This window comes from Gorilla gorilla, chromosome 8 (assembly GCF_029281585.2).
Source record: "Gorilla gorilla gorilla isolate KB3781 chromosome 8, NHGRI_mGorGor1-v2.1_pri, whole genome shotgun sequence".
NCBI lineage: Eukaryota > Metazoa > Chordata > Mammalia > Primates > Hominidae > Gorilla > Gorilla gorilla.
The window spans coordinates 68,192,828-68,263,851 of record NC_073232.2 but is presented as its reverse complement, the minus strand read 5'-3'; the positions used below and the strand labels follow the sequence as shown (position 1 = coordinate 68,263,851).

At 48.7% G+C, this 71,024-nt stretch overlaps 2 protein-coding genes and 1 long non-coding RNA gene across 3 annotated transcripts in view; 1 reads left to right on the top strand and 2 right to left on the bottom strand.

Annotated features, from left to right (window-relative positions):
- The window catches only part of LOC109028528 (uncharacterized), a 6,879-nt gene extending 3,356 nt beyond the window's left edge, over nucleotides 1-3,523 (bottom strand). The window contains exons 1-2 of the long non-coding RNA XR_002007539.2: nucleotides 3,135-3,523; nucleotides 2,982-3,040 (exon numbers count right to left, since the gene is read on the bottom strand). This is a non-coding gene — a long non-coding RNA (uncharacterized lncRNA). The remainder of the gene's footprint in view (nucleotides 1-2,981; nucleotides 3,041-3,134) is intronic.
- Nucleotides 3,524-28,883: 25,360 nt separating this feature from the next.
- ZNF488 (zinc finger protein 488) lies at nucleotides 28,884-56,709 on the top strand. The gene is given in 4 exon segments (XM_055353061.2): nucleotides 28,884-28,993; nucleotides 30,866-30,911; nucleotides 44,291-44,425; nucleotides 44,427-56,709. Coding segments are annotated over 2 exon segments (1,023 nt in total). The 5' UTR covers nucleotides 28,884-28,993; nucleotides 30,866-30,911; nucleotides 44,291-44,398; the 3' UTR covers nucleotides 45,423-56,709.
- RBP3 (retinol binding protein 3) lies at nucleotides 55,356-64,894 on the bottom strand. The gene is made up of 4 exons (XM_004049370.5): nucleotides 61,719-64,894; nucleotides 59,721-59,911; nucleotides 57,718-57,860; nucleotides 55,356-56,133 (listed from the first exon to the last, which is right to left on the bottom strand). Exons 1-4 carry the CDS (start codon nucleotides 64,770-64,772, stop codon nucleotides 55,778-55,780), a joined length of 3,744 nt encoding a protein of 1,247 aa, XP_004049418.5. The 5' UTR covers nucleotides 64,773-64,894; the 3' UTR covers nucleotides 55,356-55,777.
- Between the last annotated feature and the right edge of the window lie 6,130 nt (nucleotides 64,895-71,024).

The following is a 71,024-nucleotide window of genomic DNA, read 5'->3' as shown; positions in this document are numbered from 1 at the left end:
GTTGGGCCTTGAGCACACAGGAGGACTCCCACTCCCTTCCTAATCCAAGGAACCCAGGAAAGGCACCCTGCCTCAGCCTCCGCACGGGAGCAGTTCAGCTGGAGCTTTCCACCCTGAAATCCTACAGTGCTCCCTCAGGCCACAGGGGTCAAGTCCTTGCAGTCCTGAGCAGTGTTGAAGGGCTGACAACTTACCAGAAGGGCAACAGGACACAGATGGAAGTCACCTGTGCTGGGGGTGGCGGTAGGGACTGGGACTCCCGCACACTGCTTGGCATGGCCTCCTGGACAGAAAAGCAACACTACTGAAGAACGCTTCACAAGTGTGTGCCCTTAATGCAACAATTCCACTTCTTGTCTCAATCCCAGGGAACTACTGAGCCACATGCACAGAGAGGTCTGAGGGGATTTTCTGGGGGCCATAGTAACATTCCACATCTTCACAGGGTCTGCGATTACACAGATGTTGTGTGCTCTTGTCAAAACTCATCAGATGACACAAGATTTGTGCACTGCAAAAAGAGAACTTAATAAATATTGTTCCCTAGTTAAAGATATACGAACTGAAGGGTTTAGGGGTAAAGTACCCTGAGGACTGTAAAATATTTTGAATGCATCCAAAAATAAGATGAATTGGTGGAGAGAAAGAGAGACAGTGAGAGGAAGACACACATAGAGACAGGATAAAGCAAGCATGGTCAAGCATTAATTAAAAATGCCCACGATGGAAACAGGCGTGTACATTGCACAATCCTTTCCACTTGGCTGTAAAGTTTGAACATTTTAATAATGAAAGGTTAGAAGAAAAACAAAGAACTAAATAAGAAAATCATGTTTGGACACAGACAACCAGAAGTCATGGTACATCCTGGGTGACAAGTGACTGATGAGAGGGACAGACCAAGCCCTTGGACTGCAGGAAGTCAGAGGGGCTGGTCATCAGGGAAGGCTTCCAGGACAAGGTGCCCTTCGAACAGGGCTGCAAAGGGCAGGTGGGCACGGCCTTTCAAGGTGAGGCAGGGCTTGCAGAGTGCCTATGCCCCACCTGGTCCCACCTCTGCACAGGGTGCCCAGAGCAGGGAGTGGCCCCTGGAGGGCCTCACTGCTCCAGGCTGGTCCTTAGCCCAGCAGAGGCCTCTGCCAGGCTGGATATGAGGCCCAGGGCTGAATGGGGGAGTCTGGGCTGTGTGCCTCCCTCCCTGGGCTCCTTCCTGGGCTCCCCGGAGCCCTCATGGCTTCTTGGTAGCAGCCTGCTGAGAGGGCTCATTTTGTTGCATTTGGGTTCCAGGCTCCTGCCTTGGCCTTTCCCTGCTGTGACTGTCACCCTTCATGTGGGGTGGCTTTGTACAAGTTGGCCAACAGCTGACAGGTCATGGCCGTGACTGCCAGGCCACATGAGCAGAGGCAGAGGGCCGAGCTGGTGGGCAGAGGGCACCTGTCACCTCGACTCGGCTGCCTCCAGTGAGGGGTGACGACTCACATCCTCACCTGGGGTTTACAGGGCTGCTCAGATGCCACAGCCTGTGCATGTCCAGGGGACATCATCAGAGGAGCGCAGCTGTCACACTGCTGCACGGCTGAGTGGCTTTAAACCACGAACAGCAGAAAGAGACCCTGAGGGGGAGGGGAGCTCTCTCTACTCCACCCCCATCCTCAGCTCTGCATGGGGGAGAGGCGGGGTCGGGGACAGAGCCCAGGACCAATCATGGAAGTGTCAGCACAGTTCCTGTTTCTGGGACCTGCCAGCTCGCAACCCTGTGCCAGTCCCTGCACAGCCCAGTGACCTGGGACTCACGACAGACCTGACAGCGTCCTTTCTGTTCATGGGAGGCACCGCTGGAGCTCACTGGAATTGGACTATTTTCTCCTGGTCATGTGCCCGTGGAGAGCAGAGCTCAGACATGGACCATGTGTCTGTCCCCACAGCCTACTGCCAGGGTGCTCTGCAGTAATGAACACGGATGCCAGAGCCCAGCTACTGGAGGGCCTGGTGGTCTTGCTAAGGGCCTCATGCTGTACCCCTGGAGGGAGGATGCCCAGGGCTCTATTCCTTTGCAGCAGCTGCAGTTGTACAAACGTCAGCCATTCAGAGCCCCAGCCTACACAGACAGAACTCAAGACAGACAGGGGTCATCACAGAGGCCCTAACAGGGCTGTTTCCACACATGCTGGGACCCTGGCTGGCAAGAGGACATTCTTTCCACATCCCAGACAGCAGGGATGGGTGCTGGGATTTATCCTTTGGGGCCGAGGAGAACCAAGGGTGTTTGTGTGGATGGCTTTTTCAGGCTATGGAGGTTTCCTTTTGTTCCCAGGAACAGCAGGAGATGTTGACACCCCCACTTCTTGTTCCTCATCCCCCTGAGAAAATTGCCTGGTTCCTCTTTCCCGTTTTGTTGATGTGGTAAATTACACAGATATTTCAGCTCCTACACCTGCCTGGCATTCCTGAGATGAACCCTGACTGCTCCTGGCCTGTGGGCCAGGTTAGCTGCTGTGCATGCCCACACCACATACACACAGATACAACACCCACACCACAAACACACTATACCACACACAACTAGCACACATATACCACAGACACAACATAACATACTGTACCAGAAACATCCATGATCTACACACCATATACATACCACACACACCACACACCATACGTGATGCACAACACACACTCACACAGCACCTACACACGCACAAACACCACATGCATCCAAACACAACTTCCACAGCACACACACCATACTGCGCACATTCACACACCATATACCCACTATAGCCAACACACACACATCACAAAACACACCACACACGCCCTATGCCCACTATAGCCAACACACACACATCACAAAACACACCACACACGCCATATAACCACTATAGCCAACACACACACATCACAAAACACACCACACACACCATATACCGCACATGCAGCACATACCCTTCTTACTACAGCGGGGCTTCCTCAGCGCTCACCTCCTGCACACATAATGGAGGCTCCACAGACTTCACCTCAAGACACCTTGTGTTCCGATCTGGAATAGAGAGCGAGGTACAAAGGGGCAGGGAGTGTGAGCCTCAGGGCACAGGAGCCAGGCCCCCACCACCTCTCAAATTTGCCCCACTCACTCTGTCCACTAGGCCATGCTGTTCAGAAACTCCATGACCCACTGCAAACACGCGGTCCAGGCTGTGGGCAATTGCTGTTATCTTCAGAGAGGGAACGTGGCTTGGACCCCCACCCAGGAGGTGAGGATGCAGCAGGTCACAGGCTCAGGGGACAGTGTCTTGCCCCCATGTTTTGGGGGCAGCAGAATGTCAGGCTCTGAGGGCCACAGCCTTCTCTAGCCAGCAGCCCACTATCAGGGAGTGGGGAACTCTTCCGCCCTCCCCTTTGGTGTGGGGGGATTTCTACAACACACTGTCAGTCACTTCTGCAGTGGCCATGGGTTGGCCCAAATCACTTGGGGGCAAGTTAGATGAATGTCCTTGTGGTGGCCCTGGGAAAGCCGCCTGGGATGCCTTTCTCCACTCAGCTGCAGAGTGGTGCCTGGTTACCAGTTCAGAATGACCTGGTCTATCTTATAATCAGCCACACCCAGGGTGTAAACGGTGGCCCCCAGGCTCCCAGCCTTTCAGCCTAAGGGAAAGAAGGCATTGAGCATTAGTCATCAAAATAGGTGGAGCAAAATGCTGGTAACTGTGAACCCAGCTGGCTTCTTTGAGAGTCTCCTGAAATGCATTTGAAGGTATTGAGTATTAGTCATCAAAATAGGCGGAGCAAAATACTGGTAACTATGAACCTGACTGGCTTCTTTGAGAGTGTCCTGAAATACATTTGGCACCAGTGCTCCACTGGTCATAGCTATAATTGTGCTGGTAACCTTGTTGTCTGCAGAAGAAGCAAGGAGTGACCTGCTCAGCAAAGGCACCAGGAGTGACCTCCAGAAGCTCCAGGACCCCTGCAGTTGGCTGGGCCCACAGCACTGCTCATTCCAAGGCATGGCCAGGTGCCCCCACCTCATCCTCCAGGGGAGAGGCTGCCAAGACCCAAGCACCTGCCACCCAGAGACCCCTAGAGTGATGCGGGGCCTCAGCCTGGTACCCATTTTACAGAGGAGGGATGGAGAGGGGCAGGGCCCTTCCCATCACTCTGCCTGAACCCTCACCCACTAGCAGCCTGCACCACTTCTGCCTGAGGGTAGCTCCAGCCAGAGCTCCGCAAGCACAGGCCTGTCCCACAGGCAGGGGGAGGAGCAGCCGGGCAGTCCCATGGGCAGAGCCTGAGGGCAGCCCTGCCAACATCTTTGGGCCCAGGAGTTCAGGACTCCAGGTCAGTGGCACCTGGGCAGGGGACCCCATGGCCACCTCAATGCCTTTCCCCATGAGCCCCGCCTCTTCCTGACAAGACCTGCAGCCCCACAGTGGGGAGGGGAGTCGGGGGCTGTGAACAGCCTTCTGTACCATCTGAGACACGATCAGGTGATGAAAGTCGCTTGAAGGGGACACGAGGAAGGGAGGAGGAAGACTAAGGTGTGTGCAAGGGGGCAAAACCCTTGGCTCTTCTCTTCCTTTTCACACAGCCCAGCTGGAGGGCAAGCACCAAAGGGTTATGAGCACCAGAACTGCACACGCAGGATCCCACACAGTTCTCAAAACTCCATGGAACAGGGGATTACTATGCTCATTGCACCTGGGGGGCACCTGGAGCTCAGAGCAGGTGAGCAACTTGCTCCAAGAAGCAGGGCAGGAATCTGCACACAGAGCTCTCTGAGGCCCATTCCCAGCTCTGTTCACCCTATGGGACCACCATGGGGATAGCAGGAGGGCTTACCTCTGGAGCTGACACATTGAATCTGCTAATTTGCTTGTAAGGAAATGAAGATGTTCTAAGAATGCACAGTGAGGCGACCCCAGTAATACCCTAAGAGCATGAGGAACTAGAACACATTCTGTGAGCTCTAGTGGTCTGTACCATTTTACCTCCTTCCTGCATGAATGTGTGTCAGTGAGACTCAAGATCCTCTGTTAAGGTAAGATGTTCATGGATTGTTTTTCTGAGAAAAATAAAAAAAAAAAAAGATTGAGGTGGAGAGGGATGGAATGTTACAAAACAGCTCCCGAGCTCTCCTGGAGCCATTGTCTACTGTGAAGACCTCCCTGAATGGAGGAGGGTGCCAGGCACATACCTTATCATGCTCATTCATCGCTGTGACTTTGACTAGAGATATTTTTGTTTTCTCTGTCTCTGATCTGGTAAGCATAGTGGGAGGGAGGGTGTGGGGTTAGGGGCTGCTTAGCTGGTACCCTGGGTATGGCCTCGCTTTCCCTGAGCTCATGCCTGTCTCAGGGCACTTAGACTTTGGAGAGCTCATAAAGGCCCAGCATGAACCCTCCATGGTGAAGTGGGAGCATCCCATAGATGTGTGACTACAAATCAGGCCCTTCCAATGGGACCAGCTTTCTTAACCCTAACCCCTAACCCCTAACCCCTAACCCTAACCCTAACCCAAGGGCATGCAACTGAGATTCAGGGACAGGCAATGGGACTGGCATGCCTAATCTTAACTCTAATCCTAATCCTAAACCTAACCCTAAGGGCTTCCCTTGTGTTGGGCAACGTATCCTTCAACAGGCAGGGCTGAGTTTGGAAAAGGCATCCTGCTAAGCCCCCAGCCCTGCACCCAGCACCCACAGCTCCAGACCCCTGACCCTGACTCAATCTCCTCCACTCTCTTTATCCTACCAAAGTAGCAAATCTGCTTAATAAGAGTGCTATGGCTCCTTGACTTCCTGTGCTCCTGAAACCAAAAGACCAAAGGCTGAAAGAAGCGGCCCCAAATGGTGTGCAGGCAGCTGAGCACGGCAGGCTGGCTCGGGGATGTGGCCTGTCAGCCTCTGTTAAAGCAGACAGGACTGGTTGGGCCAGGCAGAGCTGGCTCTGGTGGCAGGACTGGGACAGGCTAATCCAATGTGACGGGCTGAGCCAGCACAGCAAGGCTGGGCCAAGCATGGACCCTGAAGGCTGGCTTCGCACTGCAGGAAGAGAGTCCCTGCCATGTGGGGCAGCTCTGAGAGCCTCAGCCCAGGAGGGAAGGTGGCCAGGCCCTGCCCAGCCCCTGCTGCCCCTCTGGGCCACCACCCAGAGTCCTTCCCCGCGAACTTGCTTTCTTCGCCCTCGTGCCCACCTAGGTCTCGCTCTCCCAAACCCACAGCACATTATGCACAAACTCAAGCCTTCCCCCAGCTCAGGGAGCAGAAGCCCTGTCCCAGCTCTTCCTCAAAGCTGTAAGTGGGGCCCAGGCCCCCATCCAGTCCTCAGGATCCTCGGCTCTCTTCTGCACTTCACCCTCTTAGTGCCCAGTTCCAGGCATTTGCATCAGAAGTGTTCTCACCTCCCGCCAATCAGGAGCTCTGCAGTGCCTCCTGCTGGGCCTGGGCACCCCTCTAGGCCAACTGCAGCTGCCTGAGCTTGCTCATCCTGCCTTCCTCCAGCTCCCCAGCCTGGCCTGGGGCTCAGGACCCCACCCATGGTCTCCCCTGTCTGAGACCCACCAGGGGACCAAGCTCTTCTGCACTAAACTCTCCAGCACTCCACCTGACCCTGACCCTGTCTCCCTCCCATAGAGAAGGCCAGAGCAGAGAGGGGCACACAGAGAGCAGCGGCCAGCACAGGCAGGTGTTCACAGGACGCACACACCTGCCCACCAGCCCCCGCACTCTAGGGAAGGAGGTAGGGCAGAGGGAGGACAGGGGACAGAGAAGGTCGGGAGGCCAAGAAATTCGGGAGCACAGGGGCTACAGGTAACAGTGCAACCAGGGGTCAGAGGGTTCAGGTGAACAGGCATTGGGGTCAGGGTGGGTACTGTGAGATGCCCTGAGCAGCCTGCCGTGTGTGCTGTCAGGCTCCCAACCAAGGTCTCAGGGAGCCCCACAGCTCTCTGGAGCTCCCTCTGGCCCAGCCTCTCAGGCCTCCATTGGGGACTCAAAGCAGCACTCCCCTGCCTGGGGTGAATGTGAGCTGTGGGACGATGCTGCCCTCCGTGGAGTAGGTGATGAAAGACAGCTACATTCTCGGCTGGGGAGGAAGCACGTGGCCCTGAGAAGCCAGAGGCACTGGCTGCACTGGACCCAAGCACAGCCAGGGCGGTGAGGCCCACTCCCCACCTCCCACCCCAACTCTTCCATCTTGGGGCCCCTTGCTGGACACAGGGAGGTGAGATAAATGCAGTGGACTCTGAGGCCTGTGGAGACGAGGGATCCATAAAAGAAAGTCAGGATGGCAACTTGCTGCATCCCCACAATCCCAACACCCCCCAAAGAAATTCGAACTCACACACACCATGTACACATACACACACATGCACGCACACACATGTGCAAACATGCATGCATACCACACACACACAGTCACACATGGACACACACACACACACCCCATGCTGAACAAGTAGGGAGATGCACACACAGCCCTCCCAGCTGGCCTCCCTTCTACTGGAAAATTCTTTGCCTCTTCACCCCATTCCCTCCTCCCCCTCCTCTCCCTCATTCCTCCTTCATCTCAGAGGAGTGACTCATCGTACTGGCGGCCATGCACACAGCCTTCCTTTCCTCTCCCTGACCCTCCTTCCTGCCGGCTGGCCCTCAGTGGCCCTCAGCGACAGTGCTGCCATACGTCCCCAGCGGAGCTCCCCATGGATCCTGCCCTTGTTGCCCATTCATTTTACCCACAGTCATCAGACTTTTCTTCCTTAAGTGCCACCTTGATCATCCCACTCCTCTGCTCAAGAGCCTTCTCTGGCTGTCTATGGCTCACAGCAGGAAATCTCAGCTCCTTGGCCTGGCATAATGAGCCCCAGTGGCTTTGGCCTCAAACTGACCTTCCCAGCCCTCTCCCAGCCCTGCCTGAGCTAACCTCATTAGCTCAGCAAGCTAAGCCAAGCAAGACCACTCACTCCACCACAGGTCCCCTGTGGTGGGAAATATTTCAAGTTTTGCAGGGAAAATGTGAGGCTTGTGAATTAAGTGTTTTGTCTTTTCCATCCTGCAAGACCCAGTTCAAAGACCCACATCCCTGGAAGCCACTCTTGACTTTGTCGTTAGGAGTTCCTGCTTTTTCCTTTAACCTTCCATGTGAGTTCTTTGTCCCTTTCCTTGAACCCTCGGCACTGCATAACCCGGGGTTCCGGGACTGAGTCACTGATTTACCTACCTAATGTCCCTTCCCAGCCTGCGATGTCCCCAAGGGCAAACTTGGGGCTCAAGTATTCCCAGGGCTCACAGGCAGGAGCCAGCCAAGGCTGCCGAGATCCAGCAGAACCAGTGAGCGCTGGCCTCATTCCTGTTTCAGAATGCCACCTTGTGCTCTGTGTCCCCCACCGAGGAACTCCCATGCCCACCCAATCTGATGGGTTGTGCTTTCTACCTGCCAGAGGAAAAGCTTCCTGCAGTGCAGGGAAGGCTGCAGCCTCACTTTACTTATTTCTCTGCAATCTCTTCTGTATTTCAGAGCCATAAAGGTCAAGGCAGGAATCCAGGCTGCTGGGCCTGAAAACAAAGGAGACCTGTGTTAGGGAGTTGAGGCGCATCTGTCCGGTGGGCAGGTGTCTGTCCACTCCAGCCTCCTAGCAGTCTCTTAACAAGCTCCCCCGACCCCAGCAGAGCTTTGGCTGGGGTACACCCCCAGCAACCACAGTGGATCATCTGGGTGGTGACTTTCATTAGGGTGACCACCCAGACCTGTCTGTCTGGGACCAACAGGCTTTCAGGGATGAGGTACATTTTTTGGCTAATAGTTGACTATTACCGTAGTCAGCTGACTAGGAGGATAGCTGACTGGTTACCTTAGCTGGGGGCCGTGTAGATAAGAACTGTGGGAGGATGTCCCAGCTGAAAAGCCCTGAGCAATTCTGATATGCTGGCTTTCCTTGCTCCCACTTACCGGGGGTTTATCCATCCCCAACCATCTGTGATTGGATAGGGCAGAGCTCTTGGGAATCACGGTCCATCAGATGCCCCTTGAGAACAACAGACTCAGACCTGGTCCATCATTCCTCTGTTGGACTCTTGGATTCTTGGACATCAGACCTGACCCTTTGGTTGGGGATCCTTCTGGCAGCCTGTGTGTGACCTGCTAACCCTATTCATGACACCTCCAGATCCTGCTCACTGTCCCACATTTCCCAGCACCCACAGAGGGAGGTAGTGACATTCCCTGTGGGAGCCTGGGCCTCAGGCAAGGGAGGATGTGCACTTTGGGCCATTTTGCCTCCCATATTTCTTATCAGCGTGCAAAGCCAAGCCGCTCTGGGCATGGAGAGCCTTCTCCAGCAGACACCAGTGGGGAGGGACGAAGCACACCTGGCCACTGCTGTCCTGGTGTCATCATTTCCCCAGCATCAGGGAGAGCCACATGCCCTTATTGTCCTGACTTCCAGATCTTACTGCTAATATTCTCCCACTTAGTCCCCAGACACAGAGTAAGGAGCTTGAAGGGGGTTGGAGCCTTGTGAGACTTCCATCTAGGTGGGGATCAATCACATCTGCCCTACCCGCCCAAGATGCAAAGGTCTTTGCAATCCCACAGCTCCGTCGGTATGTACAGCTTGGCAGAAATGGGAAATATTTCAAGTTTTGCAGGGAAAATATGAGGCCTGTGAATTAAGTGTTTTGTCCAAGGTCCTGGAGATGGTATCAGTTAAAACTAAGGCTGGTGCCCTCATCTGAGTCCTTTCTCTGTATCTGTGTTGCTTTATGGTCTTTTGTGTATTATGTACTCAGGGGAGCCTACCAGGAGGCTCTTCTCCCCTCCAGCAATGACCATGTCTATAAATGTTTACCTCCTGAACATCATGCTTGTATGTGGTAGTTCTCATGCATCCAAGAGCAGCCTTCTCCCCTCCACTGTTCTACTGCCTCCTCTAGCCTGCATCTAAATCCGCATACTGTATTATTTTCATTTTACAGATGAAAAACTTGAGGCTCTGAACGGTCAAGCAATTTGTCACAATTTCCATAGCTGTGAGGCGCGTCTGTCTGGTAGGCAGATGTCTGTTCTTCCTCACCTACTCCACTGGGACTGGGGTCAGGGTGGCTACTGACCCCACCATGGAGGATCCAGGCAGGGCCCTTCATAAGCTCTCCAAAGCCTGAGAGCCCTGAGACAAGCATGAGCTCAGAGAAAGCCTGGCCATACCCAGGGTACCAGCTAAGCAGCCCTTAGCCCCACATCCTCCCTCCCACTGTGCTCACCAAATGTGGGATCTGCACTCACAGCTTGCTGAGGCCCACACCCAGAGGCAGATGCACCAACAGAGGCAGGTAGTGACATTCCCTTGTGGGAGCCTGGTCCTCCCTTGCCTGAGGATCAAGCTCCACAGGGAATGTCACTGCCTGCCTCCATTGGGGCAAAAGTAACTACAGTTTCAGACTGTGAATTTTAAATCATTATAACTAGGCTCAAAGACATCTTTATTAATCAAAACGGAAACCATTACAATCAACACATTTTTGCCAATGAGAAACAAATTTGTTTATTCCTGCAGTGTAAAAATCCATGCTTTGGGATTGGACAAACTCTTGGAAAGCATTTTCTGCATCCTGCTGGTTGTGAAATGATTTTCCCTGCAAAAAGTTGTCGAGATGCTCGAATAAGTGGTAGATGGTTGGCAAGAAGTCAGGTGAATATGGCGGATGAGGCAAAACTCTGTAGTCCAATTCCTTCGACTTTGGAAGAGTTGTTTGTGTGAAGTGCAGTCCAGCATTGTCATGGAGAATTGGGCCCTTTCTGTTGATCAATGCCAGCTGCAGGCATTGCAGTTTTTGGTGCATCTCAACCATGTGCTGAGCATACTTCTTAGATGTAGCGGTTTTGCCAGAATTCAGAAAGCTATAGTGTATCAGACCAGCAGCAGACCACCAAACCATGACCACGACCTTTTTCTGGTGCAAGTTTGCCTTTGGAAAGTGCTTTGGAGCTTCTTCTTGGTCCAGCCACTGAGGTAGTCATCACTGGTTGTCATACGAATTCCACTTTTTGTCACACGTCACAAGCGGATTGAGAAATGATTCATTATTGTGTAGAATAAGAGAAGACGACACTTCAAAATGACAATTTTTTAAATTTTTGCTCAGCTCATGAGGCACCCACTTATCGAGCTTTTTCACCATTCCAATTTGCTTCAAATGCCAAATGACTGCAGAACAGTTGAAGCTGAATTCTTTGGCAACTTATCGCGTCATTGTAAGAAGATCAGCTTTGATAACTGCTCTCAGTTGGTTGTTGTCAACTTCCAATGGCCAGTCTCTATGTTCCTCATCTTCAAGGCTCTTGTCTCCTTTGCAAAATTTCTTGAACCACCACTACACTGTACATTCCTTAGAAGTTCCAGGGCCAAATGCATTGCTGATGTTGCAAGTTGTCTTGGCTGCTTTATGACCCAATTTAACTCAAATAAGAAAATCACCGGAATTCGCTTTTTGTCTAACATCAGTTCCACAGTCTAAAATAAATATAAAATAAACAGCAAGTAATAAGTCATTAGCAAAAAACTTAAAGTGAGAAATGCACATTAAAATGATATATAACATAACCATATTTATTTAAGAATGTATTCCAATATCAAACAGCAAATTTTAAAATGCAAAAATCAGAATTTCTTTTGCACCAACCTAATAGCATGGATCTGAACCCAGGCCTAGCTGCAAAACCATACTTTACCCATTGCACTTAGGGTGTCTAGGTGACACTGTGGTATCAAACGATACTGGAAAACAAAGCACTGGACTCTCAAAACTCATCCACAACAAAGACTTTGCCCTTGGCAGCTCCCACACTAACATGCAAGACAACCTCTTTCCTAACTAATGATAACAGTTTCCAATTTCCTTCTCTTTACACTCTCCTCTCTTTTTCCTTCAGCAAAAAGGGTCTTCCAATGAAGGGTTATGGGGAGCAAGAATCTTCATTCCATTCACCTACTCTGGTAAAATTTCCAGTTTGAGATGATTTTGAAGAAGGGTCTACATTTTAGACCACAGAGGAAGCCAGTGCTCTTGGGTGGTGAAGGGCCACATGAACTGACAGGTCCCCAGAAGGAGTCAACATGGAACAGTGCAAACTATGTGGGCTTCTGGCACACAGAGCTCTACTTATGATTTAGTGCCCAAGTCTTACATGAGAACAGAGAGACCAGGATCACCAAACATTTGAGAACACCTCTACCATTACAATTTGAGACCAAAACATCATAGTGATATAACCACATTGCAGAAATGGAAGTGGGTAGGATTGAATCCTGTAGGAAAACTCAGCTATGAGAAAGCTAAATACTCTTCCCCCATAGGAAGAAGTCAACAGAGAATATGTAAGCTGCCAACAGCAAGAAACAGTAGTCAGTACAAGCATATTTTTAAAAACAAGGACGTAAAACCAGAAGAAAAAGCTAAAACACCTGCAAGTGGCTGCTTCTGGGGAATGAGATCAGAAGTGGGAAAGAGTCGAGCAGGAGCCTTGGGTTTTTTTTGTGTGTGTGTGTGAGCCTTCGTAGAGTATTTGATATTTACATTTATCTTCAAGCTTTTCATTAATTAATGTAATAATGAAATTACAAGCAAAAACTAGCAGCATGGAATGATGTCAGCAAAATGGTGGCTTAAACACTCCAAGCCCTTGCTCCCCCATAGAAACATTGAAAGAAAAAAACAGAATCTGTGTGTGCCAACTTTTCAGGGACTCAGGCAAACAGTCATCAAAGATTTACTGCAATATACCAGGTGCCCAACTGAGAAAAAGCTACCTTCAAAATCACAGGAAAGTTTTGTGATGTTTTTGTGGGGGAAAGGAAGACAGATCAGACTGTTATTGTGTCTATGTAGAAAAAGGAAGACATAAGAAACTCCATTTTCATCTGTACTAAGAAAAATTGTTCTGCTTTGAGATGCTGTTAATCTGCAACCTTAGCCCCAACCCTGTGCTCACAGAAACATGTGCTGTATTGAATCAAGATTTAATGGATTTAGGGCTGTGCAGGATGTGCCTTGTTAACAATTTGTTTGCAGGCAGTATGCTTGGTAAAAGTCATTGCCATTCTCCATTCTCAATTAACCAGGGACACAATGCACTGTGGAAATCTGCAGGCACCTCTGCCCAAGAAAGCCTGGGTATTGTCCAGGTCTCCCCCCGACTGAGACAGCCCAAGATACGGCCTCGTGGGAAGCGAAAGACCTTACAGTCCCCTAGCCCGACACTCGTAAAGGGTCTGTGCTGAGGAGAATTAGTGAAAGAGGAAAGCCTCTTTGCAGTTGAGATAAAAACTCTCCTGTTTGTCCCTGGGAATGAAATGTCTCGGTGTAAAGCCCGACCATATATTCTATTTACTGAGGTAGGAGAAAACTGCCCTATGGCTGGAGGTGAGACATGCTGGCAGCAATACTGCCCTGCTACTCTTTACTGCACTGAGATGTTTGTGTAAAGTTAAACATAAATCTGGCCTACATGCATATCCAGGCACAGTAACTTTCCTTAAACTTATTTATGACACAGATTCCTTTGCTCATATGTTTTCCTGCTGACCCTCTCCCCACCATTACCCTATAGTCCTGCCACATCCCCCTCACCGAGATAGTAAAGATAGTGATCAATAAATACTGAGGAAACTCAGAGACCGGTGCTGGTGCAGGTCCTCACTTGCTGAGCACTTGTCCCCTGGGCCCACTTTTCTTCCTCTATACTTTGTCTCTGTGCCTTATTTCTTTTCTCAGTCTCTCGTCTCCTCCTTGTGAGAAATACCCTCAGGTGTGGAGGGGCAGTCCCCCTTCAGTTTTCACATATCCTTTCTGCAACACTTTCACAGCATATTGGCAGTTTTGGTCTTGAGCAGTGACCCAGTTGCACGTGATTGTCTATGAACTAGAGGGAGCAGTGTAGCTCTTACTTGCACATTTCTGTGTATATCTGTTCTAACCTGGCTGGAGGACACCCAAAAGACTAGCTCCCTCTACTCTATCTCATATAGCTCAGTCAGAACACATCTAGAAAATGTGGTAAGCACTTCTTGTAAAAGTGATGACAAATCTACAGGGGACAAAAAGCCCCATAGATGCCTGAGGCAAGAGAGTTTGGGTGAATACACAATAGACCATCAAAGGCCCCCAGGAGAAGCTAGGTGTGACTCTTTGGGAACTAGGATGTTTAGGATATGCTGTGTACACAGGTGAATTTAGAAAGTCATGGACATGCCCAGGCAAGATATGTGCTCAGAGAAGTCCACACTTTAAGCTTTCCATAGACTTAGAGCAAGTCTAGTTAAGTTGTGAAGGAGTGCCCAGAACAAAACCAATCTGCAAAGACAGGAGTGTGGCTGTTCTTTCTGTTAAATTTTTTAGTGGTTTTCCTTTTGTCTTAGCTCCTGGCATTCAAAGAAATCTGTCAAAACATCACCTGAACATGAACTGCAGAAGGAAAAATTTCAGTGATCCTACACAACCAGGAATGGCCTTTGTAAAAATAGTCTGAAAAATTTTCAAAATGAACAAACTACTACAGGATTTTACAATTAAAAAACAAAAAACAAAAACAAAAATAATCCATTAACTTATGGGGAAGTGGGGGGGGATATAATTTATAGAGTTACTACATTATAATAATCAAACACCCAACTTTCAACAACAACAAAAACAAAATAAAAAACACAAGACTTAAAAAGAAACAGAAAAACATAGCTCATTCAAAGGAACTAAATAAATGGACAAAAACTGCCCCCAAAGAAGCCAATATTTTAGACATACTGGACAATGACTTAAAATATCTATCTTAGATATGCTCAAAGAGGTGAGGAAAAACAAGAAGAAAGAAAGAGGCTTGGCATGGTGGCTCACACCTATAATCAATCAAGATGGGAGAATCGTTAATTGCAGGAGTTTGAGATCACCCTGGGCAACATAGTGAGGTCCATCTCTAATTAAAATAAATAAATAACTGGGTTTGGTGGTGCATCCCTCTAGCCCCAGCTACTTGGGAGGCTGAGGTGGGAGGATTGCTTGAGCCTGGGAGGTTGAGGCTGCAGTGAACCATGATCATGCCACTGCATTTCAGCCTGGGAGACAGAATGAGACTTTCTCTGAACAAGCAAACAAACAAAAAAGAAAGAAAAGAGAAATAAAGGAAATCAGGAATTACTGATTTGTTTAAAGAACTGAAATAAAAAAGCTATTAACAAAGAATTCCATGTTCTGCAATACTGTCTTCTAAAAATAAGGAATATATTTGAGGCATTAACAAATAAAAGCCGAGGGACTTCATTACCACTTGTCTTATAAGAAATGCTAAAGGGAATCTTTCAGGTGAAAATTCAAGGGCACTATACAATAGCTTGAAGCCATATGAACATAGGTTTCTGGTAAAAATAAATACATGAGAAAATATAAAAGTCAGTAATATTGTAATCTTGGCTTGTATCTCTATGATTTTTCTATAGAATTTAAAAGGCAAATGCACAAAAATCATTATAAATCTGTTATTGGGCACATAAAACATTGATAAAGAGGGGCACAAAGCTGTACAGGGGCACAAAGCTATACTCAAGTCTGCTGTTTACAATTAAAGTTAAGTTAAAGTTGGTAGCAACTCAAATTAGATAGTTATAACTTTAGGATGTTACATGTAATCACACGTAACAAAAAAGGAAATATCTATAATATGATATAATACAATATACACAAAAGGAAATAAGCAAGGTATCAAAATGTGTCATTGCAAAAAATTACCTAAACACAACTGAAGACAGAAATGGAGAAAATGAGGAACAAAAAATCTAGAAGATATACAGAGAACGAATATAAAATGACATAAGTAAGTTCTTCCCTATCAGTAATTCGTGCTCCATCTACATGCTGTCAAGAGACTCATTTCAGATCTAAAAGCACAAATATGCTGAAAATTAAAGGATGCAAAAAGACATTACATGCAAATGAAGACCAAAAGGGAGTGAGGATGGTCACAGTAATATTAGACAAAATGGAATTTAAGTTAAAAAATACTGGCATAAGAGACAAAGACTGATATTAATAAAAGGGTCAATTCACTAAGAAGATAAAACAACTATAAACAGATATGTACCAAAAATCAGAGCTATGAAATTTATTAAACAAACATTGACAGAATTAAAGGGAGGAATAGAAAGACTTACGTTAATAGCTGGAGACTTCAGTACCCTACTTTAATCAGGTATAGAATCAGACAGAATGTAAGAAAAGATAGAAACAAGAAAATAGAGGACTTGAACATCTCTTTTAACTGAGTGTACATAACACACATATACAAAACCCTCTGCTCAGAGATAGCAGAATACATGTTTTTCTCAAGTGCACATGGGATATTCTCCAGGATAGATCACATGTTAGGCCACAAAACAAGTCTTAAAAAATCTAGAAAGTGTTAAATCATACAGAACACTTTTTCCAATCACAATGTAATAAACTAGAAATCAATACCAGAGGGAAAACTAAAAAATTCACCAATATGTGGAAATTAAACAAAATACTCTCAAATAAACAATAGGACAAAGAAGAAATCACAAAGAGTATTAGAAAATACAAATGTTTCTTGGCATACAATGGGGGTATATCCCATTAAACCCACTGCTAATTTGAAAAGTCATTAATGGAACAATCATAAGTTAGGGACAGTCTGTACCTTGAGATTAATGACTATGAAAACACAACATACTAAAACTTATGAGATGCAAGGAAAGCAGTGCTAAGAGGGTAATTTATAACTCTAAATGAATAAGTTAGAAAAGCTCTTCAATCAATAAACTGACTTTACATCTTATGTAACTAGAAAACCAAAAGAAAATTATACCCAAAGATAGCAAAGGAAAAAAAAAAAGATTACAGCAGAGATAAATGAAAAAGAGAACAGAAAAATAGAGAATATCAATGAAACCAAAAGTTTGTGTGTTTTTTTTTTTTTTTTTTTGGAAAAATCAACAAAATTGACAAACTTCTATCTTGGATGACTTAGAATAAAAGAAGGATTACTCAAATTACTAAAATCAGAAAACAAGAGTGGGACTATGACTACCAATTTAACAGAAATAAAAAAGATTATAAGCACATAAAATGAACATCTGTACACCAACAAGTAGAATTAAATAGATAAAATGTTTTTTATGAATTTGGGTGTTCTTATGAATCTGGGTGCTCATGAAGAACATTTTGCTCTTTATGAATCTGGGTGCTCATAAAGAACATGATTCGATTTTGATAGACTGTGTCTTTCTAGGAATCATCCCATTTCATCTATTTAATTCTATTTGTTGGTGTTCAGATGTTCATAGTATGTCATTATAAAATTTTTCATTACTGTTAAACTGGTAGTCATTTTCCCACTCTCATTTTCCCACTCTCATTTTCAGAAATAAGACTGCACACCTACAACCATCTGATCTTCGACAAAACTGTCAAAAACAAGCAAAGGGGAATAAATTCCCTATTTAATAAACGTTGCTGGGATGGCTGGCTAACCATATGCAGAAAATTGAAACTGGACCCCTTTCTTACACCTTATACAAAAATTAATCAAGATGGATTAAATACTTAAATGTAAAACCCAAAACTCTACAAGAAAATCTAGGCGATACCACTTGGACATAGGCACGGGCAAAGATTTCATGATGAAAACATCAAAAATAATTGCAACAGAAGAAAAACTTGACAAAAGAAGCTATCATCAGAGTGAATAGACAACATGCAGAATGGGAGAAAATTTTTGCAATCTATCCATCTGACAAAGGTTAAATATCCAGAGTCTACAAGGAACTTAAACAAATTTACAAGAAAATAACAACCCCATTAAAAAGTGGGCAAAGGACATGAACAGACACTTCTCAAGAGAAGACATTCATGCAGCCAACAAACATATGAAAAAAAGCTCAACATCACTGATCATTAGAGAAATGCAAATCAAAACCACAGTGAGATACTATCTCATGCCAGTCAGAATGGCAATTATTTAAAAGTCAAAAAACAACAGATGCTGGCGACGTTGCAGAGAAAAAGAAATGTTTTTACACTGTTGATGAGAGTGTAAATTAGTTCAACCATTGTGGAAGGCAGTGTGGTGATACCTCAAAGACCTAAAGGCAGAAATACCATTTGACCCAGCAATACCATTACTGACTGTATGCCCAAAGGTATATAAATCATTCTACTTTAAAGATACATGCATGTGTATGTTCATTGCAGCACTATTCACAATAAAAAGGCATGAAATCAACCTAAATGCTTATCAATGATAGACTGGAAAAGGAAAATGTGGTACATATACACCATGGAATAATATGTTGCCATAAAAATGAATGAGATCATGTCCTTTGCAGGGACATGGATGGAATTGGAAGCTATTATCCTTAGCAAACTAATGCAGGAACAGAAAACTAAACACCACATGTTCTCACTCATAAGTGGGAGCTGAATGATAAGAACACATGGACACATGAGGGTGAAAAACACACACTGGGGCCTGTTGGAGGGAGAGCATCAGGAAGAATAGCTCATGGATGCTGGGGTTACTACCTAGGTGTTGGGATGATCTGTGCAGCAAACTACCACGGCATACATTTACCTATGTAACAAACCTGCACATCCTGCACGTGTACCCCGGAACTTAAAATAAAAATTGATGAAAAATAAAAAATTTTAAAAAATTGTGAAGAAATAGAAAATCAGAACAGACCTACAATAGTAAGGAGATTGAATTAGTTATAAAAACCTCTCAACAAAGAAAAGTCCAGGATCAGATGGCTTCATTGGTAAATTCTGCCAAATATGTAAGGAAAAATCATTTGCAAACTCTTCCAAAAATCTGTAGGTGATGGAACACTTCTAAATGAAATCTATAAAGGCCAACACTGCACTGATACAAAAGCCAGACAAAGACACTGTAAGAAAACTATACACCAAAATCCCTTATCAATATTAGTGCAAAAATCCTCAACAAAATACTGCAAACTGAATTCCACAGTTTATTAAAAGAGTTGTATATCCCCAAAGAATGAGATTTATTTCCATAATTTAAAAATGATTCAACATTAAAAAATCAGTATTATACACTTCATTAGTAGAATTAAGACAACTACATGATCTCCATTGATAAAGAAAAGTATTTGATAAAATTCAATACCTGTTTTGATTAAGACACTCAAATTAAAAATAAAGTTCTTCAACATGAAAAAGGCCATATACGAAAACACACAGCTAAAATACTCAATGCTGAAAGATAAAAAATGTTTCCCCTAAGATCAAGAGCAATACAAGGATGTCCATTTTCATTGTGTCCATTCAACATAGTATGGAAATTCAAGCCAGAGCAAATAGGCAGGAAATAAAAATAAAAGGCATCCAAATTGCAAAGAAGAGGCAAAATTGTCCCTCTTTATGAATGATATGATCTTACTTGTAAAAACCCTAAAGATTCCACAAAAAACTGTTAGAGCTAATAAATAAATTTAGTAAAGTAGCAAGATACAAAATTGGCATGCAAAAATTAGCTGCATTTCTATAGACTAACGATAAAAAATCAAGTGAAATTAAGATAACACTTCTATTTACAATAGCACCTCACAAATAAAATGCTTAGGACTAAATTAAGTGAAGGAGGCAAAAATAGGTTTACTGAGAACCACGAAACATTGTTAAAAAAATTTAAAGATAGAATTAAATTGAAAGACATTTTATGTTTAAAGATTAGAAGGCTTAATATTGTTAGACTGACAATACTAGCCAAAGACATCTACAGATTTAGTGTAATCTTTACCAAAATCTCAACAGCATTTTTGTTGCAGAAATAGAAAAATCCATGTAAAATTCACATGGAATCTCAAGAGATGACAAATACTACCCCTTAGCCCCTCAAAAAATCTTCAAAGGGAGAAAGTAGAGTAATTGTGTTTTCTGATTTCAATATCTATTACAAAGCTATAGCAATCAAAACAATGTGGTACCGATTTAAAGACAGGTATATAGATCAATGAACAGTATAGAAAGCATAGAAATAAACCTTTATGTATATGGTTGATTGATTTTTAAAAAATGTTGCCAAGACTATCTAATCTGGAAAAGGACAGTAGTTTCAACAAATGGTGCTGTAAAAACTGCATGTCCACATGCAAAAGAATGAAATTGGGCCCTTACTATAAGCCATTACAGAAATTAACCCAAAATGAATCAAAATCTAAATATATGAGATAAAACTACAGAAATCTTAGCAGAGAACATAGGAGAACACCTTTATGACATTGGATTTGATAATAATTTTTTGGATGTGACACCAAAAGCACAGATAACGAAAGAAAAAAGTCAAAAACTGAACTTTGTCCATGCCAATTACAACATTTTTATGCATCAAAGGAGAGTATCAAGAAAGTGAAAAGACAGTCCACAGAATGGAAAAGAACATTTGCAAATTAAGTATCTGATAAGAGATTAATATCCATAATATATAAAGAACTCCTACATATCAACAACAAAAATCAAACAAGTCCAACAAAAATTAAGCAAAAGACTTAAGTAGACATTTCTCCAAAGAAGATACAAAAATGTCCAATAAGCACGTGAAAAGAGGCTCAACATCACTAGTCATTAGGGAAATGCCAATGAAAACCACAATGAGATACAACTTCACATCCATTGGGATGGCTATTATCAAAAAAGAGAAAATAACAAGTGTTGGAGAGACTGTAGAAATATTGGACCTATTGTGCATTGTTGCTAGGAGCGTAAAATGGTGCATCCACTGTGGTAGACAGCTTGGCAGTTCCTCAGAAAGTTAAACATAGAATTACCATATGTTCCATGAATTCCACTTGTAAATATGTATATACCCAAAAGAAGTGACAGCAGAAACTCCAACAGATATGTGTTTGCCAGTATTCATAGCAGCATTATTCACAATAGCCTGATGGTAGAAGTAACCCAAGTGTTCATCAACACATGAATGGGCAAACAAAAAGTGGTACATATACATGCAGAGAAATATTATTCAGCCATAGAAACGGATGAAATTTCATAGATGGCATAACATGGATATACCTTTAAAACCTTTTGCTAAGTGAAATAGGTCAGATAGAAAAAGTCAAATATTGCATGTTTGTGTGAATATATTGTATAATTCCACTTACGTGAGATACCTGTGGTGGACAATTCATACATACAGGAAACAGAATAGAGATTACCAGGGTTTGGAAGAGGGAGAAATGGGTAGTAATTGTTCAGTGAGTAGAGACTTTCAGTATGCGAGGATGAGAAAATTCTGGAGATGCATGGTGATTGTGATGGGTGCAAAACTGTGAATGTACTTAATGTCAAGGAATTGTACACTTAAAACTAGTTAAAATGGTAAATTTAATGTTGTATGTATTTTATCACAATTAATAACTTAAAAAACCTAATAGCATGGATTGTGGATCAGGTAGACACAAGTTATAAGACCCAAGTTTGAATCTGCTGAATGTCTGGGGCATGCTACTTAACCTCTCTGAGCCAGTTTCCTCCTCTCCCCAGGGCTAAACATTGTCCCCACCCCTACTTCATGGCTGGTGGTAAAGATAAGCGGGAAATGTGGGCTGGTGCAGGGGACCCCACAGCGCAGGCCCCCAGTGCACGGTCACTAGGTCAGCCTGAAATCAGAGGCCAGGCTGAAGGAAGTGAGCAAGGAAGCCAGTAGGTGAGGAAGGCATGGAGACTGAGGACTTGTCAGCCTCGAGCAGGAAACGTTCCTGGGGAACACAACAGTATTAAGCAGGAAAACAAAATGAAACAAAAAGGAAATTTCCTGCATTAATAAGAGGACAATGAAGCCTATTTATTCTAGATGAGGTCATTTTTGGGGAAGTATAAAAATGGTGCTTCGTGCAAGAAAGTATCTCTCCAAAAGAGTGGGCTGGCTCAGGAGGATGTGTGCTCCAGGTCATGGGGTTGTGTGAGCAGAGATAAGGGGTCCCTGCCCCAAGAAGGATGAGAAGAGATTGGGCTTGACCAGCTTTGAGGCCCTCACAGTCTCCAGGCCCTAAGCACTCTCTGAACTATGAATCTTGAAATCCAGCAAACAAGGCAGAGCAGAGGGAACATGATTCAGGCAAAAACCCACAGCTTCCACACCCCATCTTCCCATCACCTGCATTTACTGAGGTCGGACCACAAAAGCCCTCTGGGGCCACCACCTAGCTAGGGAGTCCAGTGAGCTGTTGGGGTCCTGAGCGGTTTGGGGAGAGGCCCCTGGAATCTTGTGGGCAGCAACATCTGGTGCAATGGCAGCCTGGGGCAGGCCGATGTGTGGGGCAGCCAGTCAGTACCTGCCATCCAGTGCCAGAGGTTGGGAGCACTGGAGAATGGAAGGACAACAGGGCTCAGCCAGGACCCAGAGGCCCATCCAGTCCTCACCCTGTGCACAGGCTGGAACACCTTGTGTCTCCCTACCTAGCACGTAAGCATGGCTAGCTCCTTGGGGGGTTGGATGTGCTCAGCACCCTGCTTGGCATGCAGCAAGTGCTGAATGTTATTTCACATTCCCCACCTGTGCCCAGAGACCTTCCCCATCCATCCCAGGCCTGAGCTGTGCCCTCACTGGGGTCCCAGGCAGAACACTAGAGGAGTGAGTAGGGGACATGTAGCAGGGGGCAGCTGAGAGGACCTTTTGGACTCTCACTGCCACTCTGGAACAATGGACTCAACAAGGCTGCCAGCCCCCCATGAAGTCCATCCGTTGTCCAAGTCTAATCAGATGCCCAAGAGAGGAATCACCACCCCTAAGGATCAAGGGGCAAGGCCTGTCCATGGCATCTGTGCTAAGGATCAAGGGGGCAAGACCTGTCCAGGGCATCTTGGAAGTCCCTAAGCTGAACAGGGAGGAGGGACTTCCAGCAAGCAGGAAGCCCCCGCAATTGCTGGCTTTGCTTAGGAGCTGGTGGGTTGGGGTCTGTGTTCCTCAAGCATCAGCACACGGGGGAAATTATAAACGTCAGAGGGAGCTCAACCTGCGATGCTGGAAACAGCCCAGCACAGGAAGCCTGAGTCTCGTCCCACCACCTGCCTCTGGGTACTTCTCCAACCTCCAGGGGTCACCCCTGACCAGGAAGCCAGATAGAAAAATACCTGAGCTACTCACAGTCCAGGATTGTAGTGAGGTTGCCAGGAGTGCAGGGGAAGGGCTTTGGAGACCAGAAAGGGCTTCAACATTCTCCTGAAGATTGCACCACTGCTACTGGTGAGTAAGCATAGACTGTATTCCCACCCAGCAGGAGGAGTGGGAAAGGGAAACAAGACAATTTCTCCAAGGCTTAACACTGGCCCCCTTTCCTTCTTTGAGAGCCAGAAGGTGCCTAATGCACATTCCAGCTTTCCCAGGGCCAACCCAAGACAGACCAAACTGTTCCTGAAAGTGCAGAGACTGTCACGTGGCTCTCCAAGTTGTAGAAGGAGCGCTTATATTACAGTATTTCAGAATCTTCTCCTTGTGGCCTTAGCCATGGATTGCACTCCGGTCTTGGTAGTCTTGGAAGTTTATGGAGACTGGGTGCGGGTGGTGGTAGAAGATTCTCCAGCCATGGCTATAGTACTTGAAGCTCCCCAAACTAAGTGGTAGAGAAGGCAGCAGCAACAGCAAGAAGAGTGCCAAGAAGGGTTCACTATGGCAGTAGCTCCCCATTTTCTGGCTGCTCCTGTGACCCCACCTCACTCTTGGGTCCCTGTGCCAGGGCCCAGGTAGGCTGAGCACAGGCTACCTCCGGCCACCTTCTCCGCTGCCTCCCCCTGTGCCCAGGGGCTGCAACCCTCATGCTCTGTCACCAGTGCACACTGAGGTCCTCCACCTGGAAACTGCTCAGGTCACAGAGACTAGGGTCAGCAGCTGGCTCTGGGAGACTTGCCTCCAGTTACCTGCTTGGCTCTCCCCCTAACCTAGGGGCAGAATTCTCTGTTATGATTGACAGGAAGGGTGACATGGTGACTGTGACCTGCAGCTCTGCCCAATGTCCCGCGTGTTGACAACACCAGGGGGAGTCATAGGATCTATAGAGGGGGTGTGAGACAAAACCTCTATTTCCCTTACAATAGCCCTGACAGTGTCCCTTAAACCCCCCCGCCACCCCCCAGATCCTGCCTTTTTGTTTACTGGGAGAGTTAGCCCAGGTGACTTAGGTGAGGACATCACTGTGGGTGAGGAGGTCAAGGACTGGGAGGCCAGAGTGTTGGCAGTGAGAGGTCATTTGCATGATACTGAGGTCCCTCAGGGGATGGCAGACCTGGAGGGAGATGGAATCTGCAGTGTTACCAGTGTTCTTTGAATGAGGGACATTCTGGTTCTCTACTGCTGTGCACCAGGACATCCCACACTTAGGGACACAGAACAAGGCCCATTTTATTACACTCACAGGTTCTGAGGGTCAGGCACTCAGGGCAGAGTGGGGAGGGCTCCACATGTCTGGAGACCCTGATGGGAAGGCTTGAGCAGCCCGACATGACTTGAAGGATTGGATACTGGGATTTCTGGAGGCTCCTCCACTCACAAGTGTGGGTTCTGGCAGGAGGACTCAAAAGCTGGGCTCAGCTGGAACTGTGAATGGAGACTCTGCATGTGGCCTCCCTGTATGACCTGGGCTTCCTCTCAGCATGGTGGCTTAAAGGTGCTTGGGCTTTAACAGGTGGCTCAGAGTTCCAAGAGTAAGTATTTTCAGTGAGCAAGTCAGAAATTGTAGAGCCTTTTATGGTGTCACCTTGGGAATCACACAGTGTCACTTCCACTGTACTCTATTAATCCAAGCAGCCAATGGGATACCAAGAGTCAGTGGGAGGGAACACAGGCCCCAGCTCTAGGGCAGGAGTGTGAATGAGTTCACACCCCAGTGTCAAAACTGTATGACCAGGGCTTTGAATGGCAGAGAGGGTACAGTGTGTGGAAAAACATGGGCACAACCAAGTGGGATTCAGGCATGATTCAGAAGTCAGAGTGTTACTGTAAAACATTTGTAGAAATACCTTAATCAATTTTATTTTCTCCATTTTTGTATGCACAAGAGTGGCATATAATTTTAGAAAATTTCTACCAAGCGTATATGTTCTGGCTATGTGTTCCTACCCAAATCTCATCTTGAATTATAATTCAAATTGTAATCCCCATGTGTTGGGGGAGGGACCTCATAGGAGGTGGTTGAATCATGGGGGTGATATGCTGTTCTCATCATAGTGAGTGAGTTCTCATGAGATCTGATGGTTTTGTGAGGGGCTTTCCCCCCTTCATTCTGCATTTCTCTCATTCTTCTCCTTCCTGCCATCATGTGAAGAAGGACGTGTTTGCCTCCCCTTTTGCCATGACTGTAAGTTTCCTGAGGCCTCCCCAGCCATGCTGAACTGTGAGTCAATTAAATCTCTCTTTCCTTTATAAATTGCCCAGTCTTGAGCAGTTCTTTACAGCAGCATGAGAATGGACTAATACAATAAATTGGTATCAGGTAGTGGGGTGCTGCTGTAAAGATATCAAAAAATGTGGAAGTGACTTTGGAACTGGGTAACAGGCAGAGGTTGGAACAGTTTGGAGGGCTAACAAGAAGACAGGCAGGATGATGTGGGAAAGTTTGGAACTTCCTAGAGACTTGTTGAATGGCTTTGACCAAAATGCTCATAGTAATATGTACAATGAAGTCCAGGCTGAGGTGGTCTCAGATGGAGATAAGTAACTTGTTGGGAACTAGGATAAAGGTGCTTCTTGCTATGTTTTAACAAAGAGGCTGATGGCATTTTGCCCCTGCCCTGGAAGTCTGTGGAACTTTGAACTTGAGAGAGATGATTTAGGGTATCTGGTGGAAGAAATTTCTAAGCAACAAAGGGTTCAAGAGGAAGCAGAGCATAAAAGTTTAGAAAATTTGCAGCCTGAAGATGTGATAGAAATGCAAAACCCATTTTCTGGGGGAAATTCAAGCCTGCTGCAGAAATTTGCATAAATAATGAAGAGATGAATGTTAATCATCAGGACAATGGGGAAAATGTCTCCAGGTCATCTCAGAGACCTACAGCAGCTCCTCCCATCACAGGCCCAGAGACCTAGGAGGTAAAAATGGTTTTGTGGGCCAGGCTCATTGGCCCTCATCTCCTCTATGCAGCCTTGGAACATAGTGCCCTGCATCTCAGTTGCTTCAGCTCCTGCTGTGGCTAAAAGGGGCCAAGGTACAACTTGGGCCATTGTTTCAGAGGGTTCAAGCCCCAAGCCTTGGAAGCTTGCACATGGTGTTGGGCCTGTGGGTGCACAGAAGTCAAGAATTGAGGTTTGGGGCCAGGTGTGGTGGCTCACGCCAGTAATCCCAGCACTTTGGGAGGCCAAGGCCAGCGGATCTCCTGAGGCCAGGGGTTCAAGACCAACCTGGCCAACATGGTGAAACTCTCTCTGTACTAAAAATACAAAAATTAGCCTGGCATGGTGGCAGGTGCCTGTAATCCCAGCTACCTGGGAGGCTGAAGTGGAGAATCACTTAAACCCAGGAGGTGGAGGTCACAGTGAGCCGAGATCGTGCCACTGCACTCCAGCCTGGGCAACAGAGTGGGACTCCATGTCAGGAAAAAAAAAAAAAAAAAAAAAAGAATTGAGGTTGGGAAATCTCTGCCTAGATTTCTGAGGATGTGTGGAAACACCTGGATGACCAGGCAGAAGTTGCTGCAAGGGCAGGGCCCTGATGGAGAACCTCTGTTAGGGCAGTGCAGAAGGGAAATGTGGGGCTGGAGCTCCCACACAGAGTCCCCACTTGGGCACTGCCTAGTGGAGCTGTGAGAAGAGGACAACTGCCCTTCAAATCCAAGAATGGTAGATCCACCGACAACTTGCACCTTGTGCCTGGAAAAGCCACAGGCACTCAAAGGCAGCCCAAGAAAGCAGCTGGGAGGGGGTCTGTACACTGTAAAGTCACAGGGCCAGAGCTGCCCAAGGCCATGGGAGTCCACATCTTGCACCAGCATGACCTGGGTGTGAGACATGGAGTCAAAGGAGGTCATTTTGGAACTTTAAGGTTTAATGACTGCCCTATTGGGTTTCAAACTTGCATGGGGCCTGTAGTCCCTTTGTTTTGGCCAATTTCTCCCATTTGGAATGGGTGTATTTACCCAATGCCTGTACTTGCATTATATCTAGGAAATAACTTTCTTTTGATTTTACAGGTTCATGGGTGGAAAGGATTTGCCTTGTCTCAGATGAGACTTTGAACTTGGACTTTTGGGTTAACGATGGAATGAGTTAAGACGTTGGCAGACTGTTCGAAAGGCATGATTGTGTTTTGAAATATGAGGACATGAGATTTGAGAGGGACCAGGGGTGGAATAATATGGCCTGCCTCTGTTTCCCCACCCAAATCTCATCTTGAATTGTAGTCCTTATTGTAATGCCCATATGTAGGGGGAGGGACTTACTGGGAGGTGATTGAATCATGGCGGTGGTTGCCCTGTGCTGTTCTCATGATAGTGAGTGAGTTCTCAGGCAATCTAATGGGTTTGTGAGGGGCTTTTACCCCCTTCACTCTGCACTTCTCTCATTCTTCTCCTTCCTGCCACCCTGTGAAGAAGGACCTGTTTTGCTTCCACTTCCACCATGATTGTAAGTTTCCCGAGGCCTCTGCAGCCACGCTGAACTGTGAGTCAATTAAACCTCTTTCCTTTATAAATTACCCAGTCTCAGGCAATTCTTTATAGCAGTGTGAGAATGGATTAATACAGTCTAAAATAGATCTTTCTTTATATAACTTAAAAATTACAAGTGATGAAAAGCATTTGAGTTGGTTGGTTGTCAGTTTTTTCCCCCTTTTAGAGCTGTATTTAGTATAATAGAATATCTTAAATTAGTGGTCTTTTATAATCAGTGAAATTGGGTGTACTTCTCCCCAGCATATTAGGGTTCCCTTGCTTCATGCCTTCCATGACAGTTGTTATTATTATATTTTAACATTTATGCCTAATGATTAAACATCTCCTTGTGGTCTTAATTTGCATTTTCTAATTACTCTAGAGACTTCGTCCTTTCACATGATTTTGGTCGTTAGTGGTTCCTCTTTGAAGTGCCTATTCATGTCTGTGTCCATTCTTTGCTTTGGGTGTTCCCCTCTTTCACACTAATTCATTAAAAGTATATATCCTGGGTACTAATCCTTTATCAATTGCTGCAAGTATCTTCTTTCAGTGTGTGGCTTGCTTTTCCACTCCGTTTGTTGTTTTTTAATCAAAGTATAAGTTCTTAATTTTAACGCACTTTAACTGTCATTTTCCACCATGGCCCGAGTCGCGGAGCCCGCCTTCCTGGCAGAGCGTTGCGTGGTCACTGCTGAGGTCTGGGGAGCAGAGGCTGCTGGCGCTCCCGGGGGGAGCTGGGCGATTCCAGCGGGGGGAGGTGCCGATCGAGGGGCCGCCAGGCTGCGGGGGGAAGGAGGGCCAGGAGGCCGTGGGGGTCCTCGGCGCAGACTGGAGCCGCAGGGACCGCGCGCAGCCCTCGCCCGCATCGCCGAGGCCCCGCGGGCTCAGGAGCGAGAGGTCGGGCGCCCAGGACCAGAGGGCGTCGGCGAGAGCAGGCACCGCCTCCAAAGGACGCCCTCGCCCTCCCGCAGGCGATGGCGCCCGGCCCTGACCAAGCCAGCTGGGGGCGTCTCCGCGGAGCTGAGCCGGGGAAGGGCGGGGCAGCCCAGAGGGTCAGAAGGGGGTTTTCTCCCGGGGTTGTGAGTTCTTTGGCCAGCGGCACCCTCCCCTGCCGGGGCCGCCCACCCGCAAGCCCCGCCCCGAAGGCTGGAGCTTCCCTGGGGGTGGGCGACGCCGAGGCCACGCCCCGAAGGCGGGAGCGGCTTGGGGGCGGGACCTGGCCGCCCTCAGGGCTCCGGCGCCAAGTTCAGAGCCACGCGCAGTGCTCTTGGCCGGGAGGAGGCTGTGCTGCACCAGCACCTCTTGATCCACATCTCCAGAGAGCCCAGGTGAGGCGCACCCTCCTGTCTGCAGGGACAGGGCCGCGAGCGGGCGCGGGCGGCGGGGTCCATCACACTTCCACATCAGCCTTTCCCCAGGACAGGGTTGTTGAGTCCTGCCTTTGACTGTGGGGTCCTTTCCTTCCCAATGTCGCCAGCTTCCTCTCTCTCCCACGTCGTCTCCGAGTCCCATCCCCGTTTCTGTTCCCTTTCTCTTCTCTCACTTTTTCTCCTCTATCTCTTCTTTATTGCCTTCCTGTTTTCATTTTCTTCTGTGTCAGTCTCTCTCTCTCCCTCTCTCTTTGTTTATTCTTCTCCCCTACCTTCTCCCTCTCCCCCCTGTTTTTTCAGCACTCAAGAATTCTGCCTATGATTTTTTTTTCACCTAGGGTGACTTTCAGGCTGCAGTTGTTTTCCTCCCTCCCTCTGTCTCTCCCGGGGTTTATCCTGTGTTGCTGTGTTATTCTCAGCCCGGGCTTGCGCTGGGCAGTAGGGTAAGAACCATGCATCAGCCCCAGATCCGTTCTCCAACAGATTATATCCAAAGATCTGGACATGTACCCTGTTCACTGCCTTTCCTGGGAAACAAAAGAAAACCAAATGATCACATTATAATGAGTTTTTAGAATGAGCTAAAAGAACATACCTGGTTTTAGAGACAAGGGGTTGATTGAATCCTTTCCTTGACATTTTGCCTTTACTAATAGACACAGACAGCACAGCAGGAAGCTAAGCCTTGCAGAAGCATTTAGGGGGCGTTCCCACCCACACCTGCCTTCTGGGCAGGCTATGCAATGCCAGGTGCAGGGGAGGGAGGGGACAGGATTCAGAGCAGGGTTGTAGGAAGACAGTGGGAGGCCAGGGCTTTGAAACATTTGAGGGAGCCTGGAAATAAGAAATTAACAGTAAATTTCTAAAATATGTAGTTGCCAATGCCACTGATGTACAGAAATGAAATTACTTAATTACTCCTGAGGGAGACATTAGACATTTTATGGCAGTAATTACGGCATTTGAAAGTAATGATTTTATGTACATTAGATAGGAGGGCCAAGGGGAAAATATTTCCTGTTAGTATCAAAGATTGTCGTAGATGCATAAGGGATGAACTCTAGAAAATCAAGCCTCATTCTTTCTGAGGGATAAAATAGAACTATATCGAGGCAATTTTTTGTTTCTTGGTTAAAATGTAATCTTATCAGAGATATGTGATTGAGTTTTTAATGATATTTTATGACACATACATATTTATATGTTCAAACACACACAGATACATAATATATATGCACTAAGTTATAAAAGAGCCCTTGTTTGTTTGTAAAGATCCTAATTACCAATAAAGGTTGAAGCTTTCACTTCTTGGAAATAAGTTAACATGATATTGTAGTTTATTATGACCTTTAATGAAAATTCAACTAATTTACTTTTGATTGATACAGAAATGGAAATTTGGCCATAGATAAATCACACAGAATTAAACAGAAATTAAGTATGATGAAGGTGCATTGCAGTGTGTTCAGTGAAAGAATTTGCATATGCTAGATATTTTGGACAAATTCATAGGTATGTGCATGGAACTGTGATTTGTGAGGCTTTTTTCTGGTTTAAAAAGTTAAATTGCCTTTATATCTAATCCCTGATCCCCAACATATGCGGATTCTGGGGGGAGGGATAAAAGACTTTGCAAATGATTTAGAATCATCGTGTCTGCTTTGCTTGGCAGATTTCTTTTCAGACATCCAAGAGGTGGCAACTTTTGTTTGAAACATATAATCACACCAATTATTTAAAAAAAAAGACAAACTTAAATATTTTTAAACTTATTTTTCCTCATTAGTGGTCTGTGCCTCTGTAAGAACATCATTGTCTTTTTATCCTTAGATGATGCCATTGTTGGAACCTGGGAAGGTCGGAAGGAATAGCTGAGGTAAAATCATGGACTTTTTCCCTGAAGGCTGCCAGTGGAATTGGGACCACTGTCTCAGGCTCCACCTTTATTCTCTAGTTGTATCAGGAAAAGAGCTGCTGTTCCTTGTGCTCTTGCTATCTGGCATGCACAGAGCCCTGTTGAGTCCTGTCCGTGAGTGCCTGAAGTGAAGATCACCATTCTTGTTTTACTTATGAAGAGATGGAGGCCCAGAGTGTTTGTCTGAGCTCAGGCAGGTAGTGGCAGGGTTGATTTGGAACACAAGTAGTGCCCTGGAGCCTGAGTGACCAGGGCTAATTCAGTCCCTTTATGTGACTTCCATGTTGCTGCAGCCCTGGCAAATATAACGTCTAAAATATCACTCCACACAGCACCAGCCATTGCCTATTGGCACTGTTTGGCAGAACACTGCTCCCTGTTCTATGTCCTGGCCATCCTCAGTCATATTCATGGCAGACTCTCAATCTGCACAGCAAGGCCCCATTGAAGCATTGGATCTGCCCTCTGCTTTCACTGGCCCTGCTTCTGCACAGTCTCAGGCATCTGAGTGGGTGATGAGATCGCATCCACCCCTATGAGGGTCCACGTGGCCAAGTTATGTTGCACTAGGGCCACTCTCCCTGCTTCCATGGGTACTGGCTGTGTCCGCGGTCTCCTGCACTTGGCTTTCCTGGAATGCAGCAGGCATTGCTGCTAGAGGGGTCCAGGCATAGCTGGCCACAGAGCCTGTAGGGGCTGACCAGGAATTGCTCATCTCCCCAGTGCCACCAGCCAGCCTCTGGGAAAGCCTGGATCACCTTCAGTGTTTAATTTCCTCAGTGTGCCAGAGCCAGGAGGATTCCTGGAAACAGGTGTATTCCCTTTCTTAGGAAACCCCAGGACCTCACAATCCAAATGCAGAAAAGGCCCATAGATGATTGTCCTCTGGAATCTTCCAAAAGGGTCTGGGAAGCTTCTGCAGAGACTAGGGATACCAAAGGATTAGAAGACAGGAGGTATTTTCTGCTCTTGTGTGTTTTAACTGAAGAGAAAAGCAGATGCAGCAAAGCACTGCTTGGGGGGAGCGGGTGGGGGTACATGGTGTCTCTGAATAAGATCTGTTGCCTGACCTGCAGCTCAGAACAGCTTGAGGCTGGCCAGTTGTCTTGGGTTAGGGAGTGACTTCAGACATCCCAGGAAAAAGAGCTTATCCAGCTGTTTGCCAAGAGTTCTTTCTTCTGTAGGTGGAGCAGGAAGGAGAAAAATGCCCAGGCTGTTTGGTCATTTATTAAACACTGTTGTGCACTGGTCCCTGAGAGCTCAGGAGTAATGGGAAGGCTGCCATGGAGTGGACTCTGTCCCTTTGCACTCAGTGCGATAAGAAGTGATACCCCTAATGTTTACTGAGCCAGGTTCCTTAGCACTTTCTCTATATTAATCCTTCTAATCTTTCCCACAACCCAGTGAAGAAAACACCAAGGTGACCCTCTTTATAGATCAGAAAACAGGCCTGGAGAGGACCCACGCCTTGCCCAAGGTCACAGGTTGGATACAGCAGAGCTGGCCTCCAACCGTGGAGCCCATGCACTTAACATCTATGTGGATGGAAGGCTCGAAGGTTACCTGAGACAACCTGGTCAAGGTGATAATGTGGGAGAATGTGGCCAGTGGTTCCCAGATGAGTGAATGATCAGTGTGCAGTCAGGGCCCAGAGGATGGGTGATAAACCAAGAACCACAAGCTCTTAACACTGTGGGGTGGGCGAGGCTTCATCTCCCAGGATGCAGCACTTGCTGAGTTGGGCAATAGGGGACCCTGGTTGATGGCCCAGGTTGGTTGGAAGCCTTCGGGAGATGTGCTCTGTGTTGGTGGGGAAAGCCAGGCATGGTTAGATCCCCTGTAGACTTGGGGAGCTCAGTTTCAGAAAGTTTCAAAGATCATCACTTGATTTCTGTGATTCACGTGATCTGAGGGCTCTGAAAGTGGTGGGTGAGTCCTGGAATTAAATCTGTTTTTTTCAAGTAGGAAAGACATGGGGTGGCAATGAGAGACATCTGTGTGGCTCAGAAAGATGTCTTGCTGAGGTCAGAGGGACAAGAGCCAAGGAGAACAAGAGGAGCCCTTCCCAGGACACTCACAATGACAGAGTGACGAGGGCCAGTAAAGAGTGTCAGGGGGTGAGAGCCCGGGTGTGAACTGAACCTACTGAGGAGAGCTGACGACCACAAAGCATCTTTTCATATCATGTTCGGAGCAAGGAGAACAAGGGCTTCATAGATCCATCGCCGTCTAGGGCAGCTGGTGTCTGTGAAGGGGAGGAAGGCACAGCTCCACTGTGCCCACAGCGGTCTGGACAGAGGAGGATCTGCAGGTGCAAAGGGCGCAGGCAGGTCCCCGGAGGAAAGCAGGAGCCAGGTAGCGCTGGGCTGCAGTGTGTGTGCTCAGGGCTCTGACCAAGAGTATGCCCTGGCCAGGGTATAGCATGACCTGGAATGAGATTCCCCCATCTGAGGTGCTGTCTGAGAGGTGTTGGAAATGAAGCCCGGAGGTGGAAGAGACTCAAATCTGATGTTGGCCCTGGGAAAGATCCTAGACTAAGAAGAAGGCTGTGAGTCTGTGGGCAAAGGAGAGATGTGCATGAGGAGCTGGCGGGGGCTCCCTGGGGACAAGTCATGCCAGCCTCACGTCATTTTCCACCTTGCAGGTCTTCGGTCTGGCCCTTGTTCTGTTGGGGTTCTGGAGGACGTCCTGTGCCCTGGCCTCACTGACCTTACTCCATGCAGTGCTGATGCATGCGACAGCGGTGACCCTCTGGGGTCCCAGGTGGGATGAAAGGTCCCCAGCTAGTTCCTAGTTTCATCTCCTCATTTTCTCCATCCTCCTGCTCCTTCTTATTAAGATCTGGATGTTAACATTGATGGAGTGTGAAGCTGGGTGGGATATTTAATTCAGCAGTTGGCGGTGTCAGGATCCACAATGGTCTCTGAAAGCTGAGATGCTGCCCTGAGTTTATCGGGATGGCATTTGGCAGATTGGAGATAAGTGCATCTGAATTGAGACACATAGCTTCCCTCATATGGTTTTTATGAAAATGAAATGAACAAGGTGCCTTATTTCATTTGTTAATACTATTGTTTGTCATGTAGACACTTACGTAGCCGATAAATGGTGACTTCTATTCTGATACCCTGAAGCATCGTGATAGCAAATGTTCCATCCTGCTGTAAAGGAGAACTGGCTTCTTCCCATTAGTCATACATGAGTAGGTCTGGGATGGCCTGGAGAGACAGCTTAGCCGGAGCGCATTTTACAGATGGAAACCTGAGGCTCAGAGAGGTTGAGTGCTTTGCTCGGGATCACAGAGAGGAGTGATGTTTCTGCCTCTGCCTCTTTGGGAGACACTGGCCGACATTCATCTCTGACGTCAGGCACCCCCTCTGAGGAACCTACTCAAAAAGGGCATCAGGAGTGGTGTGGAGCCTGCTGCACCACGTGGTTTGCGTCCTCTTCGTGAAGTCACACGGGGTGGTCTGCAGGGCAAGGCGGGGTGGCGATGTTCCACAGGAGCTAGTCAAAAGCTTGTGACAAAAGGGAACGTGAGGTTTTATGTTCACTTTTCTTTCTTTCTCTCTGATTTATCCCATGCTTTCACTCCATGAGAGGGTTGGGCTCTCTGTCTCATCTCCTTGAGAGCTCCTGCAGGAAGTGGCTGGACGCAGGTACATCCTTTCATGGCTGGGTGGGAAGTAGGGAGAGGAAGAAGCTGATTTGGCCCAGGCTATATTTATGCATAGCAAGCCATGGAGGCTGTCATCCACTCCTAGATTCTCCCTGAGCCCTGGGATAAATATTTTCTAAGGATGAAAATTCTGGAATGCTGAGTGGAGTCTGGTTCTGCCAGTACCTCTCACCAGTGGAGGGGGCACTTGAAGAGCTTGAGTTCTAGTTTCCAGAACTTGAGGGTGGGGCTGGTGAGAGCGGGTAGGGATGAAGGCATCCCAGCAGGGCTGATACCACCTCCCCATGGGTGCCACCTTTACATGTGGTCAGTGCATGTCTTCCCTTCCACACTGTGGACACTTCCAGGGTGAGGCTGAAAGCTGGTCCATCCATGGAGGTCCAGTTTGGCACAGGCAGACAGTTCGCGAAGCTCTGCCAGGGGAGCAGAGAAGCGAGTGGATCCATGTGTGGGGAGAACCAAGATTGAGCACTTCTGGCGAGTGGAGATGAGGTTACACATGCTCTCTCTAGGGGCAGGGCCAGGTGGTGAGGTGGCTGCCCCCTAGTGTGGGGGTGGGGGCCAGGCACAGCCAGACCCATCCTGCCAAGCCTGCATGTGCATTGCTCCAACTTTTGTCCTTCTGTGCACCTATGCCTACAGATCCCCTGTCCCCAGGTGCCTGAAGTGGCCTGGCACTCCTGAGGGTCAGGAGAAAAAATGAGTATGGCAACCAGCAAGGAAGGAAAACTGCCCTCAACCAGGGTGCAAACGCAGTCGAATTAACTCAGAGCTGGCAGGTGGAAGCCCTGTGTGCTCTGTGAATGTGGCAGCTGCTGCTAGATGCTGACAGGTGCAGGGGCAGGGCTGAGCCGGCGCCTCCGGGTGGCAGCCGTGTGTGTGTGTGTGTGTGTGTGTGTGTGTGTGTGTGTGTGTGTGTGAGAGAGAGATTGTTATTGCTGGCGCCTCTGGGTGGCAGCCGTGTGTGTGTGTGTGTGTGTGTGTGTGTGTGTGTGTGTGTGTGTGAGATTGTTATTGCCGGCATCTCTGGGTGGCAGCCGTGTGTGTGTGTGTCTGTGTGTGATTGTTATTGTTCTGTGAGAGAGTCCTGGAGGCATAGTGCTCCGAGCTGAGGTGAGTTGTCACATCCATAGCAATCAGGATTCTTTGGATGCAAACCACAGCAACGGACTCTGGCCAACTTTGTCAAGAAGGAATTAATTAGAAGGTTATGGTGGCAGGTAGATCACAGTGTCAGAAGAAGAACTGGAGAAATAAGCTCAAAAAAGACCACGATTGAGCTATTCAGAGAGTTCCAGTACCAGGCACACATAAGCAGCTTCTCAAACTGAAACTGGGTTTGGTTAGGAAGGATGCTGAGTAGCATAAAACAGAACCAAGCCATCTGACTGCTCTTGTCGTAGAGATCGCATATTCCTCCTTTCCTGTCAGCTGGTTTAAAAACCTGGGGCAAAGGGGGACCCTGCAGTCCACCCCACTCTTCCTGAGATGCCCTGCGGGGGTTGCGGAGATAGACCAAACACAGGCTGTCTCTCCCCAGGGACCAACAGTCCAGTAGGTGGTAGCGGCAACACTGACTCTGGCCAGGCAGGCTGCTGAAGGTGGACTCTGCAACCTGAGTCAGCACGGCAGCCCTGACGGTGTTTTGGTGTGAGCAGCTCGCAGATGCAGCCCAGTTGTTTTGCTTTCTGGGCCGCTTCTTGAGGGTCACCTCAAGTCTGCACACAAGGGTAGAGCTGCAAGCTCTGGAGGGAAATAGCACTGGGTTATAATTTCCACTGGAGGACATCTATAATTTCATGTCTCTGAGTGTGAGTTTGGCCACAGGCTCCTCTGTAGGTGTCTGCACGGGAACCAGTGAGGACCCTCAGGCTTGAGCCCCCATTCTGCTGGATCTGGTGGTCTGGAAGGCTGGGCATAGTGTGACTGCCTCAGCCCCTCCATTTGTGCTAGGGCTGGGGGAGAAGGAGGATGGGGTGGGGAGTTCTCTGACTTTGCACAGTGGGAGTACACCCTTTTTGGAGGATATGAGTGCAAATGGATGCCAAGGAGCCCAGAGCTCTTCGGAGCAAAGAGCTCCTGGCTCCCACTCTAACTATCTCTCCTTATTCTCCCATACCTCCCTCGGCAGGGTTGAATTTCACAATTGGGTCTGACCTGGCTTAGTGTGAATGAAAAGTGGTCGTTTACAGGAATCCTCTCTGTCTCGCTGAATTCCTGCCCCTCAGTCTTTTCCTCACGACTGAAATATACCCAGCTCTTCTTTTCCACTAGGACTTTGCCTGTGCCATCTTACCATCCCTGATTGGTGAACTCGTATTCATCCATCAACACCCAGAGATAATATCACCTCCTCAATGGGACATTCCTCAGGCACCCCAGGCAGTCCATGGTCCATCCCTGATCTTAAAGCATTTCTCCCAAACCACTCAAGTGGGCTTGTCTCCATCCCAGGTCCTGTTACGAAGAGGTGTTTTTCTCTCTCATTGCATGTGGAGCAATACTTCCATGCTATTCATCCTGTTATCACAGAATAAAAGAACGACTGTCTCCCCTAAGAGACATGGTGTGGGTCCCTGTGGCTAGACCATGTGATCTTACCCATAAACAGTCCTCACAAACACTCTCGATTTACGTCTAACCCACTCTTGTCACTGCCTGGCATTCGCGTGTGCTGTTCTCTCTGCCCTCTCTTTTCTTTGTATCTGTCTGCCCTTTGGAGGCCTCCTGCCTCTTCCAGGAGGGTCTCTCTGATTATTCTGGTGCCCAGAATTAGAAAGTATATGGGGTACATGCTGTGGTGTGTGGTAAGTGTTTAACAGCTGGTTCTCAGCATGTAGCTCCAACATGGATTTTGGGTGATATTTTCATTTACAGTAAAGTGTAAGATGAAAGTGGAACAATGAACATATGTCAGAACTTCACTTGTTTGTCAGTGATCTAAATAACTTCTTTCCTAAATCACATAATAGTTTCGGAATACTAGAAGAATAGTCCCTCAGCTTTTTGTGAGCTATTCACAATATAACAGCTATCGACAAGACAAAAATTTCAGTTTAATCTGCATTATTGACAATTTTTTCCCATTACTTTCTTAAGTCCAGACAATGAACAAAACAAGAAATCAAGCCTTGATTTATAGCATTTCCATAAATAATCCCATTCTGGCTGATTTCCTGATTTCTGGCCACTCACGATATCCCTGGATATGGCATGAGGGGGAGTGGACCGTGGCAAGCCCCCGCACCGGCAGGTGGAGCAGCGTCCACAGCATAGGCAATGGGAATGTGTAGTAGAATGACTAGGAAGTGATGGGTTCTGAGTATGTATTGCCTGTGTTTTTAATATAACTTCTTTGACTGTAAGTTTGTATAGTTTAGTTTTGAATAATGTCTGAGTTAAAACAGCTAACTCGAAACATTCCTGATCATCTCACAAGCCGCTGTGAGCTGGCTCCAGCACACCACTGGCTGCATACCAAGAAAATCAAGTTGCAGGCAGAGACGAAAACCTTCAGACAGAGTTGCATGGCTGTGTCCATTCAGTTTCCTCAGGGGGTGAGCTTTATTAAGTGCCACAGTAACAGATACTGTCATTGGTTTAGTCAACAACTGTTTCTAACCCCATCTCACTTGGCTTTCCTGCACTGCAGAGGTTGGGAAGCTAAATCCACGTTTCCCAGACTCCTTTGCAGCTAGGGTGCTGGCCTTTGTCACAGATCCTCACAAGCAGCCAGGTACATCACCCAGCCCTGGATGTGCAGTCGAGTCCCATGAGCTGAAGTCTTTGGCATGCAGGTGATATCTGTCACTCACAGTGGCAGGGACATCTGGACTTGTGGGGTGGCTGTGGTGGAGTTTGTAGGAGTTTGATCCCTTGTGATGGGTGCTGGTACCAGCAGTTTCTACTAGACAGTGCCAGGGCATGGTTAGGCTTTTTTTTCTGGCTACTCTGACCCTTGGAGAGCACCCAAGCTTGGTCTCTGGCTCTCACAGGGATTTAATGAGCTGCATGATAGCCTTTAATAAGTTCCTTTCTGTTTAAACTACCCAGGTAGAGGCTGCTGTCTGCAGGTAGGAAGCCCTGATTGCTGGAACCGAAGGGATGTGAGAAATCACTGTGGAGTGTCAAGGTAACCAGGGATCTGCTCCTGGGACCTATTAATCCACCTCTTTTAGAAGGAGTCCACAGTCCTGTTTGTATTTGAATATTCATGAACGTTAGAAGAGCAACTTAGTCTGGGTATGGCTATGGCTGGCAGAAGTATCACGCTGTGTCACAGCTGATTATTAGATCTGCATTTTTTGCCCTTTAGCTTGTCAAAATAATGTCTAAAAAACCAGATTGATCACAAAAGATGCATCATAATGCCACATAAAGATGTCACTCGGCGCCTTATAGTATTTAGGACCATAGAGGACACCTGGTCCAGCCTCCTCATTTTGCAGCTGAGCAAGATCTTTGAAGGACAAGGACCTGCCCAAGGCCATCTAGAAACACTGAAGTTGAGACTCATACCCGAGCATCTTAACTTTTGCCCACCCCACGCTGTTTCTCAGTCTTAACCAGCAAGCTTTCCTTGTTATTTTGGTTTGTCTTATGTCTAGGTTTGATTTGGCAGCACATTTCAACATCTGGTGAAGGCATGGGAATAAAACAGTGTAGGTGGGTGGAGCACCTAAGAGCGGAATGTTTGGTGTTCTCTCAGGGTACACTGGGCAAGGCCTGCTGGGCCGTCCTTCCTCACCACGCTGCCTGTGTTTATTCAGTTAAGAAAGTGGCACATTTTGTATCTTTGAGAATGCAAGTATTTTAGTTAGGAGAGTGATGTTCCGTCTATGGAAGACTTTGCCTCTCTCCATCTTGGGCTTGGAGAAGGTGTCCCGTGTCCCAGCAGCATGGCTGTGTACAGTCATTGATTCTTTTGTTTACTTCTCCGTGCCGTACATTTTGTTCCTGTCCCTTGATCACAAAGAAATAAATGAACGTTCCTGAGGCACTGACATGGGCCGGGCGAGGTGGGAGCCTCCTTCTAGATATTATTATCCTATTTAAATGCATTATTTTCCCACTCATTTCACAATTGCCCAGTATTCAGAGAAGTTGCATTACACAACTGAAGCTCCATAATAAATGCGTGGAGGTGAGATTCGAACCCACGTCTTTCCCATTCTACTTTTTGTGCCTTTCTATTTTAATTTGCTTCTTGGTATTCCTGTGTATTATTAATAGTCTGAAGCTTGGAAATAGATGCAATAGTCATTAGAGTGAAGAAAATACAGTGTCGTGCTCTCTGAAGGATAACAAGGACCTTTTTGTTGTAATTACTATTTTGATTTTTCTTTTAAGAATGTTGCCGAGGAAGGAAAACAGAGGGAAAAACCAGCAAAGCTCACTGTGTCTAACTTTTGCCACATGCATGGACCTAATTTCTTACTTGCCAAGCACTACAGCCTTTATTTTTGAGACTCTGTGAGGGTGGCTGAGTTCTGCGTGCTTGCTGGGGTTGGAAAAATCTAGTGTGATGGGGGTCAGTGGCCCCATGACACGCCAAGGCAGAGTAAGCCACAGAGCTCAGTCTGCCATAGGTGTGGCCCCCTTCCTTCCTCACATCTGTGTCAACACCCGGCAGGAGGTGCCTGATTCCAGTGGGGATGAAGCAGCCTCTGCCCGTCCCTCCATCACCCATCAAGAGCCCTGGACACACATGAGGTTGAACCCCCAGATGGTGGCTGCCAGGGGAGTGTGTCCGCCTCTCACTTAGTCCAGGTGCATGGCAGCTCACTGCGGCAGGCATCCCATGGGTGAGGTCGGTGCTCTCCTGATGTCTTTGATATTTTTCTTTATCTGGCCTAGTCTGAGACCAGTACTTTCCCCTGCCTGTGACCCCTGACTTCATTTGCAAAGTTTTCTCATGCACTTTCTGAAATTTTCATGACAGAGAGCCCTGGAGGAATTTGGGGCAATGATGGAGGTGGAAGAAGGTTTAAAGCTAGGAATCTTTATGCATTTTCTCTGTTTTCTCCTTCTCTTTATTTTTTTCTTGACCTATGCTTCACACTGGTCTCTGTCTTCTCCATGCTTAGAAAGCAGAGGAGGCTTGAGCTTCCAGCAAAGACCTTGCGACATGTTACTGGATACAGGCTGGTGCATGGAAAGGGTGGGTGGGGAGGGCTGACAGGAGGGTGTCCCTCCCCTGAGCATCACCGGCTCTGTTCTTGGCCAGTTGCTCTTTGTCCCCACATTTCAGGTTCTCTTCCTGCATTCAAGCATGGGCAGGGCCAGGGCTGCTGTTTCAGGACTGCATCTAGCCCTGAAGTTTTCTCTCGGCCTCCACAGGGGACCTTCCTGCTCTGAACTCCACATGCATTCTCCAGGCCACACCGCAGGCCACACTGCACACTCACCCTACTCTCCAGTCATTTCCAACTACTTAGAATTCAGTCAGTGTTGAGAGTCACCAGTCTTATGTAGACTGGAGCCTGGCACATAGTAGGTGCTTTTTGCATGTTTACTGAGTGAATGAATGAACAGAAAATGAAATGCGCTTTGCCTAAAAGCTGATCTGATCTGATCTGAGTGCCCAGGCATTTCACCCTTCTTCCAAAGCTCTCCTTTTGTTCCTGTGGCCCAGGGAATGCTCAGTTCCAGGCTTGGCAGAGGAGGGGTCTCTCTAGGCAGTGTGAAACAGACTGTGAAGCCCCCATGAGAAATAGTCCACCCACTGGGAAGGCCCCTCCGCTCCCAGGAAACTCCAGCCAGAGCACTCCAGCATGGGGGCTAGGACTCCTCTTTCCCAAAGGAGAGTAGACGGCGGGAGGAATTCACCTCAGGATGATTTCCTGGAGCAGTTAGGAAAGTAACATCTCTGAAGTCACAGAGGTTTCAGCTCCACTGGGCCGTGAGAATCCTTTACAGAATTCTGACCCCGACCAAGCAGAAAAGGGCACTGCTGCCTTTAAAACAGTTGACTGCAGAACAAAACAAAATGCTAAAATAAGACTAGAGTAGTTTGAAAATATTGGAAAGTTGAGAAAAAACTCCCCCAAATTCCATGATACTAGCATCATCATAGTATATAGCACATTACATATATAGTGTATTATATGGTATATTATGTATACATACTATGTATACTATATGTTATATGGTGTATGTACATAGTAAAAATTATTTTTCACATATCTATTGCTTTGGTATGTTTTCTTTCATGTTTTTGTTTATTTGGTAGATAGGCTTTTTTCCTGTTTTGTTTTACAACATGTTTATATCTGACACTAACATTGTATTATAAGCTTTTTTTCCCATACTATTGCATAGTCTTTATAGCCACACTTAAAAAATGAATCATTTATTTCTAAAAACAGTCAGGTCCATTTTATTTTGGCTTCTGGATCCTGCCCCTCCCCGGGCACTCTCCCACTGCAGAACTGTGTTAGGCCCAGTTCCCCAGAGAGCCCTCAGGTTTTCCACACCACAGGCCCCATGCAAGCTTCTTGTGAACCCTGGGCAGCCTCTTCTGGGTCCTCAGAGCTCAGTTTAGATGCCACCATTGCCTGTTTGCAACACTGGCACATGTGCAGGTCCCTGTGTTCTGTACAGCTGAACTCAGGACTGCCTCATCACCACTGTCACTACCGCACCTCGCACAGGGCCCGCATGCTGCATGCTCTCAGTGAATGCTTGCGGAATGAACGGAAGAGGGAATCAATGAACAAATGACCTGGTGGTCATTTTCTGTGTTTCCTCCTGGGGTTTTTCCTTTGGTGTATGCGTTTTGTGTGTGTGTGTGCATAGAATAGGTTACACCAAATCTATAATCTTTTTGTCCTTTTGCCTCCTCAGCATTCGTTCATAAGCATAGCGAGCATCACTGTCCGAGGCTGCACAGTGCTTCGTCTTGCGTATGCATCTTGCTTTGTTCACCATGTCTCTGGAGTTATGCATTTACTTGCTTGTTGCTTTCACCACTATAAACCATGCCTCATTTCCCTCTCCTGTTAGGCAGATCTGACCCCTCAGCCTGCCTCTTCCAGCCATGGTCAGACTGTTGTTAGTCCAGCGCCTGAGGGAGAGTACTTTCAGAGTTCCAGGCCCTTGTGTGACCTCCACCCTTAAGGTGACTCTTGGCACCCACAGGCCAATCAGCTGTATTCTCAGAGAGCTCTGAGAATACAGGCTGGTGGGCTATTTCCCTAAGGAAAAGCTGGGTGGGTTCTCACTGGGGTTGGAACCAAGGGGAGATGAGGAAATGGGAATAGGTTGGACGCCCTTGGTGGGGCTTCATAGTTTGATCTTACATCAGAGTTGGAAAGCAAAGCATACCCTTCTGCCACAGCTAGTGGTTTCCCCACCTGCGCCTGAGCTATGGACTGGGAAGGGGCCAAGTGCCCAGCAAGGAGCACAGGGAAGGAGCAGGAGGTGGAGAAGCTCAGAGGCAGGCTGCAGTAGGCTCCTCGCCCTTCTCACCATGCGGATGTCTCCTCCCTTGGCCCTATGGGAATATGGAGGGCTCACATTCTCCTCTCTGTGCAGGAGCAGGTCATAGGCCACACTCTTTGGGAGGAGAAAGTTGACTTCTTTCTAACAGTTGCTGTCCTGTCATTCATTCATTCATTCAGCAAAGGCTTCCTGAGCTCCTGTCCTGTTGCAGGCATGATTAAGTACTGCAGATGTGAAGGTGAATTGACATATTTGGGTTCTTAGAGTTTGCCTGCTAGCAGACCACAAACAAGTAAATATAGTGTTGCACGTGGTGCATGCAGGCCTTTGGTGCCCAGGACAGTGAGGGCATGGAGGAGGGAGTGTTGTCTGTGTCTGAGAGCACTGGGGAAGCCTCAAGGGGAGGCTGTGCCTGAGGTGCATTTTGGAATGAGTTCACAGGTACGATGGGAATGAAGCTGCCCACATGTACTTGGGAGTTGGGGGAAGAGTGGGGACACATGACTCTCACAAGAAGCATGGCTCTGAGAAAATCAGAGACCGTGCATAAGCTGACAGGGCATGTTATGTGGACAAAGGGGCCACCAGGCCGGGAGGCAGGTCTGGTAGCCCGAGGAGCAATGGGTTGACATTAGGGCCGGGACAGAGAGGGCTGCGTGAGGAGCAAAGACCATGAAGTCCATGGTCTTCCAACACTGCGACCCTCATGCTGCGGCCTCCCTGTGCCCTCAGCACTCAGCCAGGGCCAGAGGTAGCTCGAGCATGGAGCAGGGGCTGAGGGTGCATGGCTTCCTCATGATAGAGTCTACTTGTTGACAGATGACCCAGAAACTTCTGAAGGGCCCCCAAGGCCCTAATGCAGCCCCCAGAGCAGGCTCTTTCCCTTTCCCTGCAGACTCTCCATTTCATGCCTGGTTAATCCCCAGGAACCACTTCTGACAGGGGAATCCTACGTTTCTCTCTACTGAGGTGTAGAGGCTGCTGCCCATGGGCATTTTCAGCAGAGACCTCAGTCCCTACTCTGCCTCAGGGAGGTGGGCCCTGGAGGATGGTGCCATCCATGCTCCTTGTCTCCTGAGAGGTGGTGCAGTCAGCACACCCATCCCACAGACAGCGGAGGAGGCCTGAGCATCAGGGTCCTGTCTGATGCCAGCTCATGATGCACTGTGCCTGAGTGATGAATGCCCATCTCACTGCTTGTCGCTTCCTCTCTCTGCAGGGCCCTGTGGCCGAGTGTGTCCAGCCCAGTGTCATGGGGAGCTTCCATATCTCATGGCTCCTTGCTGGGCCAAGCCCTCCAGAACCCCAAACCCCCAAAGACTGATGAATGCCAGAGTGGCCACCTTGCTTATCCTGTGGCCCCGGCCTTGGTGATCACCATGGCAGCTGGGAAGGGAGCCCCGTTGAGCCCATCGGCTGAAAACAGATGGCGACTTAGCGAACCTGAGCTGGGCCGGGGCTGCAAGCCAGTGCTGCTCGAGAAGACGAACCGCCTGGGCCCTGAGGCTGCTGTGGGCAGGGCGGGCCGGGATGTGGGCAGTGTGGAGCTGGCACTGTTGGCAGCCCCAGGCAAGCCCCGACCTGGCAAGCCGCTGCCCCCAAAGACACGTGGAGAGCAGAGGCAGAGCGCCTTCACGGAGCTGCAGAGGATGAAGGACCGGCAGGTGGATGCTCAGGCCCAGGAGAGGGAGCACGATGACCCCACAGGCCGGCCTGGTGCCCCACAGCCGACCCAGAACATCCCCAGAGGCCCAGCTGGCAGCAAAGTCTTCTCTGTGTGGCCCAGCGGAGCACGAGGTGAGCAAAGAAGCGCCTTTAGCAAACCAACCAAGCGACCAGCAGAGAGGCCTGAGCTAACCTCAGTCTTCCCTGCAGGGGAATCTGCAGACGCCCTGGGGGAGCTGTCTGGACTCCTCAACACTACAGACCTCGCTTGTTGGGGTCGACTTTCAACTCCCAAGCTTTTGGTTGGTGATTTGTGGAATTTGCAAGCATTGCCACAGAATGCTGCACTCTGTAGCACTTTCCTGGGTGCCCCTACACTGTGGCTGGAGCACACCCAGGCCCAGGTGCCCCCACCCTCATCATCCTCCACCACTTCGTGGGCCCTCCTGCCACCCACCCTCACCTCCCTGGGCTTGTCCACCCAGAACTGGTGTGCAAAGTGCAACCTGTCCTTTCGCCTAACGTCCGACCTGGTCTTTCACATGCGATCCCACCACAAAAAGGAGCATGCGGGGCCTGACCCACATTCTCAGAAGCGGAGAGAAGAGGCCCTTGCCTGCCCTGTGTGCCAGGAGCACTTCCGGGAGCGCCACCACCTCTCCCGGCACATGACTTCTCACAGCTAGCAGGTGGCCGCAGAATGACCTGCTGGGTGCGGCAGCCAGCCTTTGGCAGAGGGGGGCTCCCTGGGCCTGCCTTGAGGGGGCTGTCATGGTCCTTTGCAGAGCTGCCGCTTTTGGCATTCATAGATAAACAGCTCAGGCATAATTTGAAAAAGCCACACCTGCATGATGTGTTTTGAAGGAAATGAAGTCCTGAAATAAAGTGATGGGCTTTGCAAATGCAGGGTAGAGGCCCTAACAGGCACAGAGGCAGGGGCAACTCCTGGCACACATCATGGGCTTTGGAGGCACACAAGCCTGGATTCGAATCTGGGCTCTTTCACATACTAGCTGTGACTCTGGACAAAGAGCTTTAACCTGCTGAGTCCCCATTTTCTCATCTGTGAAATGGAGATGATAACACTGTGTCTTAGGTTGGCATTCAGGTCACATGAAAGGTGTGTGGAAAGTGGCCAGCATTCTGCCTACAGACCCTGAGCACTGAGTCAACAAGGTTTGTGATGATGTCTGTACTAGTTAGCTATTGTTATTAACAAGATCTCCATGGCAGACAAGCTAAAGCATCTGCCTAAGTCGTGAGTCTGTGGGTTGGCTCAGGTTAAGCTGAGCTTGGCTGGGCTTGGCAGCAAGTCTCAGATCTGATCAAGTCATATTCGTTTTCTTCTTCGGCTGGTGGGCTACCCAGAGCGAGCACGCTTCTCTCACGGTCATGCCAAGAACACAGGAGGGTGAGTCTAACAAGCACACCTCAAGCCTCTGCTTGGGTCACATTGCCAACGTCCTCTCAGCCCATACAAGTGGCAGGACCAGGCCCAATATTAAGGAGTGGAAAAGTGTAGGCTGCCCTTGGTGAAGCTGTGACAAGGGAGTGACCATCCATCCCCTCCACAGGAGGGTGAGGAATTGGGACAGGTAATTCCAGCCAATACCTGGTCCATAGTTCTTCACATTGTGAGTATATGAATACGGGGAAATAGAACCCCCTCCCCACCACCTACACACATGCTGTTTTACCTTCCAAGAATAGGACATGTGCAAAAACTAGGCTTCCAGATCGTGAGGCTGGGGAGCATTCTAGGTACCACTTATTATCTACTGCGTTTCGGTCAGTAGCTGTTGTAGGTACCCGCATCAGCCCTTGTTCCTAAGGATGTGTGGAGCCCAGGCCGTACTCTTTGACATTCCACAGGTCAGTCTGCGTGAAAGCCCTTTGTGGGGCGTTTCCAAGCCAGTGTCGTTTTTGCACTGGTTTCCACCTCACTGTCAGATATTGTTCTTTTGATATGCAGTTTCCAGCCCTCCAATGAGTCCCCAGCACAGATCTCAGGCTTGTGGCTGGGAATAAGCCCGGCTGAGCAGGTGGGGATCTCAGCCAGCCTCCCAGACTGCACCTCTTCTCTTGCTCTCCTCTGTCCACCGTTCCAGGCAGCAGCACTCCCACCTGGCTGCTCTGATGTCCTCGCTCCCTCCATTCCTGCCTCTCACCATGCACGCATCCATTGTCCACACACACACAACCAGATAATCTTCTGAAAGTGTAACTCAGATGATGCCTCCAACCCTGTGGCTGCCCTTCACACTTACAGGCCTAATCCCAGCAGGACCTGCCAGCTGCTTCATGAACAAGTCCCTGCCTCATGTTAATTGCAAGCACTCATTTCACTCTCCCTGTGTGCCAGGCAATAGCATAAACACTGGAAGAATACAGATGTTATAGTGAGTCCTACAATAGCCCTGGAAGGCAAGAGCTGTTTCCTTTCCATTTCTACAATGAGTCAGTTGCAGATGATGCTATAACACTTCCAGTGTTTCTGACACTTCCCTGAAGCTATACCTGCTACCTTCATGGGCTGAGCTTGCCCTTATGAGGCCCACAGGTGGCAGTGGGCAGAGGGGACCCCGCTATACCACCTCGCTGCTATTCCACTGTCTGCTCCCGTGTTCTGACCACAGCTCTGGTGCCATTTCTCAAGCCTGGGCTTCATTCAACATTTTCTATCTAGCTCTTCATGGTGCTGCTCCTGCTATGGTTCCACAGGGCTTCTTCTCGCAGGTCAGCTCCTTAGAGAGGTCTCCCAGATTCCCCGTAAAGCAGCCCTGCTGCCTCTGTCTCTCTCAGCCGCATCACCCTGTTGCTTCCTTCACAGCCTGTCTCACCATCTGCAACCATCTTTCTGTTTGTCGTCTTGTTGATTTGCTGCATCCACACTGTCAGCTCCTTGGGAATAGAGATTGGTTTGTTTACTGTGCATCCCTGGTGCCCAGAACAGGGCATGGCATATTGTTGGTGCATAATAAATATTGTGGAAATAATTTCTGTGTGAGAAGCTGGGTCTGAATATGTGTGCAATCTTCCTTTGGCTGTGGAGGGTTGCAGGAGGCTGCCATGCAGCTGGAAGGCTCCGTGTGTACTGAGCTTCCTTCACCTACGCTGTCTCCCTGGCCGGGCAAGGGATTGAGTGAGTGGGTCCATTTCCATTCATTTATTCAGCATCCCTGGGCACTTTGAGCTGAGCCTCAAAGGCAAGTGTGTGCCGGTGATTTGGTGATGCAGGCAGGGGAGCAGTGGCTGAGGAGAAAGATCAGTCCAGAGTCTGCAATTGTGTCAGGGTGTGAGGAGGAGATGGAGGGGCAGGGGTAGGAGGGCCTCACGGGAGAGTGGTTTGGACCGAGGGGACTGAGGGCTTGGCTCGGAGAGGCACTTTGGGGGTGCTCTCCAGCTGCAGTGGGGAGCGTGGCCTGGAGGAGGGGGCCTGGACCCCCTGAGCTCATTGTCTTCCACATCTAGAAGAGGGAAGGGTGCTCCCTGCAGGTGCCAATAAAGCATCATCATTCCCATAGGGACACTGGGAGGTCCCTTGCTCACTAAGACAAGACAAGGAAAAGCTCAGCCTTGCTGGCCCCTTTAGGTGCTGTGTGGGGGTGTCATTTACACATGGAGAGGCTGAGCACAGAAGGCAGCTGAAGCTATGGAGCCTCCTCCCCGTGTGCTGTCACAGGTGAGGCAGGAAAGGGCAACTCAAGGTCTCGGCATGAGGCCCCACACTATGCACTTGACACGCAGCAGCCAGGAGGCAGATTGTTATTAATAATTCCCACTCTACTGCAGATGACATTAAACTCCAAGAGGTCAAGAACTTTCCTAAGACCATGGGCTCAGGAGCATCAGTGCAAGAATAAGACTCCAGGACCCCAGATTGAGCTCATGTCCTTTTTAGCCTGCCACTTGTCTGCCCAGCCCAGTGTGGTTGGATGGTTCAGGAACTGGGACAGCAGCAGGTGTAGGCTCCCTGTCGCAAATTTCAACTCACACCTGCTACTCGTAAACACACACACTTTCCTATCGTCCTTCTCTCCAGCACTTTCACTATCTTGCATACTAAGTCTTTCACTGATTTGTCTTGCTTACCGTGTCTCCTATCACTAGAATGTAAGCTCTGTGAGGGATTTTTGGTGGGTTTTTTTTTTACCTGCAGCATTGCTGGCATCTAGAGAAATGTAGCCACATAGCAGGTGTTCAACAGACATTTGTCAAATGAATGAATGAGTGAGATGCCTGGTTCTGGCCTGGCAATTGCCACATCTCAAATCAGCTTCTCAGGAGGGTTTTAGGATCTATCAAATGCTGTGCACAATTGTCCTTCTCTGGCTTAATTGATTGGTTTGTAATTTCTGTGAAATCTCTTTGAAAGGCAGAAATGTGCCAAGACATGATAGACACTTAGAACTGAAGGGACTTTAGATTTCTAGACCACACCCTCCCTGTACAACATTGGACTTTGAGGTCCACAGACATGAGCTGATGTGCTCAGCGTTGCAGGGCAAGTGGTGGTGAGGTCAAGTTTAGAACCACTGAGAGGTCTGGACCTTGCCCCATCCACAATCCGTGAGGAACCTCAGCTAGGCCAAACGACAGTTTACACTGCATGTGACTAGAACGGCCTCACATGTAATTATTAGTAACCTTGACAAGTTACACCATTCCCAAGCAGGATAGGCATTTAGGAAAATTTGAAGTTATGAAAAACAACACACTATCTTCCCCCAACTCTGATTTTTAAGTTGGAGTTAATTTTGGTAAAAATGGATGTAGATCCAAATTGCTCACAGCCAGCCATTTAAATGGACAAACTCAAAAGTGATTTGTGGAAGTGATGGGTTTACAGCTTGTTAATATTGCAGTCCTTAATTATCACCAGGCTGGGTTCCCAGAGTCTCTTTGGGAGTCAAATCCTCTCTTAGCCCTTCTCCATTTCTGCCCTCCTGTATCTCCTGGAGAGTAGACATGTTAAATCATGGTTTTGCTCAAGCTCTCTCTACCACTTCTATGGTCTGAATGTTTGTGTCTCCCAAAACTTATGTAAAATCCTAACCCCTGAGGTAATGGTATTAGGAGGTGGAGCTTTTGGGAGGTTGGAATTCGTGCCCTTACAAAAGAGGCTGGGCGCAGCGGCTCATGCCTATAATCCCAGCACTTTGGGAGGCCGAGGCGGGCAGATTATGAGGTCAGGAGTTTGAGACCAGGCTGGCCAATATGGGGAAACCCCATCTTTAGTAAAAATACACACACACACACACAAAATTAGCTGGGTGTGGTGGCGGGCACCTGTAATCCTAGCTACTTGGGAGGCTGAGGCAGGAGAATTGCTTGAACCCAGGAAGCGGAGTTTGCAGTGAGCCAAGATTGCACCACTGCACTCCAGCCTGGGTGACAGAGGAAGACTCTGTCTCGGGAAAAAAAAAAAGAAAGAAACCCCAGTGGCTGGCTGCAGTGGCTCATGCCTGTAATCCCAGCACTTTGCGGGGCTGAGGTGGGAAGATTGCTCAAGGACAGGCGTTTGAGACCAGCCTGGGCAACATAGTGAGACACCCCTCTCTACAAAAAATACAAGAATTAGCTGTATATGGTGGTGTGTGTGCCTATAGTCCCAGCTACTCAGGAGGCTGAGATGGGTGGGGTGCTCGGGGGAGCTACTTCAACTCAGGAGTTTAAGGCTGCAGTGAGCTATGATTGTGCTACTGCATTCCGGCCTGGGCAACACAGTGAGACCCAGTTTCTAAAAAATTAAAATAAACCGCAGAGACCTAGTTCCCTGCTTCCACCATGTGAGAATGCAGCTGAAAGTTGCCATCTCCCAACTAGGAAGATGGCACCAAACACCAAAGCTGCTGGCACCTTGATCTGGGACTTCCGAGTCTCTAGAACTGTCAGTGATAAATTTCCGTTGTTAATAAGTCATCCGGTTTATGGTATTTTGTTATAGCAGCCCAAATGGACTAGGCAGTCACCTTCTATATGCCAGTTAAGAGTTGGCATGAGATGTTGCCACAATGTGTCACATCAGCAGGTATTAATTGTACAATCCTGGGCAAGAATTACCACATTCCTTAAATTCTCTATGTCTAATTGAATCAGCTCAGCACCCCATCCTGTGGTCCTGGTAAGATACTCACCCTGTCACTATTGAATTCCTAACCTGTCTCTCAAGCTCACAAAAGCTCCTCAATGCCCCACCTCAAGATCGTACCCTGTCGCTTAGTGCCCCAGGGTGTCCCCTTGCTGTTCTGGCCAGCTTTGCTTCTATTCTCCACTCTCCTAGGATCTAGGGCCTTGGTGGCTTTCTGGCAAAGCTGTTAGTAGGCATGTGACACGAAGACACTGAGTCGATGAGCAGAAAGTCTTGGCTGACCTTATGGAACAGAGGAGGAAAAATATCTACAGTAGCTGGAAACATGGCAAATTCTATCTTAATAAATTATCTCCCAGCGGCAGCCATTCAATTCAGATTTATAAAAGTCCTCAAAATATGCTAATGAGGCTAAACTAAGACATTCTGAATTCAGATTCATTTTGGTTCTCAGTTTTAACAAAGGTCAAGTTTTCTTTCTGTTTTTACCTGGGAAAGGATTAAAACCACTACAATGGTGGGCTCCTAGAATCCAGCTTCTTGCCAATTCCTGCATCTTTAGGCCAGGGATCCTAAGCTCAAATGTCTATTGAAGTAGGCTAATGAGTGGATGGAGCTGCCTGTAAGTGGCAATGGTGGGGAGCTCAATGCCTGGGTGAAGACTGCACAGCCAGGCTGGATGCAGGCCTCGAGAAAGGCCAGAGTTCAGGTCTTTATATGAAATTTGTTGTCAACCGACACAATAGTTTTGCAAACACTGATGGCCAAAGTGACATGGATTCGTGGAAGCATGTCAGTGGTGGTGATGGTGCAGGGTCACCACCAGCCGGTGACCCCTTACTCTGTTATGCTCCCAGCTTTGGAACAGGCCGGTGCTGGGCCTGGCGCTTCTAACCTCAGCTGTACCACCCTGTTCCTGTGAGCACGGAGAGAGAGCCCTTATCAGGGGTGAAAGTCGGCCAGAGTAGCCCCCAGGCCAGGCTTGCACTCCTCATTATCTTGGAAAGTGATGGCGCCATCTGGAGGCAGCAGGCCTTCCTGCAGGCCACTTCCCTTCAGAGAGGGAATCACGCACCCTTGTCGTTTGTCTAATTTTGTTGTGTTTTTAGAAGTCATGTGGTAGGTCTACAGATGGCATAGCAAGATCAGAGCCTCATAGGATAAACCTTTTATTTGAAAAATAAGCCATTCTCCAACATGGGTTGGGTTGTGACACTTCCTAGGAGAGAAGAAGTTTCAGAAACCATTTTGTTTGTTTTGTTCTGTTTTTGGAGATGGAGTCTTGCTCTGTTGCCCAAGCCTGAGTGCTCGATCTCAGCTCACTGCAACCTCAGCCTCCCAGGTTCAAGTGATTCTCTCGCCTCAGCCTTCCGAGTAGCTGGAATTACATGCACCCGCCATTATGCCCAGTTAATTTTTGTATTTTTGTAGAGTTGGGATTTCACCATGTTGGCCAGGCTGGTCTTGAACTCCTGACCTCAGGTGATCTGCTTGCCTCAGCCTACCAAAGTACTGGGATTACAGGCCTGAGCCACTGTGCCCGACCCAGAAACTGGTTTTGAAAGGGGGTTGGGGAGGCAGTGCCTGCAGGGAGAATGGGAGGGGTTCTCTAACGTTTTCTTTCCATTCATCTTGCCATCTCGTGTTTTCCTGGGGCAAGACGGAGGAAGCCGCTATCTTCTGATCCCATTGCTATTCTAAGCTGCTTGGATTAGGAGGCTATTTTTAGTGCTGGCCGCCCTGGTCAGCAAAGCAGAGAGGGTACCTAGGCCAGGTGGCAGCTAAATCCCACAGGAACCAGGAGATGGGAGGTGGGTGCCCCCAGGCAGGGACCTTGGAGGTGGGTTTCCTGGCCTGGAGTGTGAACCGGCTGTGTTGCTTTTCTTTCTGAGTCACATCATTTCACCGCATCACAGCCGTGTGGGTAACCAGGGCCCTCTGGTGCACAGTCAGGGCCCTCTACTGTGTAGGCCTGTGTGGGGCAGACACAGGGACACAGGAAGAGGAAGCTTCTTCCTCATTGCTTCAGCCCAGCCTGAAAGCAGGAGGCCCGCGAGGGTCCCCATGTGGCCCTTTTGCATTCCCTATGGATGAAGCATATCACTGCAATAGTCCCTGGCCCCTCCTTCCCTGGATGGGGGTCACCACATCTCCAGCAAGAACTTGGAGGTGAAGATCACCTTTTCCTTCCTCTCCTTACGGAGCCTGGCAGAGGCATGGCTTGTTGCTGACTGAGAGCATCTGGAAATGAGCCCCCAGCACTCAGAGTCACCACCCCCACCATGCCCCCCAGCTCTGTGCTGTCAGTTCCTGGTCAGACTGCAAAGATGCCCATGAGTGGACTGTGCCCATGCCCTGCCCCTGCTGCTAACATCCAGTCCTCCAAGTCTTCTCTGGCGCCAGGGACCAGGTCTGAGACAGCTCTGTTTCCACCACTTGCCCTGTGGCTGGCCTGGCATCCTCAGGATCTGCCCTGGAGGGGAAAGAAAGGCAGGGAGAGATGGGCCCAGTATACCCTGAGTTCTTTTCTCTACCCAATGACTCTGGCTTGGCTGCCCAGAGTGTGGCCTGGGCTTTGATAGTGAACAATAGGGAAGCCTCTAGGCCTGTCTTGTCCCAGAGAGCCAGCTTTGAGTCCCTGCCAGGGCCTTTATAATCCATTTATTATACATGCTGTCACAACAGGGCTGAGCTGACTCCTGGGGGCACTCCAGCACCCCTGGATGCCAGTCAAATGAACCCCTGCTTGGTACTGGGTGACTTACCTCTTCACCACATCTGCAAGAGGGACAGATAAATATGACCTTCCAGAAGTGTCTGCATCACCTAACAATGCCCTTCCAGTGAAGATGAACCCCTAGCTGCAGGTCAGGCCACAGAGATGGGGCAGGAAGCTGTGTCAGGGATTTAAGCACAAAGCTGGGACCCCAAGACAAGGAAGGGAAAGACGATGGCAGGCTGGGTGCAGAGCAGAGTGACATTAACTCAGGTATTAACTTATCTTGGGTCCTGATCATTGGTGGACACTGGGTGAGCAGTGGGGGGACAGAGAGGAGGGAGTCTGAGTGTCTGGAAGGAGGTGTGGCTGTGTGCAAGATGTGAGCTGGAGGTAAGTAGGGTTGGGCAGGGTGCAGGCCATGAGCTCAGACCAGGGCATAGAGAGTTGAAGGGGCCCAGGGCTCATCTGAACTTCTAGGCAGCTATCGGCCATCTGGCTGTCCCACCAGAAAAGAGACCTGATGGGATTTTGTTTTCCTTTTCCTTTTTCTCCAGTCTTGTGCCTGCAAGCAGGTAGCAATGCAAGAAAGCTTGCATTTAGGAAGGCTGAGCCTGTTCTTTGCTACGCAGAGGACTTTCGCTCCTCTCTATCTCAAACCCCCTTTCCAGATCAGGCCCAGGGTGTCTTCATGATGTGGTGGAAACAGAAGGATCTTTGGAACTGTACAGCTATGGGTTCAGATCTCACCTACTCTTTAACCAGCTGCACCAGACTGTGCTGTTCATTATAGAAAAATGAAGTCTTTGGTGGATGGAAGCAGACAGGGATTTCAGGAAGGAGCCTGGATGGTGCCCAGTCCTAGATGGGCAGGCTGGGGGACCTGGCTGAGCAGTGGGTTGGGACAATGGGTCACTCCACCAGGACCACAGCCAAAGTCACACCAGGAAGTCCAGGAAGCACCTCTTGAGGGTGCTGCTGCTGTCCCTGCTAAGCACAGGGCATGGCTGTGCTGTCCCTATACACTAGGCTTCTGGCAGATGGCCGCTGCCCAGGCTCCCTGGCCACTTGCTCCAGATTAAACATCTTGCACAGGAGCTTCTGGTTGACCAAGGCAGGATCACATGCCCATGCCCTACTGCCAGAAGGGCTGGAAAAGTGGGGCTTCCAGGGTGTTCAGCTTTGTGGTGGAGAAATTATGACAGCTAACATTGGCTGGACACTAGATTAACTCACTTCATTCTCACAACTCCAAGTGTAGTATTATTTCTCCCATTGAACAGATGAACAAACTGAGGCCCAAAGAAGTGAAACAAATTGCCCAGAACCACTCAGCTGGGGAAGTGGCTGGGCTGGTTTCCCACCCAGGCGGGGCTGACATCACTGTTTCCTACTGATTCCTATGGGCAGTGATTCTCTGATCATCCAAAGGTGCTGCAAATGCTGGGTGGCCCAAAGGAGGACACAGGTCCACCATGCTGGATGTGTGACCTTGGGTGTGCTGCGGAGTTTGTCTGTGTCTCAGCTGGCTCCTGGGTAGAAGATGAGAGTGGCCAGCTATGCAGCCGGCATGAGGCTCAGAAGAGACACAGCCAGTGTATGTACATCACCAGCAGAAGGGCCGCATCAGCCCTTTCCCTATTTAAGATCCACAAGATCTTTGCCACCTGCTGACCCCACAGCATCTTGCACCACATCTTAAACAAAATCAGCTGTCCATAGAGGCCAGCAGGGCAGATCCAGAAGATCTAAATAATGTGAATGGAGAACTCATGAAAAAAAGAGATTTAACAACCACTAGTGATCACTAAATTGTGGTTAATGTCTCAGTTATATAATTTATTTTATCTTCTTTATTTTGTATTTTGGAATAATGATAGCTGCATCTGAAAATAATGATATATGCACATTAATGAGTATTTAAGAAAAAAAGCAAAGTATGAAGAAGAAAGGTAAAAATACCACCCCAAGTTCTACCACTTAGAAGGAACCTTTGTTAAAATTTAGGTGGTTACTGGAAAGCAATATATATATACATATATATACATACACATATATATGTGTATATACATGTGTGTGTGTACATATACACACCTCCAGCTGTAACCTAACCAGAGCTCAGCAGGCCCCTTTGCTGCCCCTGGGAACCTCAGGCCGGGCCACCTGCAGGAGTGCCCTTGGTGTGTGTCCCAGAGGTTCTGTCTGCCCTGGGGCTCTGCTTATGGGGCCCTTCCCTACAGGTGGTCCTGCAGGCCTGGGCTCCGCTTCACCCTCAGCTGGTTGTGCTGGAGCATCTCCTTGGCTCTGGCGAGAGCCTCTTCTGCAGGGACAACCACATGGGGTGTCACCCCCACCCCTTCCCAGGAGCTGCCATCCGAGGCCCCCACAGAACGGGCCGTGGGGATAGTGAGGTAGAGGTTGGTGTCATCCACGTGGTAGGTCTGTGGTGGCTGGCAGCCCCCACTGGTCACCTCCCCAATGACCAGGGCCCGGCCCAGCCTCTTCATGATATAGGTGAACTCCTCCGCGGTGCCGGCCGTCACACTGCTCGTCAGAATGACCATGCTCTTCTTGGAGCCATAGCGTTCACCTGGAAGACAGAAGGCCCTTCAGGATGGGGGTCATGTCAGGACCCTGGAGCACCTGTCTTCTCTATCCTGCCTGGGCCTGCAGTGATGGAGGAGGCCTGGGGGTTTAGGTCTGTGTCCTTGTGTCCACTTGTGAGCCACTTGACTTCTCTGAGCCTTGATTTCTGCATCAGTAAAATGGGGACAAGAATGCATGCCCAATCACGAGGATTTCAGTGCTTGACAACTCCCAACGAGGCCTTTTTATGCCAAGTGATAGGAAAGGCTTGACTCTCCTGAGAAAGGAGCATCCTCTCTCTTCATGAATAATGAGAACACCTAAACTGACCTGACTTCCTTTTCACTCTGGACTCAGAAAAGCCCAATTTGTGATGTATAAGAACAACTCTCCCGGACAGCACTGTCCAACAGGAATGCAACATGAGCCAGAATGCTGGCCATAGATGTCATTTTAGGTTCCCTAGTAGCCATGTTAAGCAAGCAAAAAGAAACCCATGGTGTTAATTTTAATCGTGTTTTGTTTAAGCCAATGTATCCAAAATACATTCGTTTCAAAATGTAATCAAATAAAATTATTGATGAGGTTTTCTTTTCATAATGTCTTCAAAATCTGGTATGCACATTACACTTCCAGCACATCACACTTCCAGCACATCTCAACTTGGGAGAGCCACATTTCAAATGCTCGGTGGCCGCAGGTGGCTTGTGGCTCCCGTATTGGACCTTGTGGTTTTGGGGCCTCATTATCTGCAGAATTGAGTCTATCTTTAACTTCCAGTCTTGAACATCTATTTGAATTTAGAATTCACCTGGTTCTGATTTGCATTTACACTTTGTAATATTATTGAACGTATGTCCTAGGAGCTACAGCAAAATGCCTGTGTATTACAGAAGCATGGACATGAAAATGGTGGGGTGTTTCTCTGGTCACAGGCACACCCCCATCGGTCTCTCCAGTCCTTTCTTGTTGGGTAGGAGCACAAGTTCCTTGGTCTTACACACTGGCCAGGGAAGATAGATGGAGGCCATCCACCCTGGAATGGGGCTTTGAGAGTTATGGTTCTGTAAAGCTCAGGGCCTGCCTTTGCTCCTATAGCCACTGCTCTGGGCCCAGGGCAGGGAACAGAAGCCCGATCAGCATCATAACCTTTCCAGGCAAGTTTGTGGCACTATGGCTTGAGAGCTCAAATACGGTGAGCACTGGCAATGCCCACTGGGGTTTGTGAGGGGCGGGGAGAATTCTTCAAATTCTGCATTTGTCCTGCAGGCTGGTGATTATGGTGCTAAGCCTGGGGGAAATTTTGGTATTAGACAAACTAATATTCACATTTTGGGTTTCACTTATTAGCTGCATGACCCTAGAAAAGATATTTGACCTAGTCAACCCCCCCTTTTTTTTCTTCTAGAAAACGGGCACAGTGATACATGCTTTTCAGGGATTCGAGATCATGCACATCCAGTGCCTGGACTAGGACAGGGCCTTACATTCTGGTTACTATGACTTTTACCTACACCCAAGCTGTCTTTCCCTGGTTTCCCAGAAGCTTCTAGAATGACAGCAGAAAGGAGAAAGCTTCTCCACGTACCTACAACCTGGGCGTGTGTCCAGAGTTCACTGACAGAGTCATCAGGCCGGCTGTAGATCTTGTCCAGCAGAACTGGAGGGCCTTCATCAAAGAAGTAGGAGCACAAGATGGGAATGGAGGATGTGGGGCCACCGATGTTGAACCTGAAGGATGGGAAGCAGAGCCTGTTCAGGGGCTGAGCTCACAGTGAGGCCCTCTGTGCCCCTCGGGGAGGCCAGGATCTTTGTCCCATGGAAGGTTCTAATTCTTGGCAGCCTCAGTCTAGTGCCTGTTCCTCCTTTAGAATTCCATGGGTTGGCATTTTCCAGAGTATTTCCAAGAGTACTAGTCTCTTTAGAACAAGAAATTTAGTGATCAAATATGTTATCCTTTCCTTCTGCTATGTAATTAATACATGTTAATATATTAAAGGCCCTGACAAGTCCTGCAGTCAGAAACTTGTTGATAAATTTCCCCCATTGATTGACCATGGACTGCTCCCCTGCACCCATATCTTCCTATGAGTGGAACACATTTTGGGAAACATTGTTTTTCCCGTTGCATTCTATGACAATCTTATGACACCGACCAGCTGTCTTAGTTCAGGTGTCTTAACAGGGCACTTAGTGTATGGAAATATTCAGGCTTGTGGAGCTGCATTGGGAGCAGGGGAGCCTGTATTTCTCCCAGGCCATTTAGATTTGTCCCACTGTGTGACCTCATTGGGCCCCTTTCTCCCCACTGGGGCTAGTGATGTGTTAAGGAGCCTCGTCCAACTGATGGCCTGGGATGGCCTGGCTGGGTTCGGGGCCTGTGATGTCAGTGTCTGAACCTCCAAACAAACCTCAGGGGTGGGAGGGTCTTTAAGCAAAGTGCACTTGCAGGCTGGGGCCATCTCCTCTTTAAAAAGTGTAAATGGCATATTCAGAAGAAAGAGACTTAGCATGAGTGTCATTTGGGTGCTCAACAGAACTTCTAAAGAATAAAATGATCAGAGAGACCCCAGGAGCCTCAAGCTCAGGCTGTGAACACACACAGAACTGGAGCCAGGGCTAATGTTTTATCTCCCAGGGAGGAGAAGCAGTGGGTGCAGGACCAAGAGCCACCTAGTGACCACTGAGAACCATGTGAGTGAGCGCTGAGGGCTAGAGAACTGGAGCTGGGTGAATGCTTCTGGTCTGCCACCCCCTGCCACTTCTTTCAGACAACACGGGAGCATGGAACGGTCCCGTCTGAGGAAGGCAACCTGCCCAGGGAGGGTGCTGGGGCATGTCCACCAATGGACCCCAGAGTCATGGGATGCCAGGTCTGGCCACTGCCTGAGGGTACTCATCCACCTCCTACCCCTGGTCCATGAGGTAAACTCATGACATATGAGGCACATTTTTACAGAAACAGAGGGGAGGTGGCTAGCTGAAGACATCGTTCTGACAATCATTTGGTGATGCAAAGTATTCTTTTGTTAACAACAGTGATTAACTTCTAAATTTTCCCTGTGTGATTTCCACATTCTGCCTGTACGATTCATATGACCAGGGTTGTCATGTGTTGATTTTGTATGACGTGAGGCACACTCCCAGGTGGGGGACCTGGCTGTCTCACACACCACTGACCATTAGAATCACCTGGGATGCCTGTCAAATAGAGATTATTGGGCCTGTCCACTGGAGCTTCTGAGTCAGTAAGAGGGGAGTGGGGCCCAGGAATCAGTGTTTTTAACGTCTCCTTCCTCTCCTCCCCACTGAATCCTATGACCAGGCAAATCTGGGGTAATTCTCAATCTGGAATGCACATTGGAATCATTGGAGAAGCTTGCAAAAACTACCAGTGCTGGGCCCCACCTGCAATGACAGCAGATCCCCTGGGCTAGCTGGCCGAAACCCTGATAGGCAAGAGGCCTGGCCCCCCTCAGGTCCTCTGCTGTGTCGCAGGGTTCCTTTTCTTCCCTGCTGTGGCCCATAGCTTTGACTGTCCCCTGGCAGCCCTGCGTCCTGGCTAGGAAGCACTGACCCCTGGCCACTGACCTCATGTCGATGATCATGGCATCCGTGTGCATGATCTTCTTCCAGATGTGCTCCACCAGCAGCCTGGAGACCTGGGTGAGCAGCTCACCGTCCCCAAACATGTCAAACCTCAAGTAGCCAATGTTGTCCTCAAGCACGTTAGTGTGGAAGGAAAACTTGATCAGCTCTTCAAAGACTTCAGGGGAAGGGATCTGTAAGAGTTGGAGGTCCTACTCAGTGTTAGGAGGAGCAGCCAGTTTTAGAGCCCAGGAAAGCAGGCGCCATGGATCGCCTTTATGTCATGGGAAATATTAAGGGCATGGGACAGGAACTAACATTTCTGAAGGAATTAGTAGACACCAGGGACTTTCCCAGTGGCATGTCTGGGATGTGACATGCCATCGGGACATGTGTGATCTATGGGCAGCCTCCTTGCAGAGTATGCTCCTGTCTGCCACCCACATGCCCTGGTGTCCTGAGCTAGAAGGCCCAGGAATGGTCTCCCCTCTGACCTCTCCAACCTCACCAGATACTTCCTATGTCTCTAAGCTGCTCCACTGGGGCAGGATTGGAAGATGTTAGTTACCTTTACCAGGCACCTGGCCCTGTACTAAGCACTTTGTAGAGCTTATCATCATCCTCACAGCCACCTGTACAGGAGATAACACGATCCCCATCTTTTCCATGGAAAAACTGAAGCACAGAGAGATTAAGTAACTAGTCTCAGGTCACACAGTCAGTAAGTGGTGGAGCCAGAATCTGAATCCACACCTGACTCCAAATCGTGAACCTTAGCTATACTGGAAAGGAAGGAGATGTTGATTTGGAAACTGGGGATTCTGCAAGCCTAGCACAGGCTACTCGCACGTGGATGCACCTCCTCCTCCCTCTCTAAGGCTGCTGGAAGGAGGCAGGTCTTGGTGAGATTGACAGGCAAGGAGACTTTGTTGACAGAGACACTGCCCTCCAGGCCCTGCCCTGCCCTCAGTCACAGCTCTCTGGCCTCAGGCCACTCCCCTCTGCTCCTCTCCGGGCCTCAGTTGCGGAAAATGGGGATGACAATTCTGTAGTAGATGCTTTTGGCACTCTCAGCCCCCTCTGCTTTCAGCTGCACCTGACCCCACTGACAGGCTCTCCTATAGCACAGCCCTGCCTTTCCACCCTCAGCTCAGGCCTTCTCCAAGAAGGGGGAGCCTGCCCCACCCTGAGGCATGTCCTCAGGGCAACTCTTGGCCAATGCCGGACAGGAGCCACTGGGCCCTGCCTGCAGAGGGCTATGCCTGGGAGCATCCCCACACTCGTCAGGGTCCTGGCTTCAGCAGAACAGCTTTGAGGCACCTGCCTGTCAGCTTCCCATCCCACTCTCCCTGCTCCCTCCTTCACGCCTGCTTCAGCAACCACCTCCCAGACAAAGCGCCTGCACCCAAGCCCTGGTCTCAGACCCTCCTTGCAAGGGATCCCATTGCAAATGCTGCCCTGCCCCATTGTGACGATGCAGCAGACCACAGGTAGAACAGCATGGAGGTGTGAGTGCTGCCTAGGTGGAGCTCTCGGCCAGTGGTGGGGCAGTTGGTAAAGCCCATTGGCCACCTCTGACAGGTGTTGGCCCCTTCCCTAGCACTGACAATGAGAAGCCCTGCCAACACTCACCTTCCACCCAGCCAAGGATGAAATGCCTTCTATCCCAGGAGCTTCCGAACTGGCTTCCTGTGAGTATTGGTTGGCTTTCAAACTGGCTTCCTGTGAGGTGGGTGCAAAAGTAATTGCGGGTTTTGCCATTGAAAGTACTTTTGCACCAACCTAATGTGAATGTTCTACAGAGGTGTTCAGCAACCCCAGCGTCACAGAGAGTGGATGGAACAGGTTGAGAAAGAGGAAAGGACTTGACCGGTCAAAACTTAAACGTGAGAACAAATCTAAAAGCCATTGTTACGCACTGTGCACAGAGCCCTGCATGTGCGGACAATGGGTCAACTCACTCCCGGGACTGGGCTCAGCCAGGTCTCTCTTGGGTCTCACCTGCATGGGCACAATTCCAGGAATGCGGTCCTTGGCATTCTCAGGGATATGGGCTGCCTTCAGGTGTGGGTCTCCGGAGAGCATCTGCAGGTCAGCCCCCAGGATCTCAGCCAGGGCCACTTCTGAGGTCACCCTGGAGTAGCGGCTCTGCAGACCGCTCAGTTTGGTGGCCATCTTGGCCCCCAGCTCGGCAGAGGCGTAGTTATCAGCCACCAGCTTCCCGGCCGTCTGCAGCACTGTGGGCACCTTGGCACGCAGAGCCACTATGTCCTGGGCTGTGGAAAGGGCTTCGCTCATGGGCACAGTGATGTCAGGCTCCACACCAGCCAGGTCCCAGGCCTTGCCTGTGGTGGCACTCAGGGCCATCTGGGTGGGCATGGATGCATATAAGGGGCTGCTGCCCACCTGGTAGATGCCCACAGAGAGTGCCCCTCCAGCCGTGGGCTCCCCAATGACCGTGGCCCGCTGCAGGTCCTGCATGGTATGTGCAAAGGCCTCGGCCGCAGAGCCACTGGTGTGGCTCATCAGGATGTAGAGGTCCTTGTGTGAGCCGTAGCGCTGGCCCGCGACCTGGGGCAAGGTCCATACCTCTGTGACTTTTGAGGTGGCCCTGTCAAAGACAGAATACAGGTGCTGGCGGGGCTCTGCCTCAAAGAAGTAGGAGCAGAGCAGCGGGATGGCTGTGGAGTAGCTGCCAGGGTTGTAGCGCAGGTCGATCACCAGCGCAGCCGTGTCCACCAGCTGTTGCCATACCAGCCGCACCAGCTGTGGCCCCACAGCCTTCACTATCTCCAGTTCAGCCATGGCGTCAAAACGCAGGTAGCCCAGCTGGCCGGGCAGCACCTCTGTCTTGAACAGGGCCTCAATAAGGTAGGTGAGCTCCTCTGGAGAGGGGACAGCAGGGGGTGGTGGGGGTGCTTCTTCTACCACCAGCTCTCCAGGGCTGTGGAACACTAGCAGGCGGTGGTCCCCAGACACCTCCTGGAGGTCTGCTGTGAGCTGAGAGGCCAGAGACTCCAAGTCCACAGCTGTGCGGTAGGCGCCCTGGGCCAGCTTGGCCCGCAGGAGGGCACTGGTCTGCCCCACGACCTCTGGCCGAGCATAGTGGGCCTCCAGCAGGTGCCCTGTGCCCTCCACCAAGGCCCCCAGGCTTTGGTGGAACTCCAGCACTTCCTGGGCTTTGTCCAGGGCCTCCTCGGCCAGCACAATGGCATCGGGCACCACTCCACCACCCAGCCAGGCCTCGCCGTGATTGTCGATGAAGGTGAGGACCGGCACGGTGAGCGCGAGGCTGCCTTCGGGTGTGTCCAGCAGCGGCACCGTGCGGGTGTGCAGCAGGTTGCCCGCGGTGATCTCACCTACCAGCGTGGCCCAGCCCAGCGACTGCATAAGGAAGGCGAACTCCTCCGCGGCCGTGGCGGTGCGGTGGCTGGTGAGCAGATACACCCCACGTTGGGTGCTGTAGCGTGGGCCCGGGAGCTCCATGTGGCTGAAGTGCTCCTGCGTGACGTTGGTGCGGCGATCATAGGTGGTGAAGAGGTGCACGGGGCCGGCCTCAGGGCCCTGGAAGTAGGACAGGAGCAGGGGCACAGCAGAGGATGGCCCTCCAGGGTTGTGGCGCAGGTCCATGATGAGGTGCTCCGTGTCCTGTAGCGGCTCCCACACCTGGCGCAGGACATATGGGGCCAACACACCCAGGACGGAGGCGTCAGCAAAACTATCGAAGCGCAGGTAGCCCACATTGCCCGGCAGCACCGACACCTGGAACACAGAGTCCACCAGTGCTTGCCGGATAGCCTCGTCCTCAGGCAACTCTGGGGCCACCCCTGGTGAGTCTTCGGCTGCAGCGTCGGGCGCGGGCCCAGAAGGAGTTTCTGTGGGCCCGATGGCTCGCACCAGGAGCCTGGGATCCTCAGACGCAGCCTGCAGGCCCGCATTGAGCTTGGTGACCAGATCTTCCTCGGAGACCACCGTGGAGAAGTCCATGCTGGCCAGGTGCTGCAGCAGGGTGGGCACACGGTCCACCAGCGTGTAGTAGTCCTTCAGGACCTCCTGGAGGCAGTGGACTACCCCTGGAAGGGCGCTGCGCAGAGTGAGGATGGCCAGGGCTTTCTCCAGGGCCTGCTCGGCCGGAGTCCCCACACAGGGCAGCACCCCGCTGCCCTCCCACGTCTGGCTGCCTCCACCAAGGGGCCCCAGGGACCTGGACACGGGCACCGTGAAGAAGAAGTCAGACTCGCCTATCCTCAGCTTCCGGAGGTCCAGGGCCCCTCCCCCAGTCCGCTCGCCCACCACGATGGCCCTGCGCATCTGCTTAAGGATGTGCGCGATGTCCTCGGCCACGCCCCTGGTCTGGCTGCTGGTGAGGACCACCACATCCTTGTCGGCACCGTACCTTTCTCCCAGGACCTGGGGCAAGGTCCAGATCTCCGTGGTGGTGTTGGAGGGGCGGTTGTAGATAGTGTCCACGTGCAGGATGGTGTTCCCTGGGTGCAGGTAGGAGATGATGTAGGGAATGCCAGAGACCTGGCCTCCTGTGCAGTGCCGGAGATCCAGCACTAAGGCGGAGGTGCCCATGAGATTCCCCCACACGTGGGCCACCAGGAACTCCCCCATCATGCTCAGCACCTCCTGGCCCGGGACGCTGTCCACCCGCAGGTAGCCCACATTACCCTCCAGAACCTCATGGCGGAGGCCCCTTTGCAGCCAGGCAAGCAGTTCCTCTTCTGAGAGGCTGGTGAGTGCTGGGACTTGTGGGGGAGGCTCGGGGGTGCTGGGCTCATAGGAGATGACCAGGCGAGGGTCGTTCAGGGAGCTCTGCACCCCGGCTGTCAGCACACTGGCCAGCGTCTGCGGGTCTGAGATGCTCAGAATCTCATGGCTCTTGATGGCCTGCTGGATGGCTTCCTGCATGCCCAGCAGGTTCTCCGGGAAGCAGTAGTTATCCAAGAGGACCTTGGCCATGTCCAGCACCAGGCTTGGCTGGAACAGGTGTGTGGGGCCAGCCAGGCCACAGAGCAGCATGGACATGAGCAGAACCCATTCTCTCATCATGGGGACCCAAGGGGAGGCCTGGCTCCTGCACAAAAGCTCCCTGGACTGTGTGCAAGGCCGTGGCCCTGCTCTGTGCAGCTGCCTTCTGCCCTTGTCCTTCTCAGCTGGTGGACAGAAGGTCTGGGGCTAAACTCCTGAGTTGGGGCAAGGCTTCCAGCTCCAGTAAGCCTTTAATCCTGTCTAATTCAAGCACATCAACCCTGGGTATCGGGGAGGAGTGGCCAGGGTGGTTTGACCCAGAAGGTACATTGCATCTTATCTTGCTGTGTTGTGTCTGCATATCATAACATTAATGACTGCCATTATTTTAGTTCCTGCTACATGCCAGACACTGTGCTCCATCCTTTACAAGCTGACAGTTTCCACCAGAGCCTTGCAAAGTCCAGTTATTAACTTGCAAGTCCTCCTTGGAGAACTGGTTCTGCCACTGTCTCTCCCGTGGCCTCAGGGAAATGTCTTAATTACTTATTGTGTAGATTAAATGAGAAAATACGTGTAAAGCACTTCTTCCCAGTACCCAGTAAGTAGGAAGCAGTCACTACTGGTAAGTTATCTGTATTAGATATTACCTCTGTTTCATAGCTAAAAAAAAACAAAAAAACAAACAAAAACAAAACAAAACAAAACAAAACAAAAAAAAACAGGCCAGAGAGTTCTGTAACTAATAGAAGCCCATCGTTTTAGGTGTGGACAGATAGGGGGTGCAGCAAGAAGAAGTCCTTGGGGCTACAATTGGCCCATACAGTGCAGAGGCTGAGTCTGAGGCTGGCATCAGCCTCAGAGCTTGAGATTTATTTCTATGTCCCTTTAATGCCTCCAGGGAACAGAACGGGTCCCCCTACAGCTTTCTAATGTTGGGAATGATGTGTCTGGACCACCACGTAGGGTGTGGAGTGTAGAGGCGTCCACCTTCCAGACATCACAGGACTAGTGTTCCCATTCAAATGAGGTTAGCTCTGAGAGTTAATGGCTAGAGGGGACTCCTGCTTCTTGAAGGCTCAGCCCACAGCCTGCAGTTTGCAGGGAGAATCAAGCAGGAAGTCTTGGGTCTCCGTGGTCCCAGGCTTCACATGGAATCCAGATCATTCCTCCTGACTGCATAAAGCACAAGAAACAGGGAAAGGTAGACTGCTGAACTCTTCAGATCCCAGCTCCTGCCACTTCTTATAGAAATAATGTGGGTGCTGCTTGCAACTGACTGGCTGTAGAAATCCAAGAAGTCCTGCTATGGGGTTGGAACCTGGAAGCCCTGCTTTGCCGCTGAATGCCTCTGGAGATGGGCACTTGCCTCACTTAACAGACAGACAACTGCGGCCCAGAGAGTGGTCGCAAGGCCAGGGCAGAGCGTTGGGAGAGCTGTCCCAAGCTGGCTCCAGCAACACCACCTTGGCTGAGCAGGCAGCAGGCAGGCGCCCCTGTGTGCCTCAGCAGGCAGCTGGAGAAGGTGGTCTCAGGGACGTGGGCTTTCTCTGCACAGCTGAGACCCACAATCTGCTCTTTGGAAATCATTATCTGAGGATGTTTACCAACTGCTTTATGAAGGCCAAAGAGGTCAATTAGCTAAAACAAACATATTTTTAGCTCATTAGGATTTGTGTAATGCTCAAGTGACATATGGTCACATCACTCCACCGTATGCAGCCAATGGAAGTGAGCCTGATTTACGATGAGAATGGGGTGGGGCTGGGATGCTGCCAACACCTCCGGATGAATGCACTCCTTGCATATCCTTAGCCCTGCTGGGAAGCCTGGGCCTTCTCCTCTGCCTCCACTTGGAGAATCACAGTTCTGAGCATGCACTTCCGTGTCCTCAGAGGGCACTTGTCTGCCATTGCTTGAGTCCAGGCAAAGCTTCTGGCCCAGAAAGGGCTTGGGGGAGAACAGGAGTAAGACTGTCTTTGGGGAAAGGATCCCCTGGAGTCTTACTAAGATGTAGTTTCAGGATAGGATTGTCTGGACCTATCACTGGGATTTGATTTGTGTGGCTAGCCCAGAGCCTTAAGAAGGACATGAGAAAAAATCAGTCTGTTGCAAGTCCCTGGGGTGCCTGAGTTGGATGGGGCATGGGTAGAGAAGCAGTGCTTCTCCTGTGGGTAAGGCCCAAGCAGGTGGAAGAGCAAGTTCTGTCCTTAGAGTTCTCCAAACTCCAGGGGGCCAGGGTGTCCTTGCCCCCAGGCCGTGGCAGGATGTAGGAAGATGGCAGCCAGCCTCCTTAGCTTATGAGGAGAATATGTTCTGGGTAAGTCCCCAGAGTGAAAGCCGAGAGCTCTACATCTTCCCATCCAGTCCCTGACAACTGTAGGGCCAGGGTGGGTTCAGAGAGTCCACTTGATCTTGGGGGTTGAGTTTTGGAGTTGGAGGGGGCTGGAAGGCCCTGCACCCCCTCACTTATACAAATGTCCTGTGGGCAGAGCTGTGCAGGGTAGCTTAGAAGCCATCCTGAACTGAACTGGTGAAAACTGAATAGGTGAGTGGGTGAGATCTTGATAAGGTGACATGAGACCTTGATCAGGTGACATGAGACCATGATTAGGTGACTCGACTGCTCTGAGCCTTGGCTTCTTCAAAAGGGAAAACAGAATAAGGAGAAAAGCCTCAGTATTGCTGGAGGATTAGGTGTTTCCATCCTAGAAGTTATGAAAGGAAGTTGAGGACGTAGGAGTTGGTGAGGGGCAGCTTGGGTCTGCCTGGGATTAGAACACCCCTGTGGTATTAGGGAAAGTCATTCCAAGAGGCTGGGGCTGCCCTGGAGACCTGGAGTCCTAGGGCTTCTTAGGCTCCAAACCTTTCCTGGGCCTCTACATATCTAAGGAGAAATGACCAGACCCAGGCTCCAGAGCCCAGCCCTGCAGCACCTGCAGCGCAGGTTAAGAGGGGGACAATGACACATCAGGGCTGCTGCAGGGATGGTCAGGGAGCAAGCGGAGCTGGGCAGTACAGGAAGGAGCGTCTTGCCTATTGCATCACAGATGTTGTCTTTTCAGTGGCCAAAGCCCTCGTCTGTCTATTGTTTTATGTTAGTTTTCCCCTCGATGTTTTATAATGGAAATGTTCAAGTGGTACAGCAAATATCTATATGCTATCATTTAAAGAAATGCTTTGACATGTTCACATTTTAAAGAACTTATCTGAGCAGATAGCGATTCATGAATCTGGTAGCTCCCCACAACAGGCGGTTTGGGGCTCTGCAAGGGAGCACAAGGGGAGGCTTCCACAGGGTGAAGGCAGAAGTGGAATAAATATTACAGATGCTTTGGTTGCTTAGCGTTTCGGCCCTTGCATGATTTGGGACATCCTAGTGGAAAGTTCGAGACCATGCAACTGATGTCCAGTTGGCCATCAGTGGTTGGCTGGACTTAAGCTTCGGTTTCTTTTAAATTAGCTGCTTACAGTAAATGAGTCTGAGTTAGATTTCAATTTGCTCTTGTAGGAAATTAGGGCGTTAGAGCCACCTTAGTTTAATGGCTGCCTCCCTAGATTCTACCACAGACATTTTATTACCCCTTTCTCATCTCAGCTCCGCCTCACTAGCCTCCTCTACCCTGCAAGCCTCCTCTCCCCTGCAAACCAACACATTTTTAAATGCACTTCAAAGCAAATTGAACCTTGACTTTTTATTCATTTTATGTATTTTCATTTTACTTTTTTCTTAAATCAGAGGAGTAAAACATACTCATTTTTGTAGAAATGTGCAAACAAACCTTTTCCAAAGCTTTTAAAATCCAGCCTCCTTTAGTAACAAATAATCAGCATTGAATGTCTAGCCATTGTCACCTGTGTCTGTGTACACGCAGGGAGGTGCACATATAGGAGAGATCCATCCACACATCTATGGGCACCCCATCCATTTGTCCATCCTATTGTCAGCCCTTTATTAGCATAGATGATAATTTGCATTTTGTTTTACTCACTTAAACATACAACACAAACATCCTTCCCAGTTGAAGTATACTCATTAAATTCATCCTTTTAATGGCTACATGTAGTCTGGGGATCCCTAATCTAAAAATCTGAAATCTGAAATGCTCCAAAACCTGAAACTTTTTGAGCACCGACACAGCACCACAAGTGAAAAATTTCATATATAAGTACTTAACACCAACTTTGTTTCATGCAAAAAATTATTTAAAATATTGATATAGTTACCTTTAGGCTATGCGTATAAGGCATACATGAGGCATAAATACTGTGTTTAGACTAGGGTCCCATTCCCAAAATACCTCATTATGTACATACAGATATTCCAAAATCCAAAAAGAATCTGAAATCTAAAACATTTCTTTCTCCAAAACTTTCAGATAACGGATACTCATCCTGTAGTAGTTCTTGATGATTTACTGACCTGTTCCCTTTGTGAGGCATATTTTAAGCTTTCTCTGTTTTTACTTCAATATTGTTTCAGCGATATTGCGATAAATGTTTTTGAAAACATGTTCTTAAGGGCCTAAGGTGCTTTTTTTGTTTGTGGATAAATTCCCAAACTTGGGCTTGCTGAGTCAAAGGGCATATACACTTGTTTGTTTTCTGTATTGTATTTTTTCAGTACCTTTTAAATTATCTAATAAGTACGTCCTTTTTTCACTACTTAATTTATGTATAATTAACATATAATGAACCTATTTGAAGTGTATCATTTAGTCAGTTTTGACACATGCATACCCCCCCAAAACTCTCACCACCACCTGAGCAACATATATTGCTGTCGTCCTCAAGTTTTCCTGGTGCCCCTTTGCTCCCCAGTCCCCTCTGCATTCCCATATCCAGACAAACATGGATTTACTTGCTGCCAACACTATAGATTAGCTTGTAGCTTCTAGAATTTGCTATAAAAGAAATGATACCACGTGTATTTTTTTATCTATTTTCTTTTGCCCAGCATAATGATTGTGGGATTCACCCATATTGTTGAGTGTACCAATAGTTCATTTATTTTGTTTGCTGAGTAGCCTTCCATTGCACAGATGGACCACAATTTGTTATCCATGCACCCGTCGATAGCCCTTCAGGTTGCTTCCAGTGATGAATATTACAAAGAAAGCTGACATGAGCCAGGTGTCGTGGCTCACGGCTGTAATCCCAGCACTTTGGGAGGCTGAGGTGGGCAGATCACCTGAGTTCAGGAGTTCGAGACCAGCCTGACCGACAAGGTGAAACCCAGTCTCTACTACAACTACAAAAATTAGCTAGGCATGGTGGCGGATGCCTGTAATCCCAGCTACTTGGGAGGCTGAGGCAGGAGAATTGCTTGAACCCAGGAGGCAGAGGTTGCAGAGAGACAACATTGCTCTACTGCACTCCAGCCTGGACTACAGAGCACGACTGTTTAAAAAAAAAAAAAAAAAAGAAAGCTGATACGGATATTTGAGTGCAAGTCTTTGTGTGGATGTATGTCTTTCTTTTTGCTGGAGTAATATAATACCTAGGATAGGAATGTATATTTAACATTTTACAAAACGACTCAACTGTTTTCCAAAATTTAAATTTCTACCAGCAGCAAGAGACTACCAGTTCCTCCACATTAGTGGCAACAATTGGTAAGGAGAGACATTTAAATTTTAGCCATTCAAATAGGTATGTTGTGGCATCTCATTGTGATTTTAATTTGTATTTGCTTAACAATTAATGGCGTTGAGCATCTTATTATGTATTCATTGGCCACTTGTATGTCTTCTATGGTGAAATCGATGTTCAAATCTTTTGCTCATTTGTTGGGGAAGGGAGGCAGTTGTTTGTCTTATTATTGATAAAGTAAAAGTTATTTTTATGTTCTGGATGTAAGTCTTTTGCCTGATATATGTGTTGCAAATATTTTCTTCGAGTCCATGCCTTGTCTTTTCATGTTGTCAACAGTGTCTTTTGAAGATTAAAAGTTTTTCTTTGATGACTCCAAATTTATCATTTTTTCCCTTTATGATTCATGCTTTTAGTGACACAGCTAAGAAATCTTTGCTGATCTCAAGGCCACAAAACCTTTCCTTTAGTATTTTGTTCTAGAATTTCCACAGTATTAGGTTTCACATGAGTCTATGATGTATTTTCAGTTAATTAGATATCCAGTTGAGCCCACGCTAGTCGTTGAAAAGACTTTCCTTGTTCTAGCGAATTGTATTGGCATCTTGATAAAAAAGCAATTGATTGCATCTGTGTGGGCCTATTTCTACACAGTCTATTCCACTGCGTTCATCTATTTGTCTGTCTTCTACCCACATCACACTCTCTTGTTTACTACAGTTTATAATACGTCTTGAAATT

What these genes read in the sequence shown, in the direction of transcription:
- RBP3 (XM_004049370.5), bottom strand. Translation starts at nt 64,772, where the DNA reads ATGATGAGAGAATGGGTTCTGCTCATGTCCATGCTGCTCTGTGGCCTG. An exon ending in CTGGAATTGTGCCCATGCAG is followed by an intron (nt 59,912 to 61,718) that starts GTGAGACCCAAG and finishes CAACTCTTACAG; the next exon opens with ATCCCTTCCCCTGAAGTCTT. An exon ending in GACACACGCCCAGGTTGTAG is followed by an intron (nt 56,134 to 57,717) that starts GTACGTGGAGAA and finishes TCTGTCTTCCAG; the next exon opens with GTGAACGCTATGGCTCCAAG.